Source organism: Schistocerca gregaria, chromosome 8 (assembly GCF_023897955.1).
Source record: "Schistocerca gregaria isolate iqSchGreg1 chromosome 8, iqSchGreg1.2, whole genome shotgun sequence".
Lineage (NCBI taxonomy): Eukaryota > Metazoa > Arthropoda > Insecta > Orthoptera > Acrididae > Schistocerca > Schistocerca gregaria.
In genome coordinates this window covers 294,376,432-294,448,520 of record NC_064927.1, presented here as the reverse complement: position 1 = coordinate 294,448,520, position 72,089 = coordinate 294,376,432, and the positions used below count along the sequence as shown (strand labels likewise).

General features: G+C 41.0%; 1 protein-coding gene across 1 annotated transcript; it reads left to right on the top strand.

The window, feature by feature from the left end:
• The first annotated feature begins 23,049 nt into the window (after positions 1-23,049).
• On the top strand, positions 23,050-62,675 carry LOC126284509 (putative tricarboxylate transport protein, mitochondrial). Its single transcript, XM_049983484.1, has 6 exons — positions 23,050-25,208; positions 25,420-25,627; positions 27,293-27,516; positions 30,826-31,046; positions 61,762-61,835; positions 61,928-62,675. The coding sequence occupies exons 1-6, from the start codon at positions 25,094-25,096 to the stop codon at positions 62,034-62,036; spliced, it is 951 nt and encodes a 316-aa protein (XP_049839441.1). The 5' UTR covers positions 23,050-25,093; the 3' UTR covers positions 62,037-62,675.
• Positions 62,676-72,089: the final 9,414 nt, after the last annotated feature.

The following is a 72,089-nucleotide window of genomic DNA, read 5'->3' as shown; positions in this document are numbered from 1 at the left end:
AATTACCGCGCCCCCATCTACTTGAATCTGATTACTGAAGCCAAGCCAAGGGCTCCCTCTACAACTGCCCGCGCTCCCCCCCCCCCCCCCCCCCCCCCCCAAATTAGCAAACTGACGATTCCTATACGCACCAGGATGGCCCTATCAGCCGATCCCTTCTTTTAGTCAAATTGTGCCACAATTTTTTTCCTCATTTTCATTCGGTACCTCCTCATTAGTTATCTGATCTACCCAACTAATCTCCAGCATTCTCCTGTAGCGCCACGTTTCAAAAGATCGTATTCTCTTTTTGTCTGAACTGCTTATTGCCCTTGTTCCACTTCCGTACAAGGAGCTACACTCTTGACAAATAGCTTCAGCAACGACTTTTTAACGTTTAAATGTATAAGGGGCAATAAAAAGTTTCCATTGAATGGCCACAATAACCCCTAGCATACGTATCGGTGCTTACATACCCGCATCGAAGTCGCGGTGGGTTGCATATATGCTGCAGTAATGCCCTCGAAACTTTTTTATCTCTTCTTATATATTCGATTTTTAACAATTTTTTTCTTTTTCATGAACGCTTTCCTTTTCCATTTGCATTCTGTATCATTTGTACTTCTGCCACTGTTACCTATTTTGCTGCTCAAACAACAAAACTCATTACTACTTTTCATGCCTCTTATTCAAATTTCTCCTGGGTTTCCTGTAGGCTTATTCATTGCACGGACTGAATAACGTTGAGGATTGACTACACGACTGTCTCACTATATTCTCAGCTACTACTTCCAATTCATGATGGTATGCCGATATTTGTTTTGTGGGATGTTCAAATGCTTGATTGTCAGCACCCGTACAAAGATAAATATTTTTTTACTGTCCCGTCGCGCCACTTTCCGGAGCGATGATGAAATGTTTAGGACAACACAAACACCCAGTCCCCGGCTGGATAAAATCCCTAAGCTATCCGGGAACCGAACCCCGGACACCACCAACAGGAGGCAGCAACGCTAGCCACCAGAACACGAGCTGTGGGCAGTCCATGTCATGTACTTCGACCTGTGTAACTACAGTCTGGTTACTGTATAAGTTGTATGTAACGTTTATTCTCTATATTTTGTCCTTGCTAACTTCAGAATTTATGAGAGTGTATCGCAGCCAGTTCTGTCAAAAGCGTAGATTTGCCTTACTTCAACTATCTTCTAAGATAAGTCATGAGGTCATTATCGGCTTGAACGTTTGTACATTTCTCTGGGACTAAAACTGATTTGCCCTGCCCTCAACTTCTACTATTTTCCCATTTTCAGTAAACCATTTGTGTGAGTATTTTTCAACCAGAACTTTTTAAACCGTTAAAAAGCTAAACTCAGTCCGAACACGTCTCCGAAGGTCCAAGGGTTGCGACCGATCGCAGTGTCATCCTCATAGGCTTGACTGGATGCGGATATGGAGGGAATGTGGTCACTACGCCGCTCTCGCGACCGCCATCAGTTTTCGTGACCGGAGCCGCTACTTCTCAATCGAGTGAGTCAACTCCACTTGTCAACAGCGCTCGGCAGAACCGACGGTCAGCCACCAAAGTGCTAGTCAAACCTGTCAGCGTTTAACTTCAGTGATCTAACGGCAAGCCCGTCGACTTATTAAACTGATAGTTCGGTCATATTCTCACCCATCAGAATTCTAAATAGAATTTTACAAATAAATAAAAAGGTTATTTCTGTACAATTTATTCATGTCTGTTCTTATTTCATTCGTGGACGACAAGTAGAAAAAATTATTGAGAATATGCATATGTTAGAACTGTTAACATTCTATGTTTTTTTATATGGATTGCCGCAGTAACAAATGTATTAAAAGAAATCTCCAATTCCTACCTTAGGTATGTTATGACTTCATTTACTTCAGACTCTCCGTTGATTTCGGCGATGTGGCACTTTCAAGTGCTTAGCCGTATTCTCATTCTTACCTACGGTGTGGTTGCTGCGGTCTTCAGTTCGAAGACTGGTTTTATGCAGCTCTCCATGCTACTCTGTCTTATGCAGGACTCACCATCCCCGAACAGCTACGGCGACTTATACTCTCCTGAACCTGCTTAGCGTATTTATCTCTTGCTCTCCCTCTACGATTTTACCCCCCCCCCCCCCTCCACACTACCCTCAAATACTAAATTGGTGATCACATGATGTCTCAGACTGTGTCTTGTCAACCGATTCCTTCTTCTGGTCAGGTTGTGCCACAAATTTCTTTTCTTCCGAATTCTATTCAGTACGTCCTCTTTAGTTATGCGAGCTCACCATATTCTCTTCAGCATACTTCTGTAGCAACTCATTTCAAAAGCCTTTGTCCTCTTCTTGTCTGAACTGCTAATCGTCCTCGCTTCACTCCCGCACGAGGGTACACTGCAGACAAATGCCTTCAGGAAGGACTTACTAATTCTTAAATTTATATTCGATGTTAACAAAATTCTCTTCTTTAGAGTCATTTTTTGTGCCATTGCCAGTCTACATTTTATATTCTCTTTACTTAGGCCGTCATCAGTTCTCTTACTGTCCAAATAGCAAAACTCATTAACTATTTTTAGTGCCTCGTTTCCTGATCTAAACCCACCAACATCGCATGATTTAATTCGACTACATTCCCTTACCCTTGATTTGATTTCGTTAATGTTCATTATACAGAGTGGCCCATTGATAGTGACCAGGCAAAATATCTCACGAAATAAGCATCAAACGAAAAAACTACAAAGAATGAAACTCGTCTACCTTGAAAAGGGAAACGAGATGGCGCTATGGTTGGCCCGCTAGATGGCGCTGCCATAGGTCAAACGGATATCAACTGCGTTTTTTCTAATAGGAACCCCCATTTTTTTTATTACATATTCGTGTAGTACGTAAAAGAATATGAATGTTTTAGTTGGACCACTTTTATCGCTTTGTGATAGATTGCGCTGTAATAATCACAAACATATGGCTCACAATTGTAGACGAACAGCTGGTAACAAGTAGGTTTTTTAAATCAAAATACAGAACGTAGGTACGTTTGAACATTTTATTTTGGTTGTTCGAATGTGATACACGTACCTTTGTGAACTTATCATTTCTGAGAACGCATGCTGTTACAGCGTGATTACCTGTAAATACCACATAAATGCTCAAAATGATGTCCGTCAACCTCAATGCATTTGGCAATAGCTGTAACGACATTCCTCTCAACTGCGAGTAGTTCGCCTTTCGTAATGTTCGCACATACATTGATGATAAACGGATATTCATTGGACAAATATATTATACTAGAACTGACATGTGACTACATTTTCACGCTATTTGGGTGCATGGATCCTGAGAAATCAGTACCCAGAACAACCACCTCTGGCCGTAATAACGGCTTTAATATGCCTGGGTATTGAGTCAAACAGAGCTTGTATGGCGTGTACAGGTACAGCTGCCCATGCAGCTTCAACACGATACCACAGTTCATCAAGAGTAGTGACTGGCGTACTGTGAAGAGCCAGTTTCTCGGCCACCATTGACCAGACGTTTTCAGTTGGTGATAGACCTGGAGAATGTGCCGGCCAGGGCAGCAGTCAAACATTTTCTTTATCCAGAAAGGCCCGCACACGACCTGCAACATGCGATCGTGTATTATCCTGCTGAAATGTAGGGTTTCACAGGAATCGAATGAAGGGTAGAGCCACGGGTCGTAGCAGATCTGAAATGTAGCGTCCACTGTTCAAGTGCCGTCAATCCGAACAAGAGGTGACCGAGACGTGTAACCAATGGCACCCCATACCATCACGCCGGGTGATACGCCAGTATGGCGATGACGAATACACGCTTCCAATGTGCGTTCACCGCGATGTCGCCAAACACGGATGCCACCATCATGATGCTGTAAACAGAACATGGATTCATCCGAAAAAATGACGTTTTGCCATTAGTGCACCCAGGTTCGTCGTTGAGTACACAATCGCAGGCGCTCCTGTCTGTGATGCAGCGTCAAAGGTAACCACAGCCATGGTCTCCGAGTTGATAGTCCATGGTGCTGCAAACGTCGTCGAACTGTTCGTGCAGATCGTTGTTGTCTTGCAAACGTCCCCATCTGTTGGCTGCACGATCCGTCACTGCCATGCGGATAAAATGCCTGTCATCTCGTCTGCTAGTGATACGAGGCCGTTGGGATCCAGCATGGAGTTCCGTATTACTCTCTTGAAGCCACCGATTGCATATTCTGCTAACAGTCATAGGATCTCGACAAACGCGAGTAGCAATGTCGCTGTAAGATAAACCGATTTCGCGATAGGCTACAATCCGATCTTTATCAAAGTTGAAAACGTGATGGTACGCATTTCTTCTCCTTACACGAGGCATCACAACAACGTGTTACCAGGCATAGCCGGTCAACTGCTGTTTGTGTATGAGAAATCGGTTGGAAACTTTCCTCATGTCACCACGTTGTAGGTGTCGCCACCGGCGCCAACCTTGTGTGAATGCTCTGAACAGCTAATCATTTGCTTATGACAGCATCTTCTTCGGTCGATTAATTTTCGCGTCTGTAGCACGTCATCTTCGTGGTGTAGCAATTTTAATGGTCAGTAGTGTAAATGCAGTTGCTAACGAGGTCTGCAGATGGCGCTATTTTATTTGACCACAAACTGCGCCTGTACGATGCAAATGTCAGGTGAGTGTTCTGTGTAGTTGTGAGTACTTTATGTCGGGGTCAGTGTATTCCAACGAGGGGCAAACTGCTGGTGCTCGTATGATGGGTGCCTCTGTAACGAAGGTAGCCGAAGTGTTTTGTTTTTCAAAAGGTATCGTATCGAAGATTCATAATGCATGCAGGGAAAGCGGAAATACCTCATCTGCTACTCACAACGCGAGCGAAAGTGTGTGTTGTCAAATCGTGGCGGACGGTCATTGAAGAGGACTGTAACGAAAATGAGATAACGGCAGCTGCAAACGTTACTGCAGAACTGAATGTCGTAGTCGAGAATCCTGTCAACGACAAAACACGGGGCGTGGAATTTAGGACAAGATGGAATTCCAAAACCACTCATCAGTGATGCGAACCACCGTAACAGTAAAACGAGCTGAAGCCGTAAAGTCATGACGATGGAGCAGTGGAAAAAAGTCATTTGGTCGGGCTGGTCTTGTTTCACACCGTTTGCAACTTGTGGCGGAGTTTATGACCCAAGAGTGAAACAAATTGGGCAGCCAAATCGTGGTATTCTGTGGGCTCCTTGGTTACTCTGCCGAAGATTATGTGACCATTTTCGCTGATCAGCTCCACTCCCAGTACAATGTTGTTCCCGAATGGTGGTGCTCTGTTCCAAGACGACAGGGCCCTGTTCACACAGATCGCATCGTCCAGCCTGTAAGCACGAGGGTGACCTGTCGCACCTGTCTTGGTCACCACCGTCACTCGCCGGTCGGTGTGGCCAAGCGGTTCTAGGCGCTTCAGTCCGCAAACGACGCTGCTGCCTTGGGCATGGATGTGTGTGTTGTCCTTAGGTTAGTTGGGTTTAAGTAGTTCTAAGTTCTAGGGGACTGATGACCTCAATTGTTAACTCCCATAGTGCTCAGAGCCATCGGAACCACGTTTGAACCACCGTCACTAGATCTCAGTATTATTGAGCCTTTGTTGTCGACTTCAGAGAGAAGGGTGTATGATCGCTATTCACCTCCATCATCGTTACTTGAACTTGTAACCATTTTGCAGGGAGAATAGTATAAGGTTCTCTTGAAAACCATACATACGAGCACTGTATTCAACAGTGTGCCCATCGAGGGTCAGCGGTGGGCAGCCGCCACCATCCCACCAAACTCTTAGAAAAAAAGAAAAATCACCGTAAACTGGACTCACATCGTGCCAGTTGTTCAGGACGCGTGCCTTCAGTGTCACTTCAAACAAAGCCAGAAAACATAATTGATATTTACTAGCCACAAGTGTGCTCACAGCCACGTGTCGTGAAATATGAGAATTATTTCGTTATTCCCTGCGAAACAAAAATGAGAGCCCCCTCCCCTCTTAGCCATCCCATTTCAGGTTCTGCCTAAACTCTTAACTGGGTTCTGAGGAGCAAGGCTCAAGTGTCAGACCATCTTGTTTTCCTATAACCTTCTCTTCTAAAAGTCTTCCTGCCTTCCTCCTTTCCATGTCATTTACCTTGTTTTCTTCAAGCATAACTTAATTTCCCATATTTTTTTATTTTTTATGTCACTGTAGTTTTCCTTTTTAAATGTAAATCTTTCCGTACAAGTTTCCTTCTTTTCTTCTAACGTTCATACTTCCTTATATCTTCTCTACTTTTCTTCTACTCTTCCCTGATTCCTTCTAACATTCATTCTTTACATTTTATCTTCTTTCTTTCCTTATAATCTACCAACCTTTCTTATAACCCTCAACTTGTTTTCCATATTCAATTTCAAGCATTTCCTTTCAACATTTCTTCATGTATTTTAACTACTTATTTTATAAACTTCTTATTTCCACATAATCTTCCTTATTTTCACACAATCTTCCATCTTACTTTACCCACTCAGCATAATCTACAAGCTGTTGGAAAGAACCACTCTCAATAGGATTAGCCACAAAATATTGGGATCAGTTCCACCTGAACAAGTCAGCTTCTGACTAACAGAAGTGGCTCACACCACTTTCTCTGTTTAACTACGTGTAGTGAAGGTGGATTTATAGGCATCTGAAACTATATGTGATATTTTTAGATTTAACTGTAACAAATAACACTGTTGGAGACAAGGATTAATACGTAAGTTCCTCCGTATCAGTCCCTATTTTGTCAGCGCAAGACTGTTAGAAAACTTGCTCACCAAAACAAAAAACATTCCAATGATTATTAGGAGTACATGGTGCAAACAAATGAAACTTAATAATGGTATTCCTCAAAGCTCCTTTTTAGCTCCTCTGCTCTTTATCATGTGTACAACAGTATCTCCAAAATTTGGATATGCCGACGATTGGGTGCTAGCTACACAACACAACGAAATTAGGAAAATGAAGGATGTTCTAATAAATGATTTTATTGTAATGGGTAACTATTTTCCTAAATAGAGGTTCAACTAAGATGGAGGTTTCATTCTTTCAACTGAACAATAAACTTAAAATATGGAACTTGAATTTGAACAATGTCCCTTTAGCTTACAATAAAACTCCTAAGTATCTAGGAGTTATTTTAGACAGAACACTGAAGTTACATGACAAAGACAGCTGCAAAATCCCATGGAAGGAATTACATCGTAGAGCAACTATGTGGAACCACATGCAGCCTCTTCGGCATCTACGCTACAAACAACAGTTTGTTTATTCATTATCAAAATATGTCATCTCCATATCAAGAAAATAGACAACGAATTAAATGACACAACTCGCACGATTCTGGTATTATTGGGGCACTTCCACCTTCTGGTAACCAGTTCTCAGTCGTATGCATCCACCACAACTGCAAAGGCAACAACCACTTCTTAGAGAATTTAGAAAAATTCAAAACAATTAAGAACTTGCTTTTTATTCGTGCTGTCCCTACATAAATATTAAACGATTCCGCTCTAGAAAAACACCACTTTCGAAAGCTATATACTTAAAAAAATGAAAACTCCGATATTGTGCAAAACTGAAAAAAAGCCTGGGAAGATAACGTAACAGCGAGTACCAAGAAATTCGACGTATTTCTGGACAACCCCCTGGCCTTGAAGTCCCAAGAAAACTTTGGGGAACTCGAAATCGAAGTGGAACTAACCACGGAAAAAGTGTAGACTGAGAAGCAGAATGGCAGACAGTCCAGTATATAATGCAGAAATCTTCACGAAGAGGCTACACCGAGTCTTTTGCTGACTTCCTGAATACTATAGACAGTTCAGTTTTAACTATATTTATAACCGAGATGTTTCCTTATGAATGTTTACGTTCACTAATGTGATTTGCAATAAATCCATGTGATAAATGCTTATTAATTGACTTCCTTTCCTTCTAAGATTCTTTTGTTCCGGAATTCTTTCTTTCTTTATGCCCTTCCGTATTTTCTTATTTTATTTTGACCTTTCCTTTCTCCTTCTAGTACTTTTTTCTCCCTTCAAGCGTAGCTCCTTTCCTTTTAATCTTCCTTCTAAACTTCTTTGGTTCAAATGGCTCTGAGCACTATGGGACTTAACATCTAAGGTCATCAGTCCCCTAAAACTTAGAACTACTTAAAGCTAACTAACCTAAGGACATGCCCGAGGAAGGATTCGAACCTGCGACCGTAGCCGTCGCGCGGTTCCAGACTGAAGCGCCTAGAACCGCTCGGCCACATTGGCCCGCATAAATGTCTTTCTTTCCTCTCTTCCTTCCTTTCTTCGTTCCTTCTTTCGTTCATTCTTTCACACTTGTTAAAATATTCCGACTATTATACTATTACTGAAAATAGCGAACCAGGGTGGTGCATTGGACCTTCGAAAAAAGCTGCAACCACCTTAAAGATGTCCTCTGTGGGGACGAAACAAAAATTCATTCGACCATGGCAAACAGCACGGAATGTTTTAATAAGTGTGACAGCCGTGAAAGCTAACATTTTACAATTCCTTTCTTTTTCGTTTCCTTCAGTCCTCCATTTTCCTTTCTTCCTTTCAACCTTTCTTGCTCCCTTTTCATTTTTCTTCCCTCTAACACATAATACATTACAGTTAACTGCATGTCCATTGCCTTTTCATTTTAGTGACCGTCTTGACGACAAACGCGAAAAACAGTGACAGAACTAAAGAAAATCCTTGACGCTAACGCAAAATCGTCTGTCGTAATGTGATTGTGATAATGTTATTTGCCACGAGAATGGAATAACGAACGTTGTGATAAGCGTCCACTCGGCATGTGTCATACAAGACGCCTCTTCAAGCGCCGAGCAGAGATAAGAAGCTACGTAAGAGCAGGCATATTGCTTAATGTGCTGGCTGGCGCGTTGCGTCACCCTTGTGTGTACGTACAGGTGACGCGCGTCACACGTTCCAATCCCACGTAAACAGTGTACTGTACTGTATAAATACGGTCTCTGCTGCATACATAGTCCTGTGCGTCGCGCAACGTCGGCACTATAAATTACCGTTTGCCAAGTGTCCGAAACAACACTTTACTTACTCTGGTGCTGCCGTGTTACTTAATACTACTCGACAGTCTACAAATAAGCGCCATGATAACATCGTACTTAGTACTTAGCTATTTGAAGAACTGTGACAGCCGACAGCGTTTTCTGTGTTCACATCTGCAATTACGTTTCAATAGTTTCTGGTATCTCAGGGCAAAGCTAATAGTCATGGAATGCAAGTTGCGGAAGAAGGAAGAAAAACATTTTTGTAAGGATAATGTTCCTGGCCTAAAATATAAAGATGAATGGTGTTCTAACACTTATTATTTGAAACAATAACATGATAAAATACTACACCCAAGCGCCAATGCAGCTGATATTGGCATGCGTATTCAAATACAGAGATATGTAAACGAGCAGAATACGGCGCTGCGGTCGGCAATGCCTATATAAGACAAAAAGTGTCTGGCGGATTTGTTAGATCGGTTACTGCTACTACAATGACAGGTTATCCAGATTTGAGTGAGTTTGAACGTGGTATTATAGTCGGCGCACTAGCGGTGGGACACAGCGTCTCCGAGGTAGCGATGAAGTGAGGATTTTCCCGTACAACCATTTCGCGAGTGTACCGTGAATATCAGGAATCCGATAAAACGTCAAATCTCCGACATCGCTGCGGCCGGAAAAAGATACTGCAAGAATGAGACCAACGACGACTGAGGAGAGTCTTTCAACGGGACAGAAGTGCAAACCTTCCGTAAACTGCTGCAAATTTCAATGCTGGGCCACCAACAATTGTCAGCGTGCGAACCATTCAACGAAACGTCATCGACATGGGCTTTCGGAGCCCAGGTCCCACTCGTATACCCTTGATGACTCCACGACACAAAGCTTTACGCCTCGCCTGGGCCCGTCAACACCGACATTGGACTACTGATGACTGAAAACTTGTTGCCTGGTCTGACGCGTCTCAAATTGTATCGAGCGATGGACGTGTACGAGTATGGAAACAACTTCATGAATCCATGGACCCAGCACCTCACCAGGGGGCTGTTCAAGCTGGTGGAGGCTCTGTAATGGTGTCGGGCGTTTGCAGTAGAAGTGAATCGGGATCCCTGATACGTCGAGATACGACTCTGACTGGTCACACGTACGGAAGCAACCTGTCTCATCACATGCATTCGTTCAAGTCCATTGTGCATTCCGACGGACTTGGGCAAGTCCAGCCAGGACCATAAGTCCAGAATTGCTACAGAGTGGCTCCAGGAACGCTCTTCTGAGTTTAAACACTTCCGCTGGCACCAATCTCCGCAGACGTGAACATTACTGAGGTTATCTGCGATGCCTTGTAAGGCGCTGTTCCGAAGAGATTCCACCCCCTAGTGCTCTTGCGGATTTATGGACAACTCTGCAGGATTCATGGTGTCACTTCCCTCCAGCACTACTGCAGACAATAGTCGAGTCCATGCCCCGTCGCGTTAAGGCACTTCTGCGTGCTCGGGGGGATCCTACATGATATTTGGTAGGTGTACCAGTTTCTTTGGCTCCTCACTGTACATTACAAACGTAGAAAATAATTTCAATCGATTTAACAAGTATGGCGGCGGGTGACATCAGCACATGGCTTACGGAAAACAAAACATCGCCAAATTGAATCACAATGCATACAGCTTTTGAGAATAAAGCAACATTTAAATACAATAAGATGACCATATCATCAACAAATATCATTTTGAATATCTATGGCTGAAAATAGATGGAAAGATTTTTTTAAAAGTATCCAATACCATATCCAAAAACGGAGTTCTGACATCTTCATCGGCATCATTTCTACCTACACAGAGTGGATTCACATTTTGATGAATGTTGTGCATTCAAAGAACTGAGATGCCTATCCCACAAAAGGATGATTGGAACTACCTCTGATTTTGAGGGTGAACTTTGTGCGGTCAGATGATAATGAGTCTTGAAATGCCAACCTCTCTTACCCAATACAAACTCTCCTGGAGTTGTTTCTAGTTAAAAATGCAGATTCCTTCTAAACTAGTTGCAACGCTCAATTAGTGATCATTAGACAAAGCGATTACTTGGGTAACACATCTTTAATCATTGTACACAAAAGTGTGTTCTGATTGAGCGTTATTTGCCCCACAGAGTTTTAACGTTATTGATTTCAAGTTGAAAGATGTCCTTGTAGCGTACTAATTTTACATTTAATACCTCGCTGTAGCTGTAATGCAACCTTTATAAGCGATTACAACGACAAATCTCTAGTTGCTCGTGAAAATCATATATGCACTGACGTTTTGAAAGTCAAAGCCTGGCAAAAACCTGAAACGGAAATATAAAACGTGCATCTTGTAGTGTACTTGAATATATTAGAACAGTGCTTGGTCAGAAAGCTACAGTTTTCCCATAAAAATAAATCTTGTGTCTAATTTCATATTCCACAGTGAAAATCAGTAAACTTCGTACGGCAAATACAGTTCAGACACCGTCTATCAAAAAAATTCCGAGACTGATTTAATACCTGGTGTATAAGCGATATCAACGAAGTAACTACGGTGGTAGCTTGAACTAATAACTGTAAACAACAGATGTGCTTTCGAACAATCAATTGGGAGCAGGCAGTGTTAAGTAGTGGACGTGCAACTGAAGGGTGTCACCGCCGTTGTCGCTAAACCAATCGTTCAAGACATTCGTCAGTGTTTTGAAGGCAAGAAAAGTTGGTGCAAAGTTCGACTCGAACAAAAAAAAAACAAAAAAAAACACGTTTGGACGCCTTCATTGAACTGGTAAACGTGGATGATTCTGCTCTTGGAAAAAATCCTCACTGATGACTTCCACTTCCTGGAAACTCTCATGCATAGCTAGAAATGATCATCTGTGATTCAACGATATCGTAGATGTAGTTTGCCGAGTGCGGCGGGAAATATTGTGGCTTTAGCGAGATTACATGACTTCGTTTTCTTTGGTTGTTAGGCTGGTCAAGGGGAACAATGTCTTTTCGTTTGCGCGGCGGTTGTTTCTGCGTGGTCCAGCAGTCACGGCGAATGTGACGATTTACAGAATATTCCAAAAATAGTCCCCTTAAATCCTCCACCACTTCCGTCCGTAGCCCTTCTCGAGCTGCGGAAAAAAGGACCATTCCAACAAGTGGCCTGCAAATTCCGCCACCTGTTCCCAGCACAAAATAGACATACCTCAATAAACCCATTACCATGTTGTGATTCGAAGTTTTGTTAAGCAAACAAAGTGCTACAGGTTGAATCAAAGCTTAGTAAGTATTATCAAAGTTTGTATCCCTTTATTTACTTTGAGCTGGCCGCGGTGGTCGAGCGGTTCTAGGCGCTTCAGACCGGAACCGCGCGACTGCTACGGTCGCAGATTCGAATCCTACCTCGGGCATGGATGTGTGTGACGTCCTTAGGTTAGTTAGGTTTAAGTAGTTCTACGTTTTAGGGGACTGATGACCTCAGATGTTAAGTTCCATAGTGCTCAGAGCTATTTGAACCATATACTTTGAAGAGTGTTAATCAGCGACACTCGTGCTGGTTCCTTTGGTAAATAACCAATGGGGTTTTCGTATGTTTTCAGTTTGTTTTTCTGATTCCGATTCTTAATTTTTAGGGTCATATGAACATTGTCGATATAAGAACAAGAACGTCTTTTGTGGATATTTCTAGCTCCATTTTCTAACTTGGTGAATGCACTGGGTTTAATCATACGGGGGATGTAATTCCGTATTGCTAAATCGAAAAGGTGGAATTTGCAAGGTAGTCAGAAACAATCTGATCAGCTTGTAAGGGTGTCGCAGAGTAGTTTGTGCTGGAGAAATTACTGTTAGCAAAAAATTCGATACGTTACGCCGTTTCCGAGTTAATTCGCATTGAAGGTGTCTATCGGGACGTTGCGCGCGCTAATCCAAGCGATCCACGAGAGGCAGTGTCGCTAAATGTAACCTTCGTTTGGTTTCCTAAAACCGAATAAGAGAGCGATACAAAAATTGGACATGAGACGGTAGTAAGGTTCGAACCCAGCCAAAGGCTGAGCAGTCTCGTGCGCTATCGTTTGCGATTTGAGAACGGATAAAAAAAAAATATATATATAAATCTCAAAGGCCTCTGAGCACTGTGGGACTTAACTTCTGAGGTCATCAGTCCCCTAGAACTTAGAACTACTTAAACCTAACTAACCTAAGGACATCACACACGCCCATGCCCGAGGCAGGATTCGAACCTGCGGCCGTAGCGATCGCGCGGTTCCAGATGCGATTTGAGAACAACTGGTACCATTTGTATTTGGCGGGCCGTTTCAATTTGCGCGCGCAGCTAGAAAACAGTGCAACGTATCTGTTTCTTTTTCTTATCAGTTATTTCTCAGTACAATCATTCCTGGAATACCTTTACAAGCTTTTCAGAGTGTTTCTAACCACCCAGCATATTTGTATTGATAGTACATAAAGACTGCATATAGAGTATTAGTGACGTTTGCTTAGCTATCAAAGTGATCTATCTCCAGAAAATATTAAGCTGAAACTATCAATAGTTTGACTTACAATACTTTAAATATACAGGCTGTCCCACTCAAACCTCCCTGATTTCAAAGACCTAGGGGAAAAAACCACAGTAGATACGACAATGAAAAGTGCACCACATTGTAGAGCGAAATTAGAATTATATTAATACCTTCCGCTGCTAATGGGCGTCGATATATGTAAATGTGGACAGGTGAAAATGTTAGGCCCGACCGGGACTCGAACCCGGAATCTCCTGCTTACATGGCAGACGCTCTCTCCATCTGAGCGACCGAGTGCACAGAGGATAGCGCGACTGCAGGGACCATCTCTCGCAGGTCTCCCGCGAGACCTACATTCTCACCTTGTATGTCCACACACTACATTCGTAGTGTCCCACCCCAACAAACTCATTAATCGTGGAAGACATTCTTAAGAAGTCCAGTAAGACTTCGGGGAACAAGTGTGGATCTGCACAGAAGAAAGAAGGTCACGGCCGGTGTTGCCAGAACTACACTACTGGCCATTAAAAATGCTACTCCACGAAGATGACGTGCTACAGACGCGAAATTTAACCGACAGCAAAGAAGATGCTGTCATATGCAAATGATTAACTTTTCAGAGCATTCAGTCAAGGCTGGCGCCGGTGGCGACACCTTCAACGTACTGACATGAGGAAAGTTTCCAACCGACTTCTCATACACAAACAGCAGTTGACCGGCGTTGACTGGTGAAACGTTTTTGTGATGCCTCGTGTAAGGAGGAGAAATGCGTACCATCACGTTTCCGACTTTGATAAAAATCGGATTGCAGCCTATCGCGATTTCGTGAGATTGCTGCTCGCGTTGATCGAGATCCAAAGACTGTTAGCAGAATATGGAATCGGTGGGTTCATAGGGTAATACGGAACGCCGTGCTGGATCCCAACGGCCTCGTATCACTAGCAGTCGAGATGACAGGCATTGTATCAGCATGGCTTTAACGGACCGTGTAGCCACGTCTCGATCCCTGAGTCAACAGATGGGGACGTTTGCAGGACAACAACGATCTGCACGAACAGTTCGACGACATTTGCAGCAGCATGGACTATCAGCTCGGAGACCATGGCTGTAGTTACCTTTGACGCTGCATCACAGACAGGAGCGCCTGCGATGGTGTACTCAACGACAAACCTAGGTGCACGAATGGCAAAACGTCATTTTTTCGGATGAACCAAGGTTCTGTTTACAGCATCATGATGGTCGCATCCATGTTTGGCGACATCACGGTGAACGCACATTGGAAGCGTGTATTCGTCATCGCCATACTGGCGTATCACCCGGCGTGATGGTATGGGGTGCCATTGGTTACACGTCTCGGTCACCTCTTGTTCGGATTGACGGCACTTTGAACAGTGGACGTTACATTTCATTCGGTCCCTGCGAAACCCTACATTTCAGCAGGATAATGCACGACCGCATGTTGCATCGCCTGTACTGCCCTATCTGGATACAGAAAATGTTCGACTGCTGCCCTGACCAGCACATTCTCCAGATCTTTCAGCAATTGAAAATGTCCGGTCAATGGTGGCCGAGCAACTGGCTCGTAACAATACGCCAGTCGCTACTCTTGATGAACTGTAGTAACGTGTTGAAGCTGCATGGGCAGCTGTACTTGTACACGCCATCCAAGCTCTGTATGACTCAATGCCCAGGCGTATCATGGCCGTTATTACGGCCAGAGTTGGTTGTTGTGGGTACTGATTTCTCAGAATCTATGCACCCAAACGGCGTGAAAATGCACTCACATGTCAGTTCTAGTATAATATATTCGTGCAATGAATACCCGTTTATCATCTGCATTTCTTCTCGGTGTAGCATTTTTAATGGCCAGTAGTGTATCATATGACTGACAGGAGATGCAACAGCGAAACGGACATTTAACCATTCACCCACCGAGTCACACACACTGCTACGGAAAACACACACACACACACACACACACACACACAAACAATAATAATATTGGTGCATAGAAACCTACAAAAAACTGTGAAGTTTACACCACAGAGAGAAGGCCACATCTCAATTATGTTAAACTGTTCATGAATGATTCTCTGTACATAGGAAACGCACAAAACCAGAAAACTCTTACGAAATGCAACAAGATCTGCGAAGCATCGACGCTTGGTTTATTGACTGATAGTTGGCTCTGGACATCCATACGTTTCAACCAAACTTGGCAAACATGTGCCTTACTGTCAGGCGGCAATCTTCTGCTAACAGTCTTTGGATCTCGATCAACGCGAGCAGCAATCTCACGAAATCGCGATAGGCTACAATCCGACCTTTATCAAAGTCGGAAACGTGATGGTACTCATTTCTCCTCCTTACACGAGGCATAACAACAACAACGTTTCACCAGTCAACGCCGGTCAACTGCTATTTGTGTATGAGAAATCGGTTGGAAACTTTGCTCATGTCAGCACGTTGTAGGAGTCGCCACCGGCGCCAACCTTGTGTGAATGCTTTGGAAAGCTAATCAAAATGGTTCAAATGGCTCTGAGCACTATGGGACTTAACTTCTGAGGTCATCAGTCCCCTAGAACTTAGAGCTACTTAAACCTAAGTAACCTAAGGACATCACACACATCCATGCCCGAGGCAGGATTCAAACCTGCGACCGTCGCGGTCACGCGGTTCCAAACTGAAGCGCTTAGAACCGCATGGCCACACCGGTCGGCTGGAAAGCTAATCATTTGCATATCACAGCATCTTTTTCCTGTCGGTTAAATTCCGCGTCTATAGTACGTCATCTTCGTAGTGTAGCAATTTTAATTGCCAGTTGTGTATTTTTATCACTGACCCCTTGTTTTCTCTTTGGGAAAACTTACATTTGAGAAAGTGCCATACTGCACTTAGATTTGGGAGCCTCCATAAACTACATGGCCTAACCATGGTTAAGTTGGTTCACAAACAGGAGGACGGCAAAACCTTACACATCCACTAGGGAAAACACTACGGTGTCCAATTTAATCTTCAAATTGAGGACAGCTTTACTAATGACAAATTTAAAATTTATCTGTTTATGCTCAGACTATTCATTTCAGCCGGGAACGGAAAAAATTATTGCGTGTAAACTGTTTCGTTGATGTGTTTACTGTAAGATGAGGTACATGTTATCTTCTGCTTATACTTCCTTTGCTGCTTAGTGCCGAGAACTACACGGAAATGCCTGTGTGAGGGACGATATTGGTTCACTACCCGTTAATTTTCATGTTTTGAAAAATTTACGTTGTAAGCGGCATAACACTACAAAAGAGCAGCGACGTTGCTTAGCATGTCACGATGGCAGTCCATTGCTTTAGGGAAATGTCCAGGTGTCTGCAGACGTTGTGCGAAAGTCAGCAACGAGGAAGTTCATGACCGAGCCACTAGAACAAACCTGATTCCGTAGCTCCATATTCTTCAGAACTAGGCCAACGCTGTAGCCTGAAAAGCGAAGAACAAACGCAAAGTGTCAGTTACACTTCCATGGTAAAACCGAAAACATACTCCGAAGCAGCTCACCACGGGTCTTATCTTGAACAAGTCTTTAACTACTGCAGCCTACATCCACTTGAATCTGCTTACTGTCTTCAGTCCTCAGTCTCCCTCTATAAATGCCCGCACTCCACCCCCCTCCCCTCACTCTCCCCCTCCCCTCTTTCCACTATCGAATTAAATATTCCTCGATGCCTCAGAAAGTATCCTATCAACCTATTCCATATTTTAGTCAAATTGTGCCATGAAGCTTTTTTTCTTCCCAATTCGATTAAGTACTTCTTACGTTATTTGATGTACCCACTTAATTGTTAGCATTCTTCTGCTATGATTTTTGTTTCTAAAACTTCCATTCATTTCTCGTCTGCACTGTGTGCCTACTTGTTTCATTTGTGTATGACTTCAACACTCTAGACAAATACAACTGCATTTATACTGCAAGTCATCTTACGGTGTGTGGCGGAGGGAACTTTACAAGGACGCCTGCAGAAATCTTTCCAAGAGGGGGAATGATTAAAAAATTGCCAGTCTTGATAAGTCTGATTCAGTTACCTTGAAAATGTATCATGTCGTAGGAACTAAATTTCACAAAAAGTACTTGAAACTTACAGGCGTCTATTGAAGTCTTGTGAGTGTGTGGGTCTTATTTTGTCAAGTTGTGCAATGAATTTATCCAACAAGTACCATTTGGCCCCTGTAAGAAATAATTTCCACCTCAAAAAATGGTTCAAATGGCTCTGAGCGCTATGGGACTTAACATCTGTGGTCATCAGTCCCCTAGAACTTAGAACTACTTAAACCTAACTAACCTAAGGACATCACACACATCCATGCCCGAGGCAGGATTCGAACCTGCGACTGAGCGCCTGAACCGCTAGACCACCGCGGCCGGCAATTTCCACCTCACACTACTACAGAAGTCAGACAGACGCTCCTAATGTACCATCAAGAACTGCTTGAAAAACATTTAGCAACAAACATCTTCTGAAGTCATCCGCTGTAAGCAAAAGACACAAAAATATTCTATATTCTTACATAATGGATTACTTGGGTACTGGAGTATTGCTAGTTAGTGTAAGAAAAACATTAAACGAACGAAAAATGTTATTTATGGCAAAAAAATTCTGAGAAATCAACTGAAACTTTTTCTTATAAATTAATAAATTTCCGGGTTCTTTTTAGAAAAGTAGATTTCCTCTTTAAGAATGTTATTTACTCGGCAAAATGGCTGAAAGACGCGCCTAAACGACTTGAATAATTTTTCTAGGTACAGCCAAGGCTGTCACGTGAGAAATGTAATGGAGTGTACTCTTATGGAGGACAGATGGGGCTCATATACGCTGTAGCTGACAATACCGTGAGCTGCGACAACTGCTGCCTGTGTCGCTCACTGCTGACAAATAACACAACTATCTCTTTCTATCTGGATTGACCTTCGCCAATCAAACTCTCCCTACACCTTGATGAAATCAAAGACTCCTGTCCGCACCTGAGGAGAGACTTTTCTCCTCGCTCTTTGTGTACACGTATGAGCGCACTTGCTCTTGTTACGTGTTCCCGCTCCAAGAACGACAACGGAATGGCTCGTTTTTCTGGAAAAGTTGTAAAGGTATATCATTCGCTGTCTTCCCTCACTCCTCTGGCTCTTTGCAACAGAAATGTTCCGCCAATCAGCGTTGCTCTTTTTACGGGAAAATGACGCTTCGTTTAAGTGGACCAATGTGGAAAGATGTAGCATCTCCATTAGGCGTATACTGTCCTCCTGTAACTACGCAGTCGGTCTGTCAAAAAATGAGTCTTCTGGGCGCTCCCACACAGTGTAGCAGAATTTGCTTTTAAGTCGAACATGGGGGTTGTTATCCTTTCGCTCTGGCCAAAGTAGGTGTGCGCCGACCCACCCCTCTGAAGGGACAGGCCTTCCAGCGGGTCAGCCGCCTCCCTAGAACGAAAATTCCTGTTGGCGTCATGTTGTGTACGCCAGCCTCGACTTTTTCAACCTCGGTGCACACTTGCGATTTACTTATTAGATTTGCATATCGCTTACATGAATTCATACAAAATTAGCTCTACCTTATCGAGTTTGGGTTCGAATGAAGCGTCTAGATGTGCAGAATACGATTGTGAGGATGGAATATTTAAGAAATGAAGGTCAGGAGACCACGTCATCTTACTGTCTATCCAGCCAGGGGTCAGACTCCAAAATTGCCATTTTTGTTGTAACTGATTCGCTGAATTTAAGAACTACATTCGACACAGGGTGTCCCACTCAAAACTCCCTGATTTCAAGGACCCAGGAGAGAACAACCACTGTAGATACGACAGTGACAAATGCACCACATGTAGAGCATCTCAAAGAATTTATATTCCCGCATCATAAGTGCCAAGTATCGTCGCCAGAGTGCAGCATGGTCGCATGAAGTGAAAATGGCGACTCCACAGCAGCGCACACAGGCAGTAGAGTGATTTACAGAAACAAAATCGCCGATTACTGTGCAAAGAAATTATCATCGTGTGTATGAATGTGATCCACCTGATGTGAAAACTATTAAGGAATGGTATAGAAGTTTCTGGCAGTAGGAAGTGTCCTGAAGCATTCTGGTGGTGCACATTACAGTGTTTTAGGAGAGACAGCAGAGGACATCAGACAAAAGCCCACATAAGTGAATTCGTCAAGCATCTACGCAACTAGATGTACCTCCTTCAACATTGCATTGTGTAGTTCACCAGCGTCTTCGTAAGTGTGCTTACAAAGTGCAAACTCTGCAGCATCTAACACCAAACGGAAAACCACGCCGACAACAATTTGCTGTGGATATGCTGCAGCATATTGATATGGATGCCAGCTTCCTGGAATGATATTTATTCTCAAATGAAGCAACCTTTCATATATCACAAAGGGTAATAGGCATAATGTTCGGATTTAGTGTTTGCAAAATCCGCACGTTGTCATTGGACATGTTTGTGGTAGCCCTAAACTAAACGTCTGGTCTGGGCTAATGCACGACATGATTGTTGGACCTTCTTTTTTGCGGAACAAACGGTGAATGGGTCAGTGTATCTGGACATATTGGAGGGTTTGTGTGCCCTCAGATATAAGTCTTGCAAACTAACATCATTTTTCAACAACAAGGAACTCCGCCACATTGGTCAACGGCTGTTTGCAAGTTCCTGGATAGGAAGTTTCACAATCACTGGATCGGACGTGGAGGACCCATTATCTGGCCACCACGTTCACCCAGCATTATGCCGCTTGATTTCTTCATGTGAGGATCCGTGAAGGACCGTGTGTATGCGATCAAAGTGGACGATATTCCTATATTGCGACATCGTATCACTAATGCAGTTGCAGAGGAAATGTTACAAAGAACTTGGCTAGAAATTGAATATAGACTCTATATTCTTCATGCTTCAAATGGTTCACATGTAGAGGTGTATTGACGATAAATAAATAAATTCTTTAAGATGCTCTACAATGTGGTGCATTTTTCATTGTCGTATCTACAGTTTTTTTTCCTAAGCCTTTGAAATCAGGGAGGTTTGAGTGGGACGCCCTCTATTTTCTTGTAATGCCTTGATGCATAAGTTTTTCCTTATGCTTCCCCTGTAACGCACGAATTGTGAACGTAAATGTTTGAAGCTAGTGAGTGAAAATACTGAGACGAATAGTCCATATTTAAAGGAAAAGTTTTTTATTTTTATTTAAAGCGTTCACTGTAGTAAGTAACAGCCGACTTTCCGCTTGTGCATCTGTACTTTTACTAATCATTTTTACACAAATTTACGTTCGTATTTCGATGAACAACATTACAATAGACATATGATGCTCACGTAGATTCTAAGCTCCTTGGTCAGGACTGCGAATAACAACAGCAATTGGGGTAGGGGGGGGGGGGGGGGGGGAACTCGTGAAGTCGCGAATTTTTGTACAATGCTATGGGGTGACTTTAATGAACAACATAATAAAAATCCTGACCCGTAGGGTGCGAGTGAGGGGCGGGAGAGGGGAGGGGACGTGTATGTGTAACATTTTTTAGCTGTTCTTGAATATCTCGAAAACCGCAGCTACTAGTGAAAATGTTTCGCACTACAAGAAATGTCCTATTCATATTTTATCTAGGACTGACATTTTCCGCACTGCAAGGAATGTAAAAACAGTTGATTATTAAAAGCAGTGTTTTAATGGTATAAAATTGATATTTATTGTTTAAAAGAGATGGGTTAAGAACAACTCTCAAATGCGTGTACTACATGCAATAGAACAGTATTAAGGGATAAATTGTGTTCTGGGGGTGTAACAGGATGGAAAGAGGGGGCGGAGGTTTAAAGTGTCAGGGAAAGCAGTCGCCATATTATGGTCATGTACATCTCTTCTTCATAGATCTGAAAACGAAGGGCGAGCAGGCAGTTCCCCGTTCTCTCTACTGCACTACGTCGCAATAATCAACTGAAGGGTTTTTCACAAAGTAATACCAACCCTTCCGCAGTTCACCGTATGAAACGCTAGCGACATAGAACACAGACAATCGCGGAAAAAAGAAAGGGGTGGGGGTGGGGGTGGGATTATTTTCCACAAAGTGTGTTAATGCTACATTGAATACATATATTAGAGGTTAATAACACAAACGTAAGAAAATGATAAGGTTCTGTGCAGAATCGGAGAGGAAAGGATAAATGGAAAACACCGACATGAAGAAGGGACAGGATGATAGGACATCTGTTAAGACATTTGGAATCCCTTCCACATACTAGAGGTAGTTGTAAAGGATACAAACTGTAGATGAAGACAGAGATTGGACTACATTCAGCAAACAATTGAGGACGTAGGTTGTAAGTGCTACACTGAGATGAAGAGGTTGGCACAAGAGAGGAATTCGTGGTGGACCGCAACAAACCAGTAAGAAGAGTGATGACTCAGAAAAGCATATGGATAGACTTTAGGTACTGCACACTGTTCTAGTTTGCTCCAAGAGAACCAAGCGAAATGGCACAATGGTTAGAACACTGGACTCGCATTCGGAAGGACGCCGGTTCAAACCCGCGTCTGGCCATCCTGATTTAGGTTTTCCATGATTACTCTAAATCGCTTCAGACAAATGGCGAGACGATTCCTTTGAAAGGGGCCGACATCCTTGCCATCCTAATACGTAGAACAGTAATCCGCTGCAATGTATTGCTTGGCTCGTTTTGAAATATCTGGAGTTCCATAACACGAAAGTGACCTACTATTGTTATACAAGGAGTCAGTTTAATTAAGCTTCTGGGCGTCTCCAGATGTTGGGAGAACCCATGCTTGGGTGATACGCACGATACCTCCAAGATGTGAAAAGTATTCCTGCCACTGACAGCGGAGACAATAAAATCAATATCGCCGACTACATACTGACAGCTTGGAGCAGGCTCTTCAGTGTGGTAGACAGTTGACAGCTTCAGCTGTTGAGCTTTTTTAAATAATAACGCATTTGATAATTGCAAATAAATACTCACTCAATAAACTGAACCCTTATTTAACAATATATATTAATTTAATACCATTATCGCTAGAAGCTGCGGTTTTTGAAATACTCAGTAGTCCCCCTCACTATGCTAATACCTCACCGGTCAGAATTTTTAGTATGGTACTCACTACACTATCCCTTACCACTGTACAAAAATTTGTGAGTACACGAATTTTTCTACTAATTATCCTTCGTTGACTATAATCCGTTCATCATAAGAATAAACCTGATAAAAACAAACGCAATGATTGGTCAGAAGCCGTAGCACACGTACACTAGTGTTGTTACGCTCTTGGAAGTAGGTCCGACTTACGTATTAAATAACTTAGACTAAGTTACGTTAAATGAAACTTTAAGACATTCAAATGTATTAACAGCCATGAACGTTTTTCTTAATCACGCATTAGCTACGTAGTTTTCATTTCAAAAATCGTGTAGTCACAGCCTCTGCAGCGTTTTGCTCTGACTGTTGTTGTTAACGCGCAGTATGAAAATGGCTGAGGCTGTTTCCTGTTCCGTGGTCAAACACGCGTGTGGAACACGGTTAAAAAGTGCCGAGAAACAGGCTGTTCTTAATGTTTTACGGGGATAATCGGCTTTGAAGTTTTACCAGCGTTGTACATGATACAGTTGATACAAACAAAACCACATTGAGTGTGTAGTAGAGTCGGTAACGTAATGGATTGTGAAACAATTGCGGTTATTCGTGCGTTTTTTTACTCTTTGCACTACCATTTTTTTCTCGTTCGATGTGAAATACCTACGTCTCGTAATTATAAAAGTCATCATCATTTTTTTATGAGAAATGCACGTCTTCTAGTTTACAATTTCATATTGGACGCGAAATTCCTGTTTTCATTTCAATTACAAATTCTTAATTATCGATGTTTTGAGAAAGACTGTTGAATTAAGAAAACGTAACAATTTAATTTTTTTAAGGCAAAAATTTTGACTGACCATCGTTTTACACCACAGAGGTAGATAAGTATCGTACCAACACGAAAAACAATCGTTTTCACAGCATCGGGCACATCATACAAAAGCTGAATTTTTACATTTGCTACTGTGCCATTACAATATGAAACCAACAGAACAGACTGGAGCCAAGTGCGGGATTTGACCAGGGAAGAAACATGACCGTTAAGCTGCCAGACGTACTGGAACTAACGCACACAGATTTTTCACACGTCATTGCCGAACGCTGTCGGGGCATGGAACGGCTCGTCATAAAATAAGAGAAAATGCTGCGCCTGGTTGGCTTCTGTTGTTGGTAGGCTCGTTGTCAACGTAGCAGGTGACACTTCCAGAACTAAATGTATTTCTCGGATTCGGATAAGGAAGGAGACGACTGACCGTAAGTAATACCTTCAGTGGCTTCAATATTCCGGTGAAATCCTTCAGTACTCTCTTACGTTACATGGAGCTTATGCAGAAAAATTACTCTGTGGTTATGTCAGGAATTTCATCATGCTTGGTTCTAATAAAAATAGTACGTCAGCTAAAAACGGTAACATTTTGTGGTTTTGTTCTAGTTGTTTGTGGGAGATTTGCAGTATATTATTTCATTCTGCTTAAAAATTAAATGACATTCGAAGCTGTGTTGCTCCTCTTCTGTCTCTTTTTACGTGTGAACTGCAGGCTAACTGAACCAGTTAACTGGCCGGTGGTGTCCAAGTCAAATGCGCCGGTAAAGCTGTTGTCCGTTGTTATAGCTAAGTCGATGTCCTCGCAACGCACATCAAACGTATCTTTCTTATCGTACTTGACAGTACTCGAGACAGCTTGGATGCAGTCCTACGTGAAACGGAAATCCAATGAGGTTCCTGCAAACGCGGAAGAATACATAATGCAATTTTGACATCAGGTTTATTCTTACGACGAACGGACTGACGGCTGACATATGATGCAAAACCGCACATCTTGAACGTTAATATACAGAATAAGTTGTATTTCTAAGACTCGCACAGTATAGGGCGATTCTAGATGCAGCTAATTTACTGTAACTAGCTTTATTCAGCTATGAAGATAAAGTGGAATCAATTAGTAACTACGTCGAATTGCCCGCCGTTAGACATCATACGATCCTCGAGCGAGGCAGCATAGCCAACTGAAACGCAAAATTGTTGAGTACTTACGTGGTCGCTGTGCTTGAAAATCAGTAACGCAGCTAAGTTCACTGGTACTAAAATTCCGTCAGAATTCTAAATAAGTTTTGAAGAACCAGTTACTTCTCGTCGAATCCAACATCTTCATCATTGATACAGACGCGTGTGACGTTGGTAGCACTGTAGCCACACTGGGTAAGGTTAAAAGTGAATGTGAGTACACAGTTCATCGAAGTTGCGCTGTCAGAAGCAGGTGTTCATAAGAGAGGCGGAAGACGCCTGAACATGCGTGTGTTTACCGCATCGTTTAGTTGATTTTTACCAAACGTACAAAATGAAACAACAGTGAATGAGTGAATATTTCCGTGTTCTTCGAATATACGATCACGTCATCGACCGCACTCATGGATAAATCAAAAATGAATTCACGGAACCCGTTTCTGCGTCCATGGATGGAAAATAATGGTGCAGCTGCCGCAGCTGCGGCTGGGAGCATGGGATTGAAGGGAATCATTGCAGGTTAGCAACTATTTACTGCACGATATTCGGAACGCTCACTTCAGTAGCAGTGGTGTGAATGAATAATAGCGTTCACTGTTTATTACAAGCACACGAGAGACAAGCCGGGGGGCGGGGACCTCTTTGTAAAATTAGGCGTAATTTATACACTTCGCATTTTTCAGGTAGTTGAAAGTCTTTCTGTATGTTTTTAATTGGATTGTTTTTGCAGGTGGAATTACGGGTGGCATAGAAATCTGTATTACTTTTCCGACAGAGTACGTAAAAACCCAGTTACAGCTGGATGAGAAAGGTGCTACAAAACAGTATTCAGGAATATTTGACTGTGTTAAAAAGACTGTGCGGAGTCATGGTTTTTTCGGACTCTACCGTGGTCTCAGTGTGCTTCTTTATGGCTCCATTCCAAAATCTGCTGTACGGTGAGCAATATATGTTGTGAAGTATTACCGTGATCGAGGTTGTCATAGCAGTATCAATACAGTAATTGGCCAGTAGTGTAATTTGTTTGCGTTTCTTCTAAATATTACAACTTTTTTAATAAATTGTTACTAGTATGATAATTGACTTTCATAGTAACACTTTTGTAATCTTACAGCTGTTACTGCTATTGACACTGCTGTCACCCAATAGCAGTACTTATATATTAATGAAAGGGCTGTATTTACACAACTTATGTTCTGATGTAAACGTTCCTGAGTAATTCTGCTCTTGTAAATGTGAATTGTAGCTTAACAAACTCTTTCCTTCTTAATTTGTTTAATTTTGAGATAGTCATTATCATCTCCAAAATCCTTCTTTTAAAACTAAATTTTTATCTTTGTGAACTTGATTCATTTGTGTACTCTTACTGTCTTCTCAATGATACCATAACAGTATCTATACACTGTCTTAAAATTATCATTCACCATTTGTTCTTTTCCTAATCAGTTTGTGTTTGCACAATGATCTCATGTAAAGTAATAGCTGTAAATCCTATTACACTGGAACATGTTTTAACTTCATTATAATCTTCAATCAACCCATTTCTTAGATAAATTACAAATAGGGAATGTCATAACATATACTATTACATGTGTTGCAGTGTTTTGTATGTTTGTCTCAGCACTTTCACAACAAATTGGTAACCTTACCACTGCAGCCTAAATTGCTAAGATCACTATGTTGATATTGGTAGATGCAAATTTCGGATAAAGTGTGCTATTAGGACCCCCTCCCCCCTCGCACAATATCTTGGTTGTGGTGACAGACTGGTCTGTAGCACAGCCTCAAGTCTTGGTTAAGTCAGAAGGTGACAGTTTAGTTGCGAGTTGGTGAAGCCAAAAAATGTGCACCAGGAAATCTGGTTATGGTAATTAACTGACTGGTAGCAAAGCCTAATGTTTACAACTGCAAAATACTGAAAAATGCAAGGGGAGTCCAGCACATAAACTTTTACCAAAAATTCTTGCTACTTTTGTTCTAGGCAAGTCACTGCTCATTACCTGTTGACAAAATGATCAACAAGAAATAAAATGTGTTGTAATAAAAATGTCATTGTAGTAATATTGATATTGTTTACCAAGCTTGTAGAAACAACATCATTATAGCCACCCCTATCATGTGCTTAACAAAACCATGTAACTTAATATCTCTCGTTTTTTCCCTACATTTCATTACTATTAAACACTATAGCAAACAAGCCCAAAACCTTAACACCACTGGCAAAGTGGCTAATATTTGAAGATTTTATGTTTATCTGTTCAACATTGTTAAGATGCATGGCAGTGAGTAAGCTTTCTATACAGGCTCCTTCCCTCTTGTGATTGTCTTTGTATTTCATTCACAGATAAATGCAGAAATGAACAAAAATAATAACAACAGTATATACCATTGTTTGAACTCAGTTGTTTATTTTTGTTAAAATACAAAATAGATAAGTTCACAAATTTGTTTATTGTATTTATTATATTTTTAGAGCATTTTATTAGCTATTATGAAGCTTCCCTCAGCATGTTAAATACAACCTAGTAATTAAACTCATAGCATTATCAGTTGACCCAAAAATATCACATTTCTTGTCTTTCTTTTACTCACATGAAATACAGGTTTGGCACATTTGAATCTATTAAGAAGCGCATGGTTGACGCAGACGGAAATCTTTCTCCAAGCCGCAGACTTCTTTGTGGGCTTGGAGCTGGTGTAGGTGAGGCAGTTCTTGCTGTAACACCTATGGAAACTGTTAAGGTGAAATTCATCAACGATCAACGCTCTGCCAACCCAAAATTTCGAGGGTTTTTTCATGGAGTGGCAGTAATAGTCAGAGAACAAGGTAGGTACAACTTTGACACTGTTTTACACACATTGACCCTCAATTGGTAAACAAATCTTAATTAAATTTTTGCTCCAAGCTTACTTTTACGCATCACAGTATTTTTGTTTTCATGTAATCATGCTTCAGTCTCAGAATATAAGTGCATCTCAGTCTGCAATGCATTTGTTGCTGATTTTGTCCAGTACATTTATAAGAATGTTATTTTATCCATGCTGGTTCTTGTCAAATTCTGTGGCTGTTATTCAATTGAGGATTGTTGCGAGGAACTGCAACCAGCTACACATACTTTTGAGAAGCATTATTTATTTACCATAAATGGTTTTGAACCAGTATGTCCATCTTCAGAGAGCCACACATGTTGCAGTACATTATCACATTTGCCAGTAGTATTCATCTTTTCCTGCACTACACAAGATGACAAATAATGAGGCACTATGGCACTGATGGTTCTGACACTGTCTTAAAGCAAGTATTGCCATCTGGAGATGGACACAATGGAGCATAGCCATCATGGTAATAAAATATAGCTCCTTAAAAGTGCATGAGGCTGGTTGTAATATCCCTCTGCAAACAAGTGTAAGAAGTTATTTCAACAGATCTTTCTTGAAATTTCTTTTGTCTGGTAAGTTTAACAAGTGATGCGTTCAGTTACAACAACAGTAATAATAGCAAAAAGAAATATAAATGATTGATTAATCTGGCACTTGCTTGTTCACTTCTCCAACTGTAGCTTAAACACTTGTTTGCTAATTCAGCAATAATTTGTCAAGTTTTGACTTTAGCATTTATTAAAATGTTCCTTAGTAAGTCCATACCTTTGTCTGAGATGGAAACTTGACAGAATTGTACACAAAACTGGACTGGGAAAGGAGGGCGGTGACACACATTAAAGAGTTGATAGTCAACCTAAAAATAAACATTAATGTGTGTCATGTTCCTTAAAGACATGACAGCAGCTCTTTTTATGAAGAGCTAAGGACTATATTTTGTCTATGAAGACCAACAATTTTTCTCCACCCGTTTCTTTCCTCCCTCCTCAGTAGGCTTCTACCGGTTTTATTTGTGTATTGATTTCTGGTACAACTCCTGCTGATGTTTCTGTTTCCAACATTTTTTATGTTTTTGTTGAAAGAGAGATTATGTGGACACTATGACAGAGAGTAAACAGACAAAAACTTTGACTGGCCATAGGAAGAGGAGTGGTGTGAGGAACAAGCCCTGCCTCATTCCCACATGATTGGATGTCCATATACTGGTGTTCAAAGGGATTGCCAACTCCTCCCTGTGTTGTAAGGGTTGCACTCAAACACCGCTATGGATCAGGATTAGTATCTTCATTCATTTTGGAAAAAAAAGAAGAAAAAAAAAGGCAGCACACAACACAAAGTGTTTGGTGATGGCTACAGTACAGTTGTTTGCTGTGATAGGCAGTGTTTTGAATGTGGCAGTTCTGGCCTGACTTTTGCTGGTATCTTAAGCAACCATAGATAAAACCACCTCCTCCCACTATTCAAATACTGTCACAGTGTAGTGTACACATAGTAATCTTATCTGATATAAACAAGCATTTTCGTTGTAAGAAGATGGCACAAATAATAAGACAGGATTTATTGGATACAGTCTGTCAAGTGTTCCAAAGTGTAATCTTCACAGGTCATCAGCAAGTGAGGTCATCAGCAAGTGCTACTTCTCTTCAGGGCTGCCACAAGTTTCCCCAAGTGAAATTCCCTGATTTACAGACAAGTTTTAGCATTTTTCCCTGGCAGATTGATATTTCAATGGCAGGTATAGACACTAGTTCACAAAAATATGTAAGGACTTCAGTATTTCTAAATGTGTGAGCAACGATCTTCAGTACTAACATCAAAATCTTTTTTAATGCACTGCTTTAGATGGAGAAAGCAAGCTTAATGGATATATGTTTCATGAGACCACTGATGTTATTTTATTTCAATAAAACACATTTGGTGACAAAAATACACATTTTGTTGGAGTTGCAAGACATTTAAAATATAATCACTGATTTCGGCTGTAGCCTCAAAAAGAAGTATGTTTCTTGAAAGATGTGTGTATAACACCGAAGAGTTGTGTAAACCAACACTGTAGGTGACTGCCAATAAAATGTTGGTTCTGCTATGTTCGTCATTGGTGGTTATTACCCCTTTGTGTTATGTCTATTATTTTAAATGTATTGTGTGGTTTTCATTCAAGAAATATATGAGCACATAGCTTACAAACTGTCACAATTTTCTCCTTCTTATTGTCCCATACTTTGTAATATATCAACTATTTCCAAAGTGCCAAAATGTACTAGAATAAATAAAAGACTACAAAATGCCACACCATACTAGGTACTTGCGATGAGACAGTCGCAATTCCTGAAATCCATCACCCGTGCCCTCTGGCCTGCTGAGGAGCATCACAGTCCTGGGTCCATTGATAAACCATGAAAATCTGTTGCATAACACCACACACAAACAGACCTGGCGTGAGGACAGATCAGTGAGACTAGATCCGATGGGCAGAGCCTGCATATTAGTGGGAAATGATGGGCTCTTCTGATCAGCAGGTGTGATCCATTACAGATACCTGCAAAAAATGGCCAGTGGTTTTGGCCCATCATGGAAATCCACTCATGTGGCCAGCTATTCTACTAATGAGGATAGGTAGCAACTCACTGTAAAGATGATCACTGAGCCACAGACAGGAACATAGAAAAGACAATTCCACTCGCACAACAAAATTTTTGGCCATAGCCTTTCTCAAAAAACGACAGAGCGCACACGCACAGACACCCCTCACATGCACACATGACCGTCTCCGGCCACTGCGTCAACAGCCTCTGAGAATCAGATCCAAACAAACCACTCCTCATGCCTCCCCTGCCTCGTGGAGAGGGAGGGAGGGAGAATTTCCTGAATAGACAAGAGGAAACTTCGGCAGTATTGTTTAGAAAGCATTGCAAAGATTGGGAGAAAGAAAGTTGGTTCACATGACTTTAAAAAAATAATTATTAGTTACCGGTTTGGAGATGTTCTTAATAAACCAAAAGCTACTTCTCAAGACAATATGGACTACCACGATATCTTAATGACTATAGTAGATGAAAAATTCATTTTCCGTACATTTCCTTTAAGATATTTCTACTAAACACATCACTGAATTCTGCGATTTGAATATACTTGCATAGAATTATTTAAAGCAGGCAATATAAATTGGGTGCTAACGACTTAAGTTCTCTTTTTAGCTGTAACAATAAAGCCTTTAAAAATATTAGACCACTCAGTTCACTTCGTACTATTTCAGGTTTTCGAGGAGTCTATCAGGGTGTAACAGCAACAATCATGAAGCAAGGCAGCAATCAAGCAATCCGCTTCTTTGTTATGGAAACTTTAAAAGACTGGTATCGAAAGGGTGATCCCAAACAGCCTGTTCCAAAACTACTCACAGGTCTATTTGGGGCAATAGCTGGTGCTGCTTCTGTCTTCGGGAACACACCTATTGATGTTGTCAAAACAAGAATGCAAGTAAGTAATGTTGTACTTCACAGTACTTGTAACAATGGGTTCAAGTTTTCATTGTGTAGGTTTCTATAGTTTGTGACATGAACAACTTTCTCAGGTACAAGTTATTTATTAAGACACACATCATCTCGCTCTTATTAGTCTAGTTATGCCAAAGATGACAACCTAAAAAGTACAAAACAGTTATGTAACAAAGGCTGGAAATAAATATCGACTCTTAAGTTTTCAGAATCTTACATTCATTATTCCAAACTTGGATGGAAATGGGAAAACGAGAGAAAGAAAAATATATGATTCAGTCTGAATACCCTCCCTTTCAGTACAAGGGGCATTCGGTAAGTAATGTAACACTTTTTTTGTGAAAGAAGGTTGGTTTTATTCAGGGTTCCAACACACCATAATATTCCCTACTCTTCTGGCTACAAAATCTTATTTTTCAACATAATCTCCATTCAAAGTGACAGCCTCATGCCACCGTACTGGGAGGGCCTGTATGATACCACTCTGCTGGTTGACGTTGAAGCCAACATCTTGCTGGATCAACACTCTCTCCACGATCCACACACTGCATCCCGTGTGTACATCCTTCATTGAGCCAAATTTGTTTGAATTTTTGTGCTGAAGTCATTTCTTCTATTTCCTGGGGGTTAGCACAATACACTTCCTAGCTGATCACTGCACAATGAGGGAGGGCATCGAACAGAATAACTCCTTCTGAGTCCAGAAGACCATCACCATGACTTCACCAGCAGGGGTGTGGCTTTGAATATTTTCTTCAGAGGAGAAGTGGTGTGGTGCCACTCTGTGGTTTGCTATTGTGTTTCCAGTTCAAAGTGATGAACCTATGTTTCATCTCCTGTGACAGTGTTCAACAAAAAAATTTCATGATCAGCCGTGAAACAACACATGCAATACTGCACCGTCGATCATTCATTGCTTCTGTCAGGTGGCGAGGAACCCAGTAGGTGCACACACCCTTTCCACAATGTCACACAACAAATTCCACATTTTTTCAAATGAGACAAAAATGGTTGCATTACTTATTGAATGCACTTTATACTTACCTGACACTTAAAATAATGTCAAAGGTGTCTCACACAAGAAAGACATTTCTTATGTATTAGTATAATCAGTAGGTTGAGTAATGATATGTTGAAACTGTTTGCCAACTGGGACTGGTCAACATCTAATGTAAGCTGTCTTCTTCCATCTGAATAGTCTGTATACACCTAACTGATAGATAAAGCTTTAATATGCTAATAACTCTGCTCTCTTTGTATAAATTACTGTTAAATGAACTCGCTACTGTCTTGTGCTCAGAAGGCATGAAATAAATGTGCAGGGAATGTCCTTTCTTAGTCTCTGTGAATGTCTTGGGCTATGAACAGTCTAAGATGACTGAACATTCATAAGAGGGATAAGAAAAATATCGTCATTATATCCAGTTTTCATTTAGGCTTCCTTATCTGTTTGAATTTCAAGTAGACTTTAACTTATCTTTCCGACCCTTCTCGAGGTACTCAACTTTTACCCCCCTGAAGTGTATATTTGTACATTAATTCAGGCATCTGTTCATCTTAATATAATGAATCTGTTCATGCTACATCTTTCTATACCTTCTATTTTCTAAGATATGCTCTGGAGTTCAGTGCCGATTTCACTATTCTTGATCTGATATTTTAGCTTATAACCAGCTAAATGAGAACTGGTACTGCCATCACATTATTAAATTTTAGTACTCTCTCTCTTAACCTTTTTGAGAAGAGTGCTATTTACCACACTAACCAACTGTTGAAATTTTTGCACTTTATATTCTTGATCCTTGGATGCAATGTATGAGATAGCATAGTTATATAAAAGTATGTGGTTTATCATCAATTATTTTTGCTCTTAAATGCTCCTAACCATGGGATGTCGTTAACTTAATTTTATCTTTAGATATTGTCATACCAAATTGTTATTGTAATTTATCATGAGAGTCTGCCAAGATTATTTGACCATCAGCAAACAGAAATGTATTTATCACTGTATTATTAGGTTTATAGCAGTGCACTATTTTGTTCTGCCGTGCCTTTATGACACTGTGTATATATTAAATAATGGGTTCAAGTTTAGTGTTCGATTCCACTTTCCAGCTATGAGTGGTGACGTCATACCTAAGGCAGAGGTGCTGAATAGAGATAATCTGTGAAAGAAACTCATCATATTCGCAAAGAAATGAATGTAGCATATGATAAAATTATGATCACAGTTCAGGTGATTAATTACTTAACCACAGATTATATGGAAAAGAATTGAAGGCAACAAAAATAAATAAGAACAGAAAAAGGAAAGCATACTTGTGTGAAATAAATTATTATTGTTAATTTATGCAAGTAAAAAAAGCACAGAGAACCTTTAAATCCATTACAGTATAGTGCATGATGAAGTCATTATATTGTAAAATAGTGTTGATTTTTGATAATGATTGAATCTTATAGGACTAGTACACAAGTAATGAATATTCACAAAAGTAGGGCCTAAGAAATATTGGAAACGATAACTGTAACTAAGCTATATAGGTCAATTTTAGTTACTGACTCCAACCACACCAGTGTAAATTGTTCAGTTTGTTTTTCCAGTAGGCATGTGCACTTTTTGCATTTAATCAGTAACTAGAATTGACCTATATAGGTAAACTCTAGTTCATTCCAACCATTCCACAGTTTATAATTTAGACCATTTTAACAAGTGTGTGCCCTTAAGTGTTACAGGATTTCTACATTTGGTATTATTTTCTTCACTACTGAGAAAAAGAGAAAAATTTATTGTCTGTACCTAAAATATTTGTTACTTTTTTCTAGTAGTTCTGAGATCAATAAGAAATTTAGAAATCCTTCAAATACCTAGTCTACAGATTTACTGCATAAAGTCCAAAATTATCAACCATCGTATAGTTGGAATCAATAACTAGAAGAGGCCATCTAGGTAGGTTAATTCTAGTTACCAATTCCAATCATTCAGTGTTTTATTTGTCAGATGGTTTTTTTTCAGCAGGTTGTGCACTAAAGTGTAGGCTAATTGAATTTCTGCACTTGTAATAGCTCTCTGAACTACCGAGAAAAAATTGCTAATACTGAAATAGGCAACTGGAATTTACCTACACAGGTCAATTCTTGTTGCCGATTTCAATTTTTGTTAATTCACCACAGTAGTTTCAGAGAGCAATTACAAATTTAAAAATGTTGTTATGTTTTAGTGCATACAACTATTGCAAAAATAATTTGCATGTGGATCATAAAGTGTTTGGAATCGGTAACTATAATTTACCTATACAGGCTACTTATAGTTATCAATTCCAATATTTGTTACTTTTTGTGGATTTTTGTTAGTTGTGTACTGACTTTCCTTTTAGTATTTAGTGTGTCGGGTTCACATTTCATGCCTTTGTGTCGTATTTGTTATACATTTCATTTTCCTGTTTTCTTTTACATTTTAGTTTATCACCACCCAAAACCCCAATAGTACAATTAAAATATTTTGTAATAATATGACCTCACCATGTGCTTTACTATAATGCAATTTAAAGGTTTTCTGTACCTTTTGACTTTCATAAATTACGAGCATAATTCTTATTACATATGAATTTTTGATTTTTTATTATTGTTCTTATTTATTTACATTATCTTCAATTCATTTTGATATACTTGTTGATGGAGTAAGTAACTGTGTGAAATGTGATTGTAATTTTATCGCATGCTACATTCATTTGTTTGCGAGTATGATCTCTTGCTTTCATAGATTGCCTATACGAGCATCTTTGTATTAGGTACGATGTCACCGCTCCAAGCAGAGTGGAATCGTACACTAGATAAAGGCCACCCATCTTAATTCTTGGCTGGTGGTTCTCACAAATTGACTTCCTTTATGTACTTAGATTTTGTTGTATGTATACGTGCTCTGAATTATACTTATTAAAAGCTGAACTGTACCATTCTTTTCTAAAATTTCTCATAATGTAACTCTTAACATTATCAAAGGTTTTCACATAGTCAATAAAGGCTAGGTGCAGGTGATGATTCCATACAGTGTGTTTTTCGATTATTTAGAGACTGGAAATACTCTCTATAAGCAAGGTCGTCCTATCAAAAACACATTCTGTTCATCTGTAAGAAATGTTTGACACTATCTTATATCGTATAGGGCCTTCCCTCATGAGCAAGCGTATAGGGCCTTCCCTCATGAGCAAGCAGAAGTGCCGTAACATGACATGACTCGGACTCGATAATGTCTGAAGTAGTGCTGGAGGAAACTGACACCATGAATCCTGCAGGGCTGTCCATAAATCTGTAAGAGTATGGGGTGGTGAAGATCTCTTCTGAACGGTACATTGCAAGGCATCCCAAATATGCTCAGTAATGTTCATATCTGGGGAGTTTGGTGGCAGCAGGAGGATTTAACTCAGAAGAGTGTTCCTGGATCCACTCTGTAACAATTCTCGACATGTGAAGGGTATTGCATTGTCCTGCTGGAATCAGATGCACAATGGACATGAATGGACAAGTGATCAGACAGGATGCTTACATACGTGTCACCTGTCAAGAGTCATATCTAGATGTATAAGGGGTCCCATATCATTCCAACTGCACACCGTTACAGTGTGTCCACCAGCTTGAAGAGTCCCCTGCTGACATGCAGGGTCCATGGATTTGTGAGATTGTCTCTATACCTGTACATATCCATCCACTTGATACAATTTTAAACGAGACCCATAGACCAAGCAACATGTCTCCAGTCATCAACAGTCCAATGTCAATGTTGGCGGGCCCAGATGAGGCATAAAGCTTTATGCCCTGCAGTCATCAAGGGTACACAAGTGGGTCTTTGGCTCTAAAAACCCATATCAATGCTGTTTTGGTGAATGGTTCACACATTGACACTTGTTGATGGCCAAGCATTGAAATCTGCAGCAATTTGCAGAAGGGTTGCACTTCTGTCATGTTGAACATTCAGTTGTCATCGGTCCTGTTCTTGCAGGATATTTTTCTGGCCACAGTGATGATGGAGATTCGAGGTTTTAACGGATTCCTGATATTCACGGTACACCCATGAAATGGTCGTATGGAAAAATCCCCACTTCATCGCTATCCTGGAGATGGTGTCCCATCACTTGTGCAGCGACTGCAACACCACTTTCAAACTCACTTAAATCTCGATAACCTGCCGCTGTAGCAGCAGTAACCAATCTAACAACTGTGCCAGACAATTGTCTTAGAAAAATGTAATGATTTGAGGGAATATTTTTGTCAGAATTTTCATAGAAATAACGAAAAGTGGACATATACGGTATCAAACAGAACAGCATGATAATTTCTTTATGTACAGGTCCTGCAGCCTCAATATATCATCTAAATTATGGAATCATTTTAACTGCCATAGGCTGTCAGTTTTATTCCTTTAACACACCATGTGTGTAAATTACAATATTGGCAAGTTTTAGTCTTAAGTCATTATCAAAACTTTGGTACTGGTGATTTGTGTGTTGCATCTGAAAGTTTTCTTTTTTTGTATGTGGGGCAGACACACAGATATATGTTGAATGTTACAGATGCAGAACATGTGGCAACCAAAATGCATACTATTTGATTGATGCATGTTTCCTGAAATTTGTAACAGTTATATGTATGTATGAGTGCAGAATAAAATAGTATGCTGCTAAATGAATGCCTACATGATGTGTTGTTAAAGTTGTTCTTGCAAACTGACTGGTGTGTGCAAGACCAATCTGCAACATTCGACATGTGTATGTGAGGGAACGTGTCTGTCCCCACGTAACACGGAACATTTATATTGTAGATTTGATAATAGCGTAGGGCCAAAACTGGCTAGTAATGAAAATTATATGCAAGGTGCATTAAAGGAATAAAACTAACTTGGTACCATAATTTATAACAGTGCGAGGCTTAGTTTTCAAAATAAAAAATTAATAATAATTGTTATCATGGTATTCTGTTATTATCATTATTTTACTTTAAACAAATCAGGGTAATTAAGAAAAACTTAAATAAAAAGCTTAAGTACAGATTTGAGGGAAAACTGAAATATTTCACAGACAGCTGCTGTTACCTATGTAAATAAAATGTCAAAAAGTTCGTCTCTTTTAGGCCTATTGTTGTGCACATGAAAATTTCTATTGGTGAGATATTTAAGTGTCAAAGTGGCTTCCTTGCAACCAAGTACTACATTTAGAACATTTCTGAAACATAAGATGCTAGGAAGGCAATTTTATAAACATCTCTATGGTAACACCTCAATGAGGTCTCAACTCCAGAGATGACTTGTTTTTCCTGCAGCCATTAGCACTTCAGAGTTAAGAGCTGGCAACAGCACTGCTGGCTGTCAGTGATCTTCTTATGCCTTCTCAACGATAGTGTCTCAATGACGCCTGGTACAAGTGGAAAGTCTTCCAACAACACTGAAGGAAAGAAGCATGTAAGGAGGATCCAGAATGGAAAAGAGAGAAAATTATTTGTAGGCATTGACACTACTAACAAAGTTTTGTCATGTTTGTGGTCACCGAATGTTTCCACATATTTTTTTATGATGTGCAGATAACAAAATGACTCACAAGCTGTTGATAATGATGGAAAATCATGAAAAAGATGCATCTGTTTCTTTTTGGATGATACTGAAGAAGAGTGACTATTTTATGATTGCAAATATTGACGTCAAAGAGTAGGCATATTTGAGAGGCCCTCCACTGTTTGACATAGAGCAGCACCTTAGAATGGAAGAACTTCCTACAACTATAATTGAACTGCTCTTTGACAGTGACAATGATGACCATGAAGGGTGACTTTTCAAGAGCTTTACTCAATGAAGGAAAGTACATAATTTCAAAGCACTGAAAAGTGCCAGGTGTTCCTGTAATATGTTTTATTTCTTACTTCTAGATAAAAGATTTCACAAAACACTTGACCATTTTATATTCAAATATTCCTTTGTTTAACAGTGGGATAGCAACTACACTTTGCCACCATTATTCATTCATTCAGCTGTCAAGTGTGCATATTTCTTGTGTTTCCATTAGTTTCATATTAATACAGCAAATGGGCAAGTAACATTACACCAGGTACCTGGACTGTATGCTGACACAGGAGAGTTGAAGTCAGTTTTGTGCTAAATTTTTCACAATGACATGTTGAACAGGTCTTGGAGAGAGGACATGGATTACTGAATTAAAAAAGAAAGGATGTTATTTAAAAAGAAACTGTACTGGTGTTCATGTTTTGTAATGAACAAAGTTACAAGAAAGACAGTCAGGTTGGATAGTGTCCCTCTCATAGCTGAACAACATCTGGTTGATGCATTTTTTATTTTCCTTCTGGACAAAAAGTTACTTGGGGTGGTCAAGAGAAATGGGACACCCTGTATAGTCCTAGGAATTCGAATCAACTAGGACAAAAAGTGACACGGTACATATATATGTAACATGAGAACTCAAATGGTTCACAGACATGTTCATTCCCAGTGAGATTACAACAGAAATCCTAAGACATTTAACCTGGCAGCCACTTGAAAAAATATGCCTTATTCACCCCCCAATCGTCATCAGAAAATTCTACATATCTGTTTCCAGGTTGGGTTACATAACATTACATTTAATATCCTTATGTACAATGTAGATGACATTAGACTACGAAAAGCATGCACAGAATTAGTAATTCTTTTTGCATTCTCTGAGAATGTAACAGGAAAAATCCATACTATATATACATATTAAAAACAAAGATTCCAAGACTTACCGAGCGGGATAGCGCCGGTAGACAGGCACAATAAAATAACACACAAACACACACACACACAAAATTTCGAGCTTTCGCAACCGGCGGCTGCTTCGTCAGGAAAGAGGGAAGGAAAGGAAAGACGAAAGGATGTGGGTTTTAAGGGAGAGGGTAAGGAGTCATTTCAATCCCGGGAGCGGAAAGACTTACCTTAGGGGGAAAAAAGGATAGGTATAAACACGGGCGCGTGCCCCCCCCCCCCCCGCCCACACACACACAAGTAGACATATTTAAAGGCAAAGAGTTTGGGCAGAGATGTCCGTCAAGGCAGAAGTGTGGAGGCAACTTCAAATTAGCGGAGATTGAGGCCTGATGGATAACGAGAACGAGAAGAGAGGATATATTGAAGGGCAAGTTCCCATCTCCGGAGTTCGGATAGATTGGTGTTGGGGACGGTGTAACACTGTGCCAAGATGTGCTGGCCGTGCACAAAGGCATGTTTAGCCACAGGGTGATCCTCATTACCAACAAACACTGTCTGCCTGTGTCCATTCATGCGAATGGACAGTTTGTTGCTGGTCATTCCCACATAGAAAGCGTCACAGTGTAGGCAGGTCAGTTGGTAAATCATGTGGGTGCTTTCACACGTGGCTCTGCCTTTGATCGTGTACACCTTCCGGGTTACAGGACTGGAGTAGGTGGTGGTGGGAGGGTGCATAGGACAGGTTTTACACCGGGGGCGGTTACAAGGGTAGGAGCCAGAGGGTAGGGAAGGTGGTTTGGGGCTTTCATAGGGATGAACCAAGAGGTTACAAAGGTTAGGTGGACGGCGGAAAGACACTCTTGGTGGAGTGGGGAGGATTTCATGAAGGATGGATCTCATTTCGGGGCAGGATTTTAGGAAGTCGTATCCCTGCTGGAGAGACACATTCAGGGTCTGATCCAGTCCCGGGAAGTATCCTGTCACAAGTGGGACACTTTTGGGGTTCTTCTGTGAGAGGTTCTGGGTTTGAGGGGATGAGGAAGTGGCTCTGGTTATTTGCTTCTGAACTAGGTTGGGAGGGTAGTTGCGGGATGCGAAAGCTGTTTTCAGGTTGTTGGTGTAATGGTCCAGGGATTTAGGACTGGAGCAGATTCGTTTGCCACGAAGGCCTAGGCTGTAGGGAAGGGACCGTTTGATATGGAATGGGTGGCAGCTGTTATAATGGAGGTACTGTTGCTTGTTGGTAGGTTTGATGTGGACGGATGTGTGAAGCTGGCCATTGGACAGATGGAGGTCAACGTCAAGGAAGGTGGCATGGGAGTTGGAGTAGGACCAGGTGAATCTGATGGAACCAAAGGAGTAGAGGTTAGAGAGGAAATTCTGGAGTTGTTCTTCACTGTGAGTCCAGATCATGAAGATGTCATCAATAAATCTGTACCAAACTTTGGGTTGGCAGGCTTGGGTAACCAAGAAGGCTTCCTCTAAGCGACCCATAAATAGGTTGGCATACGAGGGGGCCATCCTGGTCCCATGGCTGTTCCCTTTAATTGTTGGTATGTCTGGCCTTCAAAAGTGAAGAAGTTGTGGGTCAGGATGAAGCTGGCTAAGGTGATGAGGAAAGACGTTTTAGGTAGGGTGGCAGGTGATCAGCGTGAAAGGAAGTGCTCCACTGCAGCGAGGCCCTGGACGTGGGGGATATTTGTGTATAGGGAAGTGGCATCAATGGTTAGAAGGACGGTTTCCAGGCGTTCGAGAAAGTGGTTGGTGTCTTTGATGAAGGATGGGAGACTGAAGTTTGGAACTGGTATAATGCACAATCCATAACCCTCACCCACCTAATCCTTCACCTATACATCGACTCGGCCAATGAACACACCCGTCAACTCCTATCCCACATCAAAGTCCTCAATCTTTCCTCTCCCACATCCACACCGGCTGTTCATTGCATCCTCCTACAGGCCAACCGCAAATTAGAACAGCATGCCACCCTCCACGTCAAAAACCTATCCAATCTCCTGGTGTCCCACTTCCGGAAAGGCAACTCACTCACCCTCCACAACCTTTCCAACAAACCTCAACCGCCTCTCATTGCACACAGACACAGTCTCTCCCATCTACTCAATCTCCCACTTCCATCTCCACTCCCCCCAACACCTCAAAATTTTAGTCAACACAATCTGGAACCACAACACCCCAATTCAGTAGTTAACCTTTCCTCCAAACCTCTCTCCCAATCTGAAACCTCTGTCCTATCCAAAGGCCTCACCTTCAGCCCCACTCCCAGGTTCAACCAAACTGCCCTTGTCAAAGATTTACTGTCCTACACTCGTACTCTCTCCTGGAGATATCACTTTGCCATGAAGAAAAGTAACTCTGATCCTACTCCCAATGATCCAACTCCCCAAGACACTATCCAAATTGAACCCTGCCTGGAACAGTTCTGTCCTCCACCACAGCAGGACCCACCTCCTCTTCCTCAAAATCACCCTCTCCAAACCTTCCAGAAATTTCTCACTTCCAGCCTTGCCTCTCAATCTTTCTTGAAAAACCTTAATCCTACTCCCAACATCACGACAGCCGAAGCCCAGGCTATCCGTGATCTGAAAGCTGACCAACCCATCATCATTCTTCCGGCTGACAAGGGTTCCACGATCGTGGTACTTGATCGTCAGGAGTATGTGGCTGAGGGACTGCGTCAGCTTTCAGACAACTCTACATACAAAGTTTGCCAAGGTAATCCCATTCCTGATGTCCAGGCGGAGCTTCAAGGAATCCTCAGAACCTTAGGCCCCCTACAAAACCTTTCATCTGACTCCATCAAACTCCTGACCCCACCAACACCTCGCACTCGTACCTTCTACCTATTTCCTAAAATTCACAAACCCAAACATCCTGGCCGCCCCATTGTAGCTGGTTACCAAGCCCTCACAGAATGTATCTCTTCAACCCATTACATGCCGTCTCCCATCTTCATCAAAGACACCAACCACTTTCTCGAACGCCTGGAATCCTTACCCAGTCTGTTACCCCCAGAAACCATCCTTGTAACCATTGATGCCACTTCCCTATACACAAATATCCCGCACGTCCAGGGCCTCACTGCAATGGAGCACTTCCTTTCACGCCGATCACCTGCCACCCTACATAAAACGCCTTTCCTCATCACCTTAGCTTCATCCTGACCCACAACTTCTTCACTTTTGAAGGCCAAACATACCAACAATTAAAGGGAACAGCCATGGGTACCCAGATGGCCCCCTCGTATGCCAACCTATTTATAGGTCACTATGAGGAAGCCTTCTTGGTTACCCAAGCCTGCCAACCCAAAGTTTGGTACAGATTTATTGATGACATCTTCATGATCTGGACTCACAGTGATGAACAACTCCAGAATTTCCTCTCCAACCTCAACTCCTTTGGTTCCATCAGATTCACCTGGTCCTACTCCAACTCCCATGCTACCTTCCTTGACGTTGACCTCCATCTGTCCAATGGCCAGCTTCACGCATCCGTCCACATCAAACACACCAATAAGCAACATTACCTCCATTATGACAGCTGCCACCCATTCCATATCAAACGGTCCCTTCCCTACAGCCTAGGCCTTCGTGGCAAACGAATCTGCTCCAGTCCTAAATCCCTGGACCATTACACCGACAACCTGAAAACAGCTTTTCCATCCCGCAACTACCCTCCCAACCTCGTACAGAAGCAAATAACCAGAGCCACTTCCTCATCCCCTCAAACCCAGAACCTCTCACAGAAGAATCCCAAAAGTGCCCCACTTGTGACAGGATACTTCCCGGGACTGGATCAGACTCTGAATGTGGCTCTCCAGCATGGATACGACTTCCTAAAATCCTGCCCCGAAATGAGATCCATCCTTCATGAAATCCTCCTCGCTCCACCAAGAGTGTCTTTTCGCCATCCACCTAACCTTTGTAACCTCTTGGTTCATCCCTATGAAATCCCCAAACCACCTTCCCTACCCTCTGGTTCCTACCCTTGTAACCGCCCCCGGTGTAAAACCTGTCCTATGCACCCTCCCACCACCACCTACTACAGTCCTGTAACCCGGAAGGTGTACACGATCAAAGGCAGAGCCACGTGTGAAAGCACCCACATGATTTACCAACTGACCTGCCTACACTGTGACGCTTTCCATGTGGGAATGACCAGCAACAAACTGTCCATTCGCATCAATGGACACAGGCAGACAGTGTTTGTTGGTAATGAGGATCACCCTGAGGCTAAACATGCCTTTGTGCACGGCCAGCACATCTTGGCACAGTTTTACACATCTACATCTACATCTACATCTACATGACTACTCTGCAATTCACATTTAAGTGCTTGGCAGAGGGTTCATCGAACCACAATCATACTATCTCTCTAGTGTTCCACTCCCGAACAGCAAGCGGGAAAAACGAACACCTAAACCTTTCTGTTCGAGCTCTGATTTCTCTTATTTTATTTTGATGATCATTCCTACCTATGTAGGTTGGGCTCAACAAAATATTTTCGCATTCGGAAGAGAAAGTTGGTTACTGAAATTTCGTAAAAAGGTCTTGCCGCGACAAAAAACGTCTTTGCTGTAATGACTTCCATCCCAACTCGTGTATCATATCTGCCACACTCTCCCCTATAACGTGATAATACAAAACGAGCTGCCCTATTTTGCACCCTTTCAATGTCCTCCGTCAATCCCACCTGGTAAGGATCCCACACCGCGCAGCAATAATCTAACAGAGGACGAACGAGTGTAGTGTAAGCTGTCTCTTTAGTGGACTTGTTGCATCTTCTAAGTGTCCTGCCAATGAAACGCAACCTTTGGCATGAAACGCAACCTTTGGCTCGCCTTCCCGACAATATTATCTATGTGGTCCTTCCAACTGAAGTTGTTCGTAATTTTAACACCCAGGTACTTAGTTGAATTGACAGCCTTGAGAATTTTACTATTTATCGAGTAATCGAATTCCAAAGGATTTCTTTTGGAACTCATGTGGATCATCTCACACTTTTCGTTATTTAGCGTCAACTGCCACCTGACACACCATACAGCAATCTTTTCTAAATCGCTTTGCAACTGATACTGGTCTTCGGATGACCAGGTTATCTGGATACTTCTCACCAACACCAACCTATCTGAACTCCGGAGATGGGAACTTGCCCTTCAATATATCCTCTCTTCTCGTTATCCACCAGGCCTCCATCTCCGCTAATTTCAAGTTGCCGCCACTCATACCTCACCTGTCATTCAACATCATCTTTGCCTCCACACTTCCGCCTTGTCTGACATCTCTGGCCAAACTCTTTGCCTTTAAATATGTCAGCGCGCGGGTGTGTGTGTGTGTGTGTGTGTGTGTGTGTGTGTGTGTGGGGGGGGGGGGGGGGGGGGGGGGCGCGAGTATATACCTATCCTTTTTTCCCCCTAAGGTAAGTCTTTCCGCTCCCGGGATTGGAATGACTCCTTACCCTCTCCCTTAAAACCCACATCCTTTCATCTTTCCTTTCCTTCCCTCTTTCCTGACGAAGCAGCCGCAGGTTGCGAAAGCTCGAAATTTTGTGTGTGGGTGTTACTTTATTGTGCCTGTCTACCGGCGCTTTCCCGCTTGATAAGTCTTGGAATCTTTGTTTTTAAAATATTTATCCCATGTGGAAGTTTCTTTCTATATATATATATATATATAATAGTTACAACAATAAGTACAGCCAGCCACGGACTATAGATGTATCACCCTGCTGTCAGTCTAATCATTCTCTGCCACAAAACTGTCTACTTATGCTGTTGTTGAACTCCTTTTCAAAGAAGGTGAGAAAAGGGGTGTCAATAACTGTCACCCTGTTTCACTTTTGACATCATTTTCCAAGTTTTTTGAGGTGTTGATGTACTCTAGAATAGAATTGCACCTGAGCAACAATAATATCCTCAATAAACTATAGTTTGGGTTTCAGAAGGTTTGTCCTACTGAGAATGCCATTTACATGTTCACTCACAAAATTTTACAAGCGTTAAGTAATAATAGAGTGATGGATGTAATTTCTGCAACCTTTCCAAGACATTTGACTGTGTGAATCTCAGTATTCTCCTAGATAAATTGAAGTTTTATGGCATTAATGGCGTAGCCAACCAATGGATAGTATCATACCTAACCAAAAGAATGCAGGAAGTTGTGCTAACAAGGGAACCTCCCCATCGCACCCCCCTCAGATTTAGTTATAAGTGGGCACAGTGGATAGGCCTTGAAAACTGAACACAGATCAAACAAGAAAACAGGAAGAAGCTGTGTGGAACTATGAAAAAAATAAGCAAAATAAACAAACTGAGTAGTCCATGTGCAAGATAGGCAACATCAAGGATAATGTGAGCTCAGGAGCGCTGTGGTTAGCATGAGCAACTGCAGAAAAAGAGGTCCTTGGTTCCAGTCTTCCCTCAAGTAAAAAGGTTACTTTCTTTATTTTCGCAAAGTTATTACCTGTCCGTTCGTTCATTGACGTCTCTGTTCACTGTAATAAGATTAGTGTCTGTGTTTTTGCGACTGCACCGCAAAATCGTGTAATTAGTAGACGAGCGCGGTATGTTTGTATTGAGACAGATTTCCAGAATGAAGGTGTCCCGACAGGAAGACGTTCGAAGCAACTGATCGGCATCTTAGGGAGCATGGAACATTCCAGCCTATGACTCGCGACTGGAGAAGACCTAGAATGACGAGGACACCTGCAATGGACGAGGCAATTCTTCGTGCAGTTGACGATAACCCTAATGTCAGCGTCAGAGAAGTTGCTGCTGTACAAGATAACGTTGACCACATCACTGTATGGAGAGTGCTACGGGAGAACCAGTTGTTTCCATACCATGTACCGCGTGTGCAGGCACTATCAGCTGCTGACTGGCCTCCACGGGTACACTTCTGCGAATGGTTCATCCAACAATGTGTCAATCTTCGTTTCAGTGCAAATGTTCTCTTTACGTATGAGGCTTCATTCCAACGTGATCAAATTGTAAATTTGCACAATCAACATGTGTGGGCTGACATTGGTGATGTCTTGATTGGGTCCCATGTTCTTCCACTTACGCTCAATGGAGCACGTTATCATGATTTCATACGGGATACTCTACCTGTGCTGCTAGAACATGTGCCTTTACAAGTACGACACAACATGTGGTTCATGCACGATGGAGCTCCTGCACATTTCAGTTGAAGTGTTCGTACGCTTCTCAACAACAGATTCGGTGACGATGGATTGGTAGAGGCGGACCAATTCCATGGCCTCTCTTCTGACCTCAACCCCCTTGCCTTTCATTTACGGGGGCATTTGAAAGCTCTTGTCTACACAACCCTGGTCCAAATGTAGAGACTCTTCGTGCTCGTATTGTGGACGGCTGTAATACAATACGCCATACTCCAGAGCTGCATCAGCATATCAGGGATTCCATACGACAGAGGGTGGATGTTTGTATCCTCGCTAACGGAGGACATTTTGAACATTTCCTGTAACAAACTGTTTGAAGTCACGCTGGTACATTCTGTTGCTATGTGTTTCCATTCCATGATTAATGTGATTTGAAGAGAAGTAATAAAATGAGCTCTAACATGAGAAGTAAGCACATGTCCAAATAACATATTTTCTTTTTTTGTGTGTGAGGAATGTTTCCTGAAAGTTTGGCCGTACCTTTTTGTAACACCCTGTAGAATATATCAGATGTGTTTTCCTGTGGAGGAATCGGTTGACCTATGACACTTGGCTAATGGGTAAAAAGATTCTTCTACTTTGCCCGATTTAGGTTTTCTTGTGGATGTGATAATCACTCCAAAAAAAGTGATGAAAACATAAGAGTTTGTCACATAAACTGCAACAAACGAATGCAGCAGTTTCACAGTTTCCCTGTGCTCTGTCAAAACATATGTGTTTAACATTTTCAAATTTTTCCGTGTGTAGACCGTCAAATCCTGCATATGTCCAAGCAAATCTGAACATGTCCTGGAATTTTGGAGAGCGACGTTGATTACGTGTGAGTGCCTGAACTTTGATAATTGTCTGAAAATAAAAAATTAAACTTTTCACTTGAGGGAAGACTTGAACCAATGACCTCTCCTTCTGCAGCTGCTCATGCTAACCACCGGACCATGGCACTCCTGAGCTCACACTATCCTTGATGTTGCCTATTTTGCTTATTTTTTTCATAGTTCCAAACAACTTCTTCCAGGTTTCTCGACTGATCTGTGTGCAGTTTTTCAAGGCCTATCCACTGTGCCACCTTATAACAAAATTTGAAGGGGGTGCAATGGGGAGGTTCCCTTGTAAGTAATTCAACAAAAGTAGTTTGCAGATGTAATTTTCAATCTCAGGTCCATTATTGTTCCTCTTATTTGTAAACAATCTTCTATTAAATATACAACAAGTAGAATTCGTTCTTTTTTGCTGATAACTCTAAGGCAACGGCCTTGCCAGAGTGGATACACTGGTTCCTGTGATATCACTGAAGGTAAGCACTATCGGATGTGATTGGCACTTGGATGGGTGACCATCCAGGCCGCCATGGGCCGTTGCGGGGTGCACTCAGCCTCGTAATGCCAATTGAGGAGCTACTGGACCGAATAGTAGCGGCTTCGGTCAAAAATACCATCATAACGACCGGGGGAGTGGTGTGCTGACCCTATGCCCCTCCTATCCGCATCCTCCACTGAGGATGACACGGCGGTCGGATGGTCCCAGTAGGCCACTCGTGGCCTGAAGACGGAGTGCTTGCTGATGACTCTAGCACTGTAATCAATCCAAGCATATATACAGAAACAATGTTCTAAACAGTATCAGTGACTGGTTCTTTGGGAAAGAGCTTACTCTCAATTTTAAAAAGATGCAACATATTCAGTTGTGCACATCTGTGGGTGTTTCACCAATGATGAGTGTAACACATGGTGAGGAAATAATAAATATAGTGGACACTTCAAAACTCTTAGGTGTTTATACTGATTACCATTTAAACTGCAGAAAAGTATATTTTTGATCTCATAAAACAACTTAGTGCAGTCACATTTGCACTTAGCATCATTGCAACTCTAGGGGAGGGACAAATCAGTAAGTTGATGTATTCCGCAAATTTTTGTTCATTGGAATAATGTTCTGCGATAACTCAGCTTTAAGAAAAAAAAGTCTTCATTGCTCAATAAAGTGCTGCATCAATAATATGTGGTGCTCACCCACAAACATGTTGTAGAGATTGTTTATGGAGTTGCACATTCTGACTGCTGCTTCACACTATATTTATTCCCTCATGTAGTTTGTTGTAAATGATCCAGTACAGTTCAAAAGGGAAACTGATGTACATAATTACAAAACCAGAATGAAAACCGACATTCATTACTCCACAGAACAGTTGTCTTTAGCATAAAAAAGGGTGCACAGTGCAGCAACAAAAATTTTTCACTACTTACCTAACAATATCAAATGTCTGACAGACAGTGAAGTAAAATTTGGAAACAATCTGAACCTGTTTCTTTTTGACAACTCCTCCTATTCCACAGAAGAATTTCTATTACTGTAATGTGTAGGAGTTGGTGGGTAGGAATTACTGACATCTGTATATTTAAAATGAATAAATGTAAATGTTCAGCATGTATCCATATTTACAAATTAATTTGCAACATGAATGTAATTGACTTGTTCCACATCATTACAATGCATCATGCAAAATTATCTATGAAACTAACTAGCTAACTAATTCGTGTATTCACTTAATTCTGTGTTCAAATCCATAATCAAAGTCTGCTAATGACCAAGCTACGAAACTATGTAACGCTACGAAACTATGTAACATTTAGGTTAGTCAGATATGTACAATATGCTATTTGTTTTAGGGCAGTGTTCTTTAAATTGAATCCCTGAACTAATTTGACTTGAAAAAAAAAAAGAGAACCGTTGTGCACTACAAGAGAGGGGAGAATATTTGCAAAAACACTAATTTTCCTTCATTCTTATATTCAAAGTATGTGTAATCACTGTATTTCATGTCTTGAAATTCAAAAAATGATTTTGAATAGTAATGGTACAATTAAATTGATGATAAAATCTCTAATACATAAATTGTCTACAAAATAGGCAAAATATTAAAAGAAAGGAAGAGTTGGATGTATTGTCCAGTCATTAACAGGATTATTAGAGATGTAGCACAAATTTGGTTTGGCAAAGGTGGGGAAGGAAATCAAGTGTGCTAAATTCAAAGAATTCACCCGTAAATTTAAGAAAACACAGACTAAATCTGTGTGGTTTGGCGGGAATTTTAATGCCACTCATCTGAATTGCAAGTGACAATCTCTTTGGCAACATGCCATCATGCTCAGTGGCAACATTCTAAGACAACAGAACACTCAAAAATACTCACACATAAATATTGCGTAAGTGTTTCACCAAATCATATCAAAAATAGAACACAGTCACTCAGGACATTGACAATGTTATGAATTAAAAGCAATTTCAGGAGATGTAAAAGAGGTTGAAAATCAAGCCAGGCGTCCCTCCAATAATCCACAACCTACATGAGTAAAACGAAAATATAACTACTTCCTTCAGAACAGACAAAGAGGAGATCAATGCAAGTAAAACATAATGCAGGGTTAAGAGTGCAGAATATATAAAAACAACAGGCCTAAAAAGTAAAACGTAATGACTTGGCTAATAAATGAGGCAGGCACAGTCGAAGACCACTGGAGCGTGACATGTGGCAAGAGGAACTCCACAATATCCCCTCCCCAGCCTGGGTATGGTTAAGGCATTAAAGCAGGGAATAAAAGCCATTGCCAAATTAGTGTGTTGTCCTTTCATTATCAGCTAATCTTCAGGATAAAGAGTTCTTACGATGCGGCTTCTGTCGGAGTGTTACAACGAGAGGACTAAGAGGAAGCTACATTGGAAAACGAGAGGGAAACATATATTTAGGCCCTGGTCCTGTGGTCTGGGTACACATTAGGAGGAAGTAAGTGAAGTCTTCAATGGATACATTCAAGAGCAGTAAGGTGGAGGTCCCTAATTTCCAATTGTTCCAGTTTGGAAGCCCACCCTGGGTCAACTTTCGGGAGGGTGACACTTCTGAGAAGGGCAAAAAAACCTCCGGATGTCTATGGAATTGGAAGTATAGTAACCAAGTATCAGTTGACAACATCAAAACTGTAGACGTAGGGTTCCAGCACTCACCAGAAGACTGTCAATTGGGCTCATACAAAAGGAACCTGTGGCTATCCTTACACAATAATGATGAACTTAGTCATGACAAGACCATTGCCTTATATAAATACAGGCTGTATGGATAAGAACATGGAGAGCATTAAGATTCTACACACAGTTTGTTTTAATATGACAGATATGGGTTAGATATGTTAGTTGATTATTGAAGAGGCGGTCCAAGAAAGAAGACTGTGCAACAAGCTTTAACTTGGCAGCATTTGTTTTCCGCATTGCTCATGGTCGGTGTGCGAGGAGGGAGAGCCTTGCTGCTGTGGTGAAAAAAATGCACGACGTGTTTTGATCATGCTGGTAGATGAAAAAAAGATATTCTCATTCTAGGCTCCAGTGCAATCAATTCACAACTCCTTGAATGATACTTGGCTAAGGCCACAGACTGATGTTGCATTGAAACTTGTCTACATAATAGGAAAGAAATAACCACCAGGCCTATGTGGTCCACAAGTCCATCACTGGTCATAAGAAAGAGTGTAACACTGCTTCAAACGAGAGAAGGTGGTGAGATGTAGATTTTGACTCCTAGAAGCCATACTGATAGATGGATAAAAGGTCTAGCCATTACAGGCTTCAGAACGATGGAACGAGTATGTGAAAACTGTGGTAGCAAAGGCAAATGGTCAGCTTCGGTTTATTGGGAGAATTTTAGGAAAGAGTGGTTCACCTGTAAAGGAGAATGGATATAAGGCACTGTTGCAACGTGTTCTTGAGTACTGTTCGATTTGTTATCTGTGTTTCAAACAACACATAAATGTTACAGACATGCTTCAGGAACTCAAATGGGTATCCCTAGAGGGAGGGTGACGTTGTTTTCGACAAACACTATTTAGGAAATTTAGAGAGGAGGTCCTTTGCACTCCATCTAAGATGGTATGTCGTAGCATGTATGCCAAGCCAGCAGGCACAGCAATGTGTAGGAAATCTGCCATCGTCGTTCACCTTTGAGATGCATGGCATCCATCCATCCTAGTGTACATGCACAAACGATAACAAACTCCTGAACAGTTTACAATTCTAAACTAATAATAAATACTATCACTGTGGCAAGCACATCATTTGTTGTCTGGGTTTCATTTGTTGGCTGGGTTAAGTGTTTGTTAACACAGAGCTTTACTAAAAGTGATACGTTACACTACATATATCTGCCTTTAGGTGAATGATGTTGTCACAGTTCTTTTAAATAAATAAATAAAGAATATTTGTAGTGACTAACACACATTAAAAATTTTAGAATTATAAATTGGACAACGCGAACTGGAAGTGACTAACTCGTAGGCTTTGTACTGAGAATTAAAACTGTCCACTTTATATCCCAACTCTACCATATCAGAATAAACTTTCACTGCTTAAACATATTAATTGAACATTAAGTAATGGTAATTTTCTCTTACTATTTTAACATTGTCTAACTTCATCTGAAAGCTATCTGTATGTGTACTACATCTCTGGCAATCTTGTGAACACAGGATCCAGAGAGGATATAGAGAGAGAGCAGCAACACAAATAGTACTCTCCATCTGGTTAATTGACTAAAGTACCCAAGGAATTTATAAACCTACTAATTTGTTCTATTCAGCGGAAGCAAATGGCAACTCTTGTTGCTGCCACCCATTTGAAAGATATAAAAAACCTGTACAAATATGTTAAGGTATACTCTAGTCTTTGGGTTTACCAAACCACATTTTAATGTTGAACGATGGAAAACTCCAGGTTGGAAGATTTGAGGTTTGCTTGCTGTGTGGGTGAATGGTGTGTGTTTCTCTTTCTTTTTGTGGCAACGGCTTTGCCAAATGATTATGTGTAAGTGTTGAGTTGGGTTAGGTTGCAAGTTAACATGCCATTTTCACAGTTAGTAGCATGTTTCTTTCCCTACATTGTTGACATTTGAATGTTGGTCAGATTTCTCAATAGACAGTTCATCACAGCACCTATCAATTCATGGTACCATTTCCCTCAAGTAAGAGGAGTTACAATTTTAAAGAACTACGTCCTCTCGTTATCCTGCATAACATACTCCTTTATGTCTAACTTCCTTCATTGTGGACAGCACACAAATCTCAGACACTTATTATTTATTTATCAAATCAGTATGCAAATTAACCACCGAAAGTCAGATGGCTTCCTCTATTAGGCAGCTTTGAGTAAGCCTTAAAACCCACACTATTCTACTTCTGTGGAAATCCTCAGTGGCACCTCCTTCCTCAAAAGGCCATCTAATCACCGTCAAATTTTCACAGGGATAGTGTCCCTGTATGCATCTCCCTTCTCTTTTATTTAAATGTAGATCCTCTTTTCTTTGGTATATCTACCCCATTCATTACATAAATATTTAAAAGTAAGGATACAGTATCCTGCACATTATCATCAATCTCTTCTCCTACATTTTGAGGTGACTTACTCTTACTACCTTTATAAACCTATTGCAAATGTGTTATGCTGTTGTGGCTCTGTGGGGTAAGATCTGAAAGTTAGCTCATCACTGAACTGCTCTCCAGATGTTGTAGAGTGTTTCAGCGAGAGCAACAGGAAACGATTGACAAGAACAGGGGAAAGAAATACAGCAGAAGAAGAATGGGTAGCTTTGAGATAAAAAATAGTGAAGGCAACAGAGGATCAAGTAAGTAAAAAGACAAAGGCTGGTAGAAATCCTTGGGTAACAGAAGATATATTGAAATTAATTGATGAAGGAAAAATATAAAAATGCAGTAAATGAAGTAGGCAAAAAGGAATACAAATGTCTCAAAAAAGAGATCGACAGGAAATGCAAAATGGCTAGGGAACAAACATACAGATGTGGAGGCATATATCACTTGGAGTAAGATAGATACTGCCTACAGGAAAATTAGAGACCTTTGGAGAAAAGAGAACCACATATATGAATATCAAGAGCTCAGATGGAAAACCAGTTCTAAGCAAAGAAGGAAGGAGTATATAAGAGGATCTATACAAGGGCGAGGTACTTGAGGGCAATATCATGGAAACAGAAGAGGGCGTAGATGAAGATGAAATGGGAGATATGACACTATGAGAAGAATTTGACAGAGCACTGAAAGACCTAAGTCGAAACAAGGCCCCGAGAGTAGAAAACATTCCATCAGAATACTGATAGCCAGCCATGACAAAAATCTACCATCTGGTGAGCAAGATTTATCAGACAGGCAAAATACTCTCAGACTTTAAGAAGAATATAATAATTCTAGTCCCAAAGAAAGGAGGTGCTGACCAGTGTGAAAATTACCGGACAATCAGTACAATCAGTTTAATAAGCCACAGCTGCAAAATACTAACACAAATCCTTTACATCGAATGGAAAAACTGGTAGAAGCCGACCTCTGGGATGATCCATTTGGGTTCCGTAGAAATGTTAGAACACGTGAGGCAATACTGACTCTACAACTTATCTTAGAAGATAGACTAAGGAAAGACAATCCTATGTTTCTAGCATTTGTAGACTTAGAGACAGCTTTGACAATGTTTACTGGAATACTCTCTTTCAATTTCAAGGGCGCCAGGTTTCAAATACAGGGAGTGAAAGGCTATTTACAATTTGTACAGAAACCAGATGGTAGTTATAAGAGTCGAGGGGCATGAAAGGGAAGCAGTGATTGAAAAGGGAGTGAGACAGGATTGTAGCTTATCCTCCATGTTATTCAATCTGTATATTGAGCAAACAGTGAAGGAAACAAATGAAAAATATGGAGTAGGAATTAAAATCCATGGAGAAGAAATAAAAACTTTGAGGTTTGCCGATGACATTGTAATTTTGTCAGGGACAGCAAAGGACCTGGAAGAGCAGTTGAACGGAATGGACACTGTCTTGAAATGAGGATATAAGATGAACATCAACAAAAATGGAATGGAGTCAAATTAAATCGGGTGATGCTGAGGGAATTAGATTAGGAAATGAGACACTTAGATGAGTTTTGCTATTTGGGGGGGGGGGGGGGGGGCGGCATAATAACTGATGATGGGATGGTGGTCAAAGTAGAGGATGTAAAATGTAGCCTGCAATGGCAAGGAAAACGTTTCTGAAGAAGAGAAATTTGTTAAGTTCGAGTATAGATTTAAGCATCACGAAGTATTTTCTGAAAGTATTTGTATGGAGTGAAGCCATGTATGGAAGTGAAATGTGGATGATAAACAGTACTGGAGGGCAGCATGGAGGGTAAAAATCATAGAGGGAGACCAAGAGATGAATACATTAAGCAGATTCAGAAGGATGTAGGTTGCAGAATTTACTTGGAGATGAAGGAGCTTGTGCAGGATAGAGTAGTATGGAGAGCCACATCAAACCAGTCTCTCTGGACTGAAGACGACAACAACAACAACAACAACAACAACACAAAAATGTGTTATACAGTATGTGATCCAAATTATCTGGACACCACCAAAACCATACATTTTTCATATTTTCTGCCAGGTACTCCATATCCGCGACCTCGGTAGTCATTAGACATCGTGAGAGAGCAGAATGGGGCGTTTCGCAGAACTCACGGACTTTGAACATGGTCAGGTGATTGCGTGTCACTTGTGTCATACGTCTGTACGTGAGATTTCCACGCTCCTGTTGACTGACAGAGTCCGCTGACAGTTGAAGAGGGTCGTAATGTGTAATACGCAGATATCTATACAGATCATAACACAGGAATTCCAAACTCCATCAGGATCCACTGCAAGTACTATGACACATGGGGAGGTGAAAAAAGTTGGATTTCATGGTCAAGCGGCTGCTCATAAGCCATACATCACACCAGTAAATTGCAAACAACGCCTCACTTGGTGTCAGGAGTGTAGTTATTGGATTATTGAACAGTGGAAAAACGTGTGGAGAGATGCATCAGGATACATAATGCGGCGATCCGACGGCAGGGTGAGCGTATGGCGAATGCCCAGTGAACGTCATCTGCCAGTGTGTATCGTGCCAACTGTACAATTTGGAGGTGGTGGTGCTATGGTGTGATCGTATTTTTCATGGCACTGTCACAGCACAGGTCTACATTGATGTATTTAGCACCTTCTTGCTTCCCACTGTTAAAAGCAATTCGGGGATGGTGATAGCATCTTTCGACAAGACCGAGCAGCTGTTCATAATGCACAGCCTGTAGCACAGTAGTTACACGACAATAACATCCCTGTAATGGACTGGCCTACATTGAGTCCTGACTTGAATCCTATAGTTTTGGAACGCCAACTTCATGCCGGGCCTCATCAACTGACATGAATACACGAGGTGTCTGGATACTTTTGATCACAGTGTACATTTGTTCCTCCACTTCAGGTGCAACTATATGTCAAAATTCAGTAGCTTTTCCAAATAAGTTAATTAACTATAAGAGGCAGTCATCAAATGAAAACCAAACGCCACAACAGGACCATGGGAGGGTCCATTCTAAAGTAATCACACCACTCCTTAAGAAATTATCCCACTGGGAAACGAGACAATCAATTCCTGTTTCATGGAATGTGCTTTGCTGCTGATGGATCCACTACAGCACCCTCTCTTGCACTTCCTCATCTGACTGAAACTTAACATTCACACCTGCCCCTGTTCAGGAATATGGAGGATGTTGCACTGTTTCACAACCAAATCGTTGAAGTGTAATCTTCATCTGATTGACAGTGTGGGGGTGGGCAATATTGTGCAACAGAATAATTCCCTCCAACAACATTCCTGGGCATTTTGGCTTTATGGTGCATTGTTTCTGCAAAATATCTACACAGCACTGTGCATTTCTTATGGTTCCACCCTCGAGGAACTCAACATGCAAAGTGTCCCTGCAGTCAAAGAAGAACTTGTGGGAACAGCTTTGAATTATTTTAGTGATGGATATGCGTTAATGTTTCCACTGTTGGCTTTACCATTCACCCTCGGGCTGTTGTAATGCTGTCGGACAGAATCATCTTGTTGCAAGATAACGTCCACCCCCACAATGCCAATCGAACAAAGGCTACGTCTCAGCAACTTGGTTGGGAAACATTGCAACATCCTCCATACAGCTTGGATCTTTGGTGACCTGAAGAAAGGCAGATGTTGGTTTCAGTTGAACGAGAAAGTGCAGGAGTGGCTGCAGTTGTAGACTCATCACAGCCCGACCCTTCGGCAAAACAGGAATTGATCATATCGGAGGGATAAATGTCTTGACATGTGTGGTGGTTACTTTTGAATGGAACCATTCCAGGGTCTTGTTATGGCAGATGTTTGGTTTTCATTTGGCTGCCTCTCATACAATATCTGACAAAGGAGTTGCATCAATAGTTAAGTCGAGATTTGACTGACTCTTTATTTCACCTGAATCGTTACTGCACTCTTCCAAAGTTGACAAAATGGACCACAGAAGCCTACCTTACATAAATCTGTGTCTTGTTTCAAAATATTTAGACTTACACTCATGTCTGAGGTTTATTTTGATCCGATATTTAACTCATCAAAACAAGTAATTAATGGATTTACCACAAAATCGGATCGTACTGATACATCAAAATGTAACTTGTTGCTATTTTTTAGGATAGTAGATTCTAATTCAGCTAATTTATCATTTATTTCCTTTCATGACTTACTTGTGCTGGTTAAGTTTCTGATTTGTGAATTGTAACTCTGTTTTTAATAACTCTTCTAATGGTTGTGCCACACTTGGCACCAGTTCGAGAACATTTTTCCACACAAGTAACTCATTTGCCCCCCCCCCCCCCCCCCTTCTCTTGCGCACTCTTACCCATGTCAGTTTTTGCTGATAACTGTTGAATGCACTTTCACTTCGGCGGCATCCATGGTGCCCCTCTCAGCTTGGCATGCTGAGCAACCACTACTAGTGTGATACATCCTAAGCAGAAATATTATAGTTGTGGCACATCTGGCGCCTCTCTCAGTGTGTCATCCCGACTTGGTTAACACTGGCATACACTTACAAAGTAGTCGGTTTAAATCTAATCTGCCTTTGGTAGTAGTGACTATCACTTTGCTTAATGAACAAGTAGTGAACGATTTTGGCACTTAAAATGACCTCATTTGTCCCACAACACCGACCACAACCACAAAATGAAAAACATAAATTCAAGTTGGTTTTGGCACAGCTCACCGCGACACTACACTGATGGGTAGCTAGATCTCTGTGCTGTATGACCTGCATTGATGAAGGTAGGTCCATTGGCTGACACAGCTGCTGCTCGATGCTGTGGTGTAATTGTGGAACTGATGAGACACAATCATAGTCCTTCTGCAGTTCTGTCTGCCAACCCTCTTGATTCGTAGACTAGTAAGTCCTTCTGTAATGTAAATGCTGTTGATTGAATTAATGATTATTTAACTCACCAATTCCTCTGATGTCCGTAAAGACTTCTTAGACATAACTATGTAAGAGCTTTGCTGTAATACCTTGGCTGCACTGCTAAGAACAACAATACTATTTGTCTGTGAATACTTCCTTCAAAACATTCTTCTTCACTTTCTAGTAAATGATAGAAAATATTTTTGCCGAAAACAGTTACATTACTGGGGAGGGGGGGAAAGAAGCACAGAAGAAAGCTGCACCAGATAAATACACTCCTGGAAATGGAAAAAAGAACACATTGACACCGCTGTGTCAGACCCACCATACTTGCTCCGGACACTGCGAGAGGGCTGTACAAGCAATGATCACACGCACGGCACAGCGGACACACCAGGAACCGCGGTGTTGGCCGTCGAATGGCGCTAGCTGCGCAGCATTTGTGCACCGCCGCCGTCAGTGTCAGCCAGTTTGCCGTGGCATACGGAGCTCCATCGCAGTCTTTAACACTGGTAGCATGCCGCGACAGCGTGGACGTGAACCATATGTGCAGTTGACGGACTTTGAGCGAGGGCGTATAGTGGGCATGCGGGAGGCCGGGTGGACGTACCGCCGAATTGCTCAACACGTGGGGCGTGAGGTCTCCACAGTACATAGATGTTGTCGCCAGTGGTCGGCGGAAGGTGCACGTGCCCGTCGACTTGGGACCGGACCGCAGCGACGCACGGATGCACGCCAAGACCGTAGGATCCTACGCAGTGCCGTAGGGGACCGCACCGCCACTTCCCAGCAAATTAGGGACACTGTTGCTCCTGGGGTATCGGCGAGGACCATTCGCAACCGTCTCCATGAAGCTGGGCTACGGTCCCGCACACCGTTAGGTCGTCTTCCGCTCACGACCCAAAATCGTGCAGCCCGCCTCCAGTGGTGTCGCGACAGGCGTGAATGGAGGGACGAATGCAGACGTGTCGTCTTCAGCGATGAGAGTCGCTTCTGCCTTGGTGCCAATGATGGTCGTATGCGTGTTTGGCGCCGTGCAGGTGAGCGCCACAATCAGGACTGCATACGACCGAGGCACACAGGGCCAACACCCTGCATCACGGTGTGGGGAGCGATCTCCTACACTGGCCGTACACCTCTGGTGATCGTCGAGGGGACACTGAATAGTGCACGGTACATCCAAACCGTCATCGAACCCATCGTTCTACCATTCCTAGACCGGCAAGGGAACTTGCTTTTCCAACAGCACAATGCACGTCCACATGTATCCCGTGCCACCCAACGTGCTCTAGAAGGTGTAAGTCAACTACCCTGGCCAGCAAGATCTCCGGATCTGTCCCCCATTGAGCATGTTTGGGACTGGATGAAGAGTCATCTCACGTGGTCTGCACGTCCAGCACGAACGCTGGTCCACCTGAGGCGCCAGGTGGAAATGGCATGGCAAGCCGTTCCACAGGACTACATCCAGCATCTCTACGATCGTCTCCATGGGAGAATAGCAGCCCGCATTGCTGCGAAAGGTGGATATACACTGTACTAGTGCCGACATTGTGCATGCTCTATTGCCTGTGTCTATGTGCCTGTGGTTCTGTCAGTGTGATCATGTGATGTATCTGACCCCAGGAATGTGTCAACAAAGTTTCCCCTTCCTGGGACAATGAATTCACGGTGTTCTTATTTCAATTTCCAGGAGTGTATATTGTTAAAGAACTATGCATGATTAAAATAGTGGATTAAACTACCAACAACAGAAACAAACAAGTAGGTAATACAATTAAAAAGATACGCTAATAATTAACTGATCACATACAGTTTGAATATAAGAAAGTATATTTAACTGTTTGAATATAAGAAAGTATATTTAACTGCTCTACAAAAAGATAAATTTACCTTTAATGTGATGGATGTAATTTGAAGTATGGCCTAATGTCTGTCACTGTCGGACTCGTCACACACTCAGCTTTCTGAAGACTTTTGTCATATTTTGATTTAATGGCCATGATTGTAGAAAGTGAAGTTTTTCATCAATAACTGGTAGCAAATGGCAGAACAAATGACGCTCACAAGTCTGACAGTATCAGAATTTCTGCTGTAGCTTCAAGCCAAAATCTTGTGGTTTGAGCCACGGAACAACAACACAAATTCTTCCTGAGATTTTGGTGAGGGATGTTTCATATATTGCATTTATATGGTAAAAAGGATTGTAAATTCAATTTAACATAATATTATTTAGTTACGGTAGAAATACTTCAGGAATTTGTTTTCGAAGATTGTAATAGACACAGGGAGCAAAAAATTATCTACTGCTTGTACAGAAGCTAGACTGCAGTTCCAGGAGTTGAAGAAGATGGAAAGAGTTGAGAAGAGAGTGAGACAGGATTGTAGCCTACCGTCCTATGTTATTTGAACTGCACAGCAAAATGACTGTGGAGCAAACCCAGGGAGAAATGTGGGAAGGGAATTTTAAGTTCAGTGGCCAGAAATAAAAACCATAATGTATACTGATGAGATAACATTTGTTTTACTTAAAAGATTAAAACATCTTCACACAAAAATTTGGAGGCATCAGTTTTCAGCATACCCTCGTAAAACAAGGGTAATAGAATGCAGTTGAATTAGATCAGGTCATGCTGAGGGAACTGGATTAGGATTTTAGACACTAAAAGCAGAATATGAATATTGTTATCTACGAAGTATAATAGGTGACAATGAAGGAAGTACCAAGGATATAAACATGAAGACTGAAAAAATAAGATATGTTAATATAAAATATGTTAGGAAGTCTTGTTCGGAAGTGTGAAACATGGATTATAAGCAAGACAAGAAGAGAATAGAAGCTTTTCAAATATGGTGATACTGAAGAATGCTGAAACTTGCATGGATAGATCAAATAACTACTGAACAAGCAGTTAATTACATTGGGGAAATAAGATCTTTGTGGCACAACTTGACTGGGATCATTTGATGGGACACACCCTGAAATGTAAAGGGATTGTCAGTTTAGTACTGGAGTGAAGTGTGGAAGGTAAAAACTGTAGACGACGACCAAGGCCACAGTGAGCAGGTTTAAATGGATGCAAATCACAATAGTTATGCAGAGATGCATGGAGAGCTGCATCAAACCCGTCTTCGGAATGAAGACGACAATGACAACACAAATCAAGTGATGAAGTATGCATATGACAGTGTAATTTGAATAGACAGTTTGAACTGTAGAAGCAACTGACATTCAGAATATTTGTGAGACAAGAAGAGCATCACATTTATCAACTCTTAAGCGCTGTTTCAGAGCCCATTCTCCTCAACAGCCATCGCGTTTCCTACGTAAATGTGTTGAAATTTTGTAATGTAAGTTTGTGCTGGGACTGAAGTTCAGTGTACAATTCGCTCAAGTATACCTTCAAGCTTGGTACAAACAGTGGAATATGTTATACAGAGTTCTATGTATAAATGCACTAAACTTCTTAACAGGTGAACACTGAACAAAACTGAGCAACTTGCTAAGTCACCAAACACAAAGTATTAACACACTGTTCAGAAACTTCCCACACAGCTGTGATAAACTTCAACACAGCTAGCTCCCGAGTGTGACTGTTGGAAGCTGGCAGGAGATCGCCATACACCAGCTGTGAAACACTGGCCAATTTCACTATCTAAAAGCAACAGGGTGGCTGAAAACTGCAACAAATTAATTTGAACATTAACCTTAGTAGCCACTGTGACTGCAACATGAAAGAATCTGTAACCAATGACTATAATTAATTTTTATTTCCTCCCCCTCCTCACAATATGTGACCCCCAATTTGAAAAGCCTTGCTTTAGTGCATACAGATAAATCTGAAAGTCTTTGTAGTATGAAAGAAATGTTAGATTTGAATTTTCTATCATCAGTGAGGCCATAATGAATTGCTAGACAAGAATCAGAATTCCAATCCATCCCAAGACAAATCCAGTATTTTAACCACTTTGTTGGTCTATTCACTCGTTTGATAAGATGCAGCAAATAAAGACTCTGCCATTACAATACTGTCATTTCTCCTTTCCAAATTGATAACAATAGCTCAATAAAACTTCTAATACTTTTATTCTCACACTACAGACTTCCATTGAAATTGTGATGGTAAATGCAGCCATATATCAAAAGATAATCTGAACTTGCAAAACAATGTTGAGTGACCATATTAAAAGAAACTTTGAAGTTGCGAAAAAATATTCAGTGTCCATATCAAAACCTATGGAACACTGAACCTTGTTTCACAAACTTGAAGTTTCCTTTGATATCTGCTGATGGCAGTAGCTAAAATGGCATAATAAATAGGGAAATTTATTTAGTGATTATGACAGTTTTATTCACCTAACTGATCCAAGATAACTAAAAAATCCCTACAAATTTTGCTACAAAAGTAACATAAAATATTTACATCTTTGTATCCTGAAGTGCAAAACGTAATAGGGCTTCTTTTCCATAGGGGCTTGAAGCATCAAAATACAAAAATACGTTTGACTGTTTCTATAAAATATGGAAGAATGAAGGCCCATTTGCGTAAGTATTTCCACTGATTTCCTGTGGTATAATATTAATATGTAAAAAATATCAGTTACTTACCATTTGTTTTTTGCCAATGCGTCGAAAAGGTTCTATAAAGGAACAGTTCCACGTCTGGGCAGAGTATGCTTGGATGTAGCAATTACATTCATGATTTACGACTCGTTCATGGAACTGTTTAACAAGATCTGGCCATGAAGACTGACATACATACTGTGAGTGACCAGCTCTCTTACCTTGCCAGGTTGGAGTTACTATTGTTTGAACAGCTGTGCTGTTAGAATGTTTTAAAATATGCATGTACTGTGGTTTCTTTATATATTGTTGAGTTTATTTTTGTTTATTTCTATAGTTTGTTTTTTGCAGATTAACAAAAGTTAAACGTATTTAATGCTGTGTTTTAACATTCCCTTTTTGTATTATACTTTTAATGTGTGTGAATTTTGTGCACAAAAATAACTTTCCCTTTTGTGGAAAATGTAAGTACAAAACAGCTAAGTGCAATACTATGTTCTCGATCTGGCTGCTGCAATGTGGAAAATGGAAGTGCTGAATTTTTAGTTATGCTAAGAAAGTTGCACAGAGTAAGTGGTACGTTATGGCTGATTAATTTTCACAAAGCAGATAAGCCAGAAGCAGCTTCCAAGCTTGTTTCTCATACTGACCTATAGAAATAAAAAGCTTGATATTCTTTAAACAGTCATTGAATTTATGGGCTGTGTGTTTTAATGGCTGACACATAGTGTAATAAATTGTACAAATCAGTGACTTTTAATGAAGCTACACAGAGCATAATTTATTGTGCTTTGTGGAACAAATTCAGAGTTTTTTCTTTTATATTTTGTTTTGTGTATTGATTTCATTCATTATATAGGGATCTAGTTTATACTAAACCCACACTTACCATTTTCAATATCTAAAATACAAACTTATTGGCTAGAAAGTGCATTGTAGATAATGACTGTGGTACACCAATTTTGTGCAGTCTGCATAACTTCAGCACCTGAACTGTGAGACTGATCATTTCTAACTACCTAGTACTTCATGGTAAGCGCTCAAATAATAAAATTACTCTCTCCACTCCCAACAATTAATCTGCACAGCATGAAATAATTTTGACAAACAAATCAAAAAGTATATTGTTTACCGTGCTAAATCCTTTTACAATTTCCATGGCATGTTGCATAAAATAATAATAAAACGTGTGACTCAAACAGCAACTTTACAAAATTGTACATAGATTTAGAACACAAAATTCCTTCTATACTTTATATTAACATTACTGTACCATTGAACATTAAATATGGTTTGATACCGACTCTACAATTTGGGAAGCCAATACCATTTTATTTACTTAAATGTGACAAACTATGTTTGGCTGATCAACCTAAAAAAGTTCATTTGTATTTCAAACATTAACTATTTATGGCACATTTATTGTCTGAACCAGTACCTATATCACATCAAATTAGCTACAGAAACCAGGTTATCATCTCAGTCTTGTCATGGATCGCTTAGTATTTTAAGAAAGTCCATGGAACTGTCAGCTATGGGGATGATAAGCCTAATGCTGCCACAGTGATTTACTGTAAATAGAAGATTCACCTGGTCACTTTCCTTAGTGTTGCATCTCACTGATAAATAACCCTACACTTCAGTATATACCGAACTATCAATAACCAGCAGTACTTTTATTTTGACAGTAGCCATGTGAAATAGTCACTCTCCTACAGCTTCAATACTAATTCACTGCACGATTTCAGTGGAAATCACACGTAATATGTTCCCTTTGCACTACTACTTCCCAAGTATAGTTTACAAGAAATTTCCAACAGGGTGGTAGCCACACCCTCCATACTAGACTGACTTACTCATCTACAACTTAATAGTGGCACAATACAATATTGTTGCATCTTCTGCTATAGTCCACCCAGCCTCCCTTTGTTGCTGTAAAATTTATGGTACGCACCTCCCTCTTTAACAACTTACTCCAACCTCATCACTGGTAACTCTCCATATGCAGACAGATACCAGGTGACGATTTTATTCCCATGCAAAGTTGGAAACTGCTCTACAACACAGGTTTGACTCTTGTCAGCTACCAGAACTTAGGTTACAGTAATCACCCTTTTTAGTATCTTAACTCCCCAACCTTTCCTCTGTTCTGTCAAAAATGAAGGTTCGTACCATTTACTTTTTCTCTCTCAGAGTTTCAATTTACTCTCTGTCAATTTGTCTATTACTTTTAACTCAGCATTTTCACAGCTTCCACCATTGTTAGGTTTCCTACTGTACATCCTTTAAATTCCAATTTGTGGATGAGTGTATTGAATAATAAGCAACTCTGGGTGTGAAAACCATAATCTCTGTTACTGTTTGTGATCATGTTTCCTACTAGCTATCGCTGTTGTTGTCTTCAGTCCTGAGAATGGTTTGATGCAGCTCTCCATGCTACTCTATCCTGTGCAAGCTCTTCATCTCCCAGTACTTACTGCAGCCTACATCCTTCTGAATCTGCTTGGTGTATTCATCTCTTGGTCTCCCTCTATGATTTTTACCCTCCACACTGCCCTCCAATGCTACATTTGTGATACCTTGATGCCTCAGAACATGTCCTACCAACCGGTCCCTTCTTCTTGTCAAGTTGTGCCACAAACTCCTCTTCTTTCCAATTCTATTCAATACCTCCTCAGTAGTTATGCGATCTACCCATCTAATCTTCAGCATTCTTCTGCAGCACCACATTTCGAAAGCTTCTGTTCTCTTCTTGTCCAAACTATTTATCGTCCACGTTTCACTTCCATACATGGCTACACTCCATACAAATACTTTCAGAAACGACTTCCTGATACTTAAACCTATACTCGATGTTAACAAATTTCTCTTCTTCAGAAACGCTTTCCTTGCCATTGTCAGTCTACATTTTACATCGTCTCTACTTCAACCATCATCAGTTATTTTGCTCCCCAAATAGCAAAACTCCTTTACTACTTTAAGTGTCTCATTTCCTAATCTAATTCCCTCAGCATCACCCGCCTTAATTCAACTACATTCCATTATCCTCATTTTGCTTTTGTTGATGTTCATCTTATATCCTCCTTTCAAGACAGTGTCCATTCCATTCAACTGCTCTTCCAAGTCCTTTGCTGTCTCTGACAGAATTATAATGTCATCGACAAACCTCGAAGTTTTTATTTCTTCTCCATGGATTTTAATACCTACTCCGAATTTTTCTTTTGTTTCCTTCACTATTTGCTCAATATACAGATTGAATAGCATCGGGGAGAGGCTACAACCCTGTCTTACTCCCTTCCCAACCACTGCTTCCCTTTCATGTCCCTCGACTCTTATAACTGCCATCTGGTTTCTGTACAAATTGTAAATAGCCTTTCGCTCCCTGTATTTTACCCCTGCCACCTTTAGAATTTGAAAGAGAGTATTGCAATCATCATTGTCAAAAACTTTCTCTAAGTCTACAAATCCTAGAAACGTAGGTTTGCCTTTCCTTAACCTTTCTTCTAAGATAAGTCGTAAGGTCATTATTGCCTCACGTGTTCCAGTATTTCTACGGAATCCAAACTGATCTTCCCCGAGTTCAGCTTCTACTAGTTTTTCCATTCGTCTGTAAAGAATTCGTGTTAGTATTTTGCAGCTATGGCTTATTAAACTGGTTGTTTGGTAATTTTCACATGTCAACACCTGATTTCTTTGGGATTGGAATTATTATATTCTTCTTGTAGTCTGAGGGTATTTCGCCTGTTTCATACATCTTGCTCACCAGATGGTAGAGTTTTGTCAGGACTGGCTCTCCCAAGGCTGTCAGTAGTTCCAATGGCATCCTCTTCCATTTCCATAATATTGTCCTCAAGTACATCGCCCTTGTATAGACCCTCTATATACTCCTTCCACCTTTCTGCTTTCCCTTCTTTGCTTAGAACTGGGTTTCCATCTAAGCTCTTGATGTTCATACAAGTGGTTCTCTTTTCTCCAAAGGTCTCTTTAATTATTCTGTAGGCTGTATCTATCTTACCCCTAGCCTCTACATCTTTACATTTGTCCTCTAGCCATCCCTGCTTAGCCATTTTGCACTTCCTGTCGATCTCATTTTTGAGACATTTGTATTCTTTTTTGCCTTCTTTATTTACTACATTTTTATGTTTTCTCCTTTCATCGAGTAAATTCAATATTTCTCCTGTTACCCATGGATTTTTACTAGCCCTCGTCTTTTTACCTACTTGATCCTTTGCTGCCTTCACTACTTCACCCCTCAAAGCTACTCATTCTTCTTCTACTGTATTTCTTTCCCCCATTCCTGTCAATTGTTCCCTTATGCTCTCCCTGAAACTCTGGTTTAGTCAGTTTATCCAGGTCCCATCTCCTTAAATTTCCACCTTTTTGCAGTTTGTTCAATTTTAATCTACAGGTCATAACCAATAGATTGTGGTCAGAATCCACATCTGCCCATGGAAATGTCTTACAATTTAAAACCTGGTTCCTAAATCTCTGTCTTACCATTATATAATCTATCTGAAACCTGTCAGTATCTCCAGGCTTCTTCCATGTATACAACCTTCTTTCTTGATTCTTGAACTAAGTGTTAGCTATGATTAAATTGTGCTCTGTGCAAAATTCTACCACGGCTTCCTCTTTCATTTCTTACCCCCAGTCCATATTCACCTACTACATTTCATTCTCTCCCTTTTCCTACTGACGAATTCCAGTCACCCATGACTTAAATTTTCGTCTCCCTTCACAATCTGAATAATTTCTTTTATTTCATCGTACATTTCTTCAATTTCTTCATCATCTGCAGAGCTAGTTGGCATATAAACTTGTACTACTGTAGTAGGCGTGGGCTTCGTATCTATCTTGGCCACAATAACGCGTTCACTATGCTGTTTGTAGTAGCTTACCCGCACTCCTATTTATTATTAAACCTACTCCTGCGTTACCCCTATTTGATTTTGTGTTTATAACCCTGTATTCACCTGACCAAAAGTCTTGTTCCTCCTGCCACTCAAGTTCACTAATTCCCACTGTATCTAACTTTAACCTATCCATTTCGCTTTTTAAATTTTCTAACCTACCTGCCCGATGAAGGGATCCGACATTCCACGCTACGATCCGTAGAACGCGTTTTCTTTCTCCTGATAACGACATCCTCCTGAGTAGTCCCCGCCCGAAGATCCGAATGGGGGACTATTTTAACTCCGGAATATTTTACCCAAGAGGACACCATCATCATTTAACCATACAGTAAAGCTGCACGCCCTCGGGAAAAATTACGGCCGTAGTTTCCCCTTACTTTCAGCCGTTCGCAGTACCAGCACAGCAAGGCCGTTTTGGTTAGTGTTACAAGGCCAGATCAATCTTTCATCCAGACTGTTGCCCCTATAACTACTGAAAAGGCTGCTACCCCTCTTCAGGAACCACACGTTTGTCTGGCCTCTCAACAGATACCCCTCCGTTGTGGTTGCACCTACGGTACGGCTATCTGTATCGCTGAGGCATGCAAGCCTCCCCACCAACGACAAGGTCCATGGTTTATGGGGGGCGGTTTCTTGATAAATGAGACCAAATTCTATGCTCTCCATCCCATTCCTTGCCACCCCTCTCCCCATTGGCCAAGGAATTTCTCCTTATAGCACTTCATTAATGATCAAAAGTATAGTCTCTTAAGATATGCCAGTCACTAGAAAAGAGAAACAAACTGAAATTCAATTTGCAGAACAAATGTATGTCATATGAAAAGTAGTAGGCCAATAAACACAAGATGACTGTTGAGGGGAAGCACGTTATTTGATTTTTCAAAATAACACAAAAGTTCTAAAAATGTATGATGTTGAACCACTGCACACATTGGTCCTGATTTCTTCCTACAGGGGTGTGTTTCTTTCTACAGCACTTACAATCAACACCAATATACATGGAATACGTGCATTACTAATAGCAAAATAGACTCATAAATTTTCTTTAAACCATGTTTTGGGCAATATTTCAGATGTACAAATTGGAAGGGATGGGGATACAAAAAATGTTAATGCAAATATAAAAGCTTTAGTGAAAAAATGTATAGCCATTTGTTTGAATCCTTCGAGGTCTCCCTGATACAGAAAATGTTCAAGAGCAAAGATCTCTCTACATTTTTATCCAATACATACTGGTTGCTCTACAGTAAGTGAAACAGGGATGTTTACTTACCATCATAATGGCACCCAAAACTGCAGTATCTGTTGTAACTGTGACCAGGACGGTCGCGGGGTGGCGATGTCGGAAAGTGTAGCGGGACCAGCGGAGAGGCCCGCGAACAACAACACAACGGGAGAGGACAGGCACGACCAATGAAGGAAGGAACAAATACAACAAGTTTGAACAACGGAGTCACAAGGAAACAAACACATCCAGTTGTACACAGAACAAGGAGGAAAACTGTCTAGCGCAAAGTGAGGTGTAACGTACGCGAGATTAGACTCGCGTGCTGAGCGTGAAGCAGGGGTTAAGTACGCTATCGGGGGTGCCGCTATTGGCCGCTGGGACAACGTTTTCCATTGTGGCATCCTCACATTAAAAGCGAGCCAGGAAGCACGCACCGCCACAGCTTGCGGCGTGATGGTGCAGAGACCTCTATGGGTCTTTGACGTCCATGACGTCTGGCGCGGATTCAAATTCCGCGGCGCGCAGTACCAGAGTATCAATTGCTTTATTTACAACCAGGTGCAAGCTCATGAAGTATTTGTCATAGCAACTGTGGATTAACAACATGACATTCAATAAATATATAAAATATCTGAGACACCCTAAAACAATCCAAAATATACATGTCACGGATGAATAAATCATCTAAAAATGTATTGCATCGTGTAACTATCTTATTTCACATTATCACAAGGTTGCATTTTTAGAATAAATAATGTATCTGATGTAACTGTTGTTAAGCACTCAGCTGTCATTGGTAGCACAATAAGTTCATGTACATGGCAGAATAAAAACCAAGAGGGTTGTATTGCCAGGCTCTTAAATTTATGAATGCAGTAGAATCTACATCCTTTAAAAATTTTGTCATCATAAACATTTGAGAAGTAAAAGAACAAGACATACTGAGATTGAAAATTGGAGCGAATTGCTCCAAATCCAGTATCAAGAGAGACAGAAGTTGCAACAATCAACACAAGATTAGTATCCAAGATGCAGATTCCAGAGCACTTCTAAAAAGAGCTGAAGGTAAATGAAAAGAGCTAAATTTGAAAGTAAGTAAAAATGGAATATTCAGGGTGGAATATAATATATGTATACAAGCATAGATTATTACTGACCAAACAGAGGTAGCACTGAGTACAGACACAGTCGTGTAGAAACAGAAAAAAGTTGAAATATTGTTGCCTTTCAGAGAACTTCCTTCACTGGAAGGAATATCTGGGTTAAACATCATTTCGATGTGAGGTCATTAAGAAGCAGCTCTGGTAGGCGATCAAAGGGGAATGAAATCAGCTGCACTCTTTGAAAAGAAACCATCTTGGCATTTGCATTAGGTAATTTTGAGAAGCCACAGAAAACTAAAATCCTGTTGACCTGACGCAGATTAGAAGTACCATCCCCCTGAATGCAAGTAAAGTGTTTTACCATAGTGCCACCTTGCTTGATGTGCTTTGTTGCCGTGCACTCCTACCACAACATAGTTGCTGAAGTAGGACTAGCAGTAATCAAGGACTGGGTAAGCAGTGAGAAAATGAAGCAGTAGGCAATGAAAAGAAAAGATTGTGATGCTGCTATGGAACAAACAGCTTTCTGGAAAGGTAAGCTTGGAGATTCCTATAGCTGATTCAGCGTAAGTGGATCCATGACAGTTCAGTGGTCTGGGCACGGCAGCTTCACACAGCTACCTCAACGAATAATGTAATGTGATTTTGTAAACGTCTTTATGGCAACGCGGCAGTGATGTCATAGGTCTGTAGATGGCTGCTGTTTTTGCTTGCAGCTATTAGCTCTTCGTAGTTTAGAGCTGGCAACAGTGCTGCAAGCATTCGTGGAAATAAAGAGTGGATGGGACATCTGTTTCCGGCAGAGTGAGTAGATGTGAAGGATTCTCAGCATACAAGAAGAGACCGCTTGCCATATTAAAAGCGATGTCTCAGGATATCCAGAATTTTTTCGTGTAGATGGCATGGAAGTCGTCAAAGTAGACACATTGACAGGTATGACATGTAAATAGTTTCTCAAGGAGCCACTAACGAGGTCAATGTCAACTTCCAGGAAGGTAGATCACTGAGACAGGAAGGAACAGGTGAAATGAATGAAGGATAAAAAGCTGCAGTTCTTGAATAAAACGGACAAGAGTTCCTTTCCATTAACCATCTTGAGGAATCCTTTGTATCCAATCAGAATCACAAACCTCTTACTTGGTTTGAACGGAACAATTACATTTTTTAGCTCACGTTCCGTAGACCCTATCCTTATTCCTCCGTGGCCTCAACACATGCTCTTCAATTCATTTAACGTATTCTTCCTCAGCTCAGCGAGGTACCTTCTGGGATCATGTACGCCACGGCACTGATGGAGCCTTATGTGTTTACAATTATTATGATTTAACTCAAATGTAATGTTAATTGAAGGTTCTCCAGAGAGATTACTAAGGGGGATAATGTACTGTTTGAGTATTCTCCAGCCAGCTGCTGTGGCCGAGCAGTTCTAGGCGCTTCAGTCCGGAACCGTGCTGCTGCTATGGTCACAGGTTTGAATCCTGCCTCAGGCATGGATCTAGGTTAGTTAGGTTTAAGTAGTTCTAAGTCTAGGGGACTGATGACCTCAGATGTTGAGTCCCATAGTTGTTTCAGTGGTGGATGTTTTAATCATTAAGTGGCTAATGCTACACAGAAAACTTTGTAAAGTGATTTCAGTATTCATCAGCACATTTGGATGTGTTGAGAATACAAATCGAATTGAGAGCATTTACATGAAATCACAAGCTGTAGAGAAGAAAGCCTTTTCCTTGGACACATGGCAGTTGTGCTCATTTTTTTAAATAGCAATTAAAGGCTATTCCAATGTGAAAACATGGATGAGACTAACTATGGGGGAGCAGTCACCAGTGTATCTACATAAAAACAGAGTATAGATGTTTCATTTACTACCATATTATTTTTTTGCTTTTTATAATTAAAGTTAGTTAATAATGCCTCTCCTATTTCTTCTTCCACAGAAGCCAAAGTGGCTTTATTAACCAACAACACATAGGCAAGAATGCTCTGTTATTAAATTATGGTATTCTTAACCGATTTTCTCCCATTGTCCTTGACTGAGGACAGTCTATTTTTCCATTATTATTACAATGTGTGCAACTTAAAACCCACAACAGGCTTTTGTTTTGGTGAAGTGAGGTTTCCTTCAAGAATGGGTATTGTTTTTCTCTCTATGCTACAGTTATTCAGTTCAAGAATATTAAGAAAAGTGGAGTGTTTTTGCAGAGCCTGCTGGTTATATTTACTTTTATTACTGTGGCTGAATCTAAGGTAAGACTACTTCATTTTCTGGCTACTGGCTACTGTAATAGTGTTTGGTACTAGTGAGGCCCAAAATACTTTACTGCATTTTGTATTCCAGGGCATGAAAACTTACTGTTCTCATTTGCGGACACTGGGCACTTCTGTGATAAATGTTACAGTTTTCGGTCTTTTCAGATTTCTTTGTCATGGCTCACCAAATTTTTAAAACTGTTGAAGAGGTAGTAGAATACCTATTTTCTGATTAAACAGAAGCAGATATGGTAGCTCCACTCTAGATGGAGCTGAGTAGACAGATGAAGATGACTTGTTAGGAAATACGTACGTAAGCAGTATTGTAGGTACTAAATGAAAGAAGGTTGTATACATGGAATAACCCTGGAGATACTAAAAGATATCAGATAGATTATATAATGGTAAGACAGAGATTTAGGAACCAGGTTTTAAATTGTAAGGCATTTCCAGGGGCAGATGTGGACTCTGACCACAATCTATTGGTTATGACCTGTAGATTAAAACGGAAGAAACTGCAAAAAGGTGGGAATTTAAGGAGATGGGACCTGGATAAACTGAAAGAACAAGAGGTTGTACAGAGTTTCAGGGAGAGCATAAGGGAACAAGTGACAGGAATGGGAGAGAGAAATACAGTAGAAGAAGAAAGGGTAGCTCTGAGGGATGAAGTAGTGAATTCAGCAGAGGATCAAGTAGGTAAAAAGCGAGGACTAGTAGAAATCCTTGGGTAACAGAAGAAATA

Bases quoted from the DNA above. Each gene is read 5' to 3' on its own strand.
- LOC126284509 (XM_049983484.1), top strand. From the start codon at position 25,094: ATGGATAAATCAAAAATGAATTCACGGAACCCGTTTCTGCGTCCATGG. The intron at 25,209-25,419 runs GTTAGCAACTAT...TTGTTTTTGCAG, and splicing joins ATTGAAGGGAATCATTGCAG to GTGGAATTACGGGTGGCATA. The intron at 25,628-27,292 runs GTGAGCAATATA...CATGAAATACAG, and splicing joins ATTCCAAAATCTGCTGTACG to GTTTGGCACATTTGAATCTA.